Raw genomic sequence first — 59,825 nt, 5'->3', positions numbered from 1 at the left:
AAGCAGAGGAAGATGGGCATGAATGTTAGCTCAGGGCCAGTCTTCTTCAGCAAAAAGAGGAGGATTGGCAGCAGACGTTAGCTCAGGGCTAATCTTCCTCAAAAAAAGAAGTTCACATGAAGATGATGTTGGTGTTTTAGTTGGTTATACATTCTATATGTAGAAGTATTAAGGACTCTGGGTGTAAGAGATGTCATTTTGAAGACAAGGATGTATATACAATTTGTGGAAGATCCAGAAAAGGTTAATGGTAACATGATTACTGTCTTCAGAGCTGTCATGTGGAAAGTGTTCCTTCTGGTACCAGAAGGCAAGCATTTCCAATAGATGGAGGTTATCCTGACTCAATTGGAGGGAAGCATCTGCTATAAACCAGGGACTATGCTGACTCCTGCAAAGAAGGCAGTATTGTTCACTGCTTTGCAGAAGGAAAAGCTAAGGCTCAGAGCAATATCAAGATACAACTATTTAGTGCAATTAAATGTCTCTAAATTCTCTTTCACCGGAAGTGAAAGATGGAATGATCGTTTTCTAGCAATATTATGAAAGAGATTTCTGCATTGGGTGGAAGTTTGGATAAGGAGACCTCCAAAGTTATTTCTAATGCCAAATTCTTTGATTCTAGGACATCTGTATTAAATGGTATTATGAATGAAATGTAGTTTCTTGTTCACCCATTGCCATCACTACAAACATAGACTCATTAATTTGGGCTGAAATTATGAGCTTTTTTACCTAGCTTTGAAGGGTTGCAGGATACTGTTCTCAAGAAATTAGAAAGCAGAGACAAAGTGGTCTGTGTGTTACAGGTTGGACTCCTCTGTCAGCTGCCTTCTTCCTTCCATTATCAGTGCATCCTGAGCTATAATATGCTGCTGTCTTATTGTATGCTCACTTGTCTGGCTAGTGACCTTCTGGCAGCTGTTTCTCACATCATGTCAAGTATATGGGCATTGTGATAGCTGTTTTCTCACAGATCTTTTTATTCAAGAGTTGTGGTATGTTCTGGAAGACTGGGGCTGCCATGTCTGACCCACATGGAGAAAAATCTGGGTCTCTACTTGCTTTTAGGTAGTGACTTAACCAAAGATTCTAGCAGCCTGATGACTACAAACCCTGTTCTTTCTTTCTAGCACCTTTATCACACTCCTTCCTGGACCTATGCCCCTAACCAGCTAATCCCAGCCACCAAAATCAGAGAAGGGAATTCAATCCTGGCATTGCTTTTACTGGGACCGGAATAGCCTCCCAATTTGTAATTAATACAGAAAACCTAACTCTCCAGGGAACCCACATACTCCAATGTTGACATACTCAAACCCTGCTGGTTGCCTTGAACAGGAGAAACAGGTTGGGAAGAGGGAGGATGGCTGATCTAGTAGAGATACTTGTTTGCCAGAGGAGAGACTTGGAGGGCAAAGGGAGTGAGGACATGCAGTCTTCTGTATTGTGAGCCTGGATAACAGGAATTTAACTTTGCTTTCATCATTTGGCAAACTAATATGGGATATCTTAGGATTCTGTTATGAAATGCTGGACTTCTTGGATACACTGGATGACCTTGTATTTGGGGAGCTGCTATTGTGGTTCTCATCTTACTTATTTTGAAAATGGGTTAGGACATGAAAATTTGATTGGTGCTGGAGCTGACCATATGAGGAATCAATTACTCTGTTCTGAAAGTTCTACAGAAACTGTCCCTCACATGTCTGAATTCATAATAGTTTCTCTGTAATATGTGGGAACCAGTGGGAGAATTGAAAGTATATCAAAGTGAACAGGTTTCATAAAGACCAATTAGACCACAGGGGTATGTGAAGGGGGCCTGTTCTAAGGTCTGAGGAAGGGCAGCCAGAGAGGAGAATTCAGCTGGGTATGCCCCATGGAGAGTAGAATTTCAGCAATAGTAAGGCTTAGTTCTCAGCAGGTAAGGGGTGAGGGGAAGGGCAGGAACTGAAAAGAGTGACAATTAAAGGGAAGGAAAAATGGAGTGGGAATCCCAGCATCAGCCTAAGTTGACTCCACCACTGGGATTCAGATCTGTCTGTGTATACTAGAAGCCTGGTGGGTTCCGGAGGCGGGAGGCGGGGGGCGGGGGAGGGGGGGGGGGGTCGTGGAGGGCAATAATAATAAGTGAGCAGATGTGCCACAGAACCCCAGAAAAGACTAAAGAATTGGAGACACCAGTTGTCTGAAAAGCAAGTAGGGGTAGAGGGCTAAAAACAAGATGATTACTTGAAAGACTATAAAGTAAGTTAGACCTGAGATCCTCACCCCTTATTCATTCATTCATCCCCTGGAGAAGCTGAACTAGTTGGAGCCACCAAGAACAACTGGGAGCTGAGAGAAAGCATCCTACTGAAAGGGGGATTCAAGGTTCAGCATTCTGAAGCATCAGACACCTCTTTCTCCGGCTTGGATCCCAGAATTCTGAAACTTGGCTGATCTCTTAGGATAATGCTTTCACTGCAGCCCTCTCAAGGTGGTTTTTCCCTCCCACAGTCCTCTTACTGGTCTGAGATGGGATAGATGAGCTCCTTATTCCTCATTACTGCTCCCAGACATTTCTCCCTCTCTTCCCTTAACGCTCCCCAGCTTTGAGTTTCATGCCATCAAATTATATCACTTACTTCCTTTTATTGTTGCTATCTACAAAATCTACAAGCCCCTGGGTCATTCCTCTCATTTTTCTCTAAGTTTAGCTCTTGGCTCATTTCACTCCTCCAACACTACTCTTAATTCTTGGTGATTTAATTACATGCATGGATGACCTTTTCAACACCCTGACATATTATTGTTCCTTGAATAACAGTCTTCCACTGATTTTATCCTCTACCATTCCTTGCCATTCCCTCCTTTGGTCATACCTTAGATCTTGTTATTTATTACCAAAAACTAATCATAATCTCAGGCTCATGGATCTCACTGTCTGACCACCATCTCCTAGTAACTTGATGCCAACACTTCTTTGACTACCACCTTTCATTGTCCCTAACCTCTCTGAGTTCCTCTCCTCCCTTCATAAGCAACTTAAATCCCAGGGTCAAGCATTATAATGATTCACTTACATATACTTTTAACTCAGTTTACCCTTTTTGTCACTCTCACTTCACAAAACCACACTTTAAAGCCAGCTCTTTGCCTATTCTCTGCCTACACCTGTGTAGCAACCATGCCAACTGGTCTCACTTAAAATTCATGTCCTTAACTGTCACGCCCTTAATACTGCCCAACAATCATATTTCCCTAGTCATTTACCCTGCCATTCTCCTGGATCAGGGGTTGGCAGACCCTTTCTGTAAAGGGCCAGTAATAAGTATTTTAGGCTTTGCAGGTCATACAGTCTCTTCCACAACTACTCCAGTCTGCCATTGTAGCAGGAAAGTAGCCATAGGCAATAGGTAGATGAATGTAATTTGAATTTTATGTAATTTTTACATGTCACAATATAGTATTCATCTTTAGATGTTTTTTCCCAGCCATTTAAAAGTATAAAAAATTACCCTCAGCTTGCAGACTGTAGAAATACAGGATTTGGCCGCAGGCTGTAGTTTGCTGGGCTGTGTCCTAAGTTATTTCACGTTTTCTTTTCTTCTCAAGTCTCTGACACCTCCTTCCCCATTCTCACTCAGATGATGACCTTGTTTTCTACTTTATTGATGAAATAATCAGGACATTCACCACGCTTACCACATCTACCCTCTTACTAGCATCTGTATGCATATATTCTGCTTTCCCTTCAGTTACTGTGTTACCACAGCACAAGACCTAAATACCGTATAACTTACTATGTTTGTTTATTGTCTGTCTCTCCCTCTAGAATCTTAGTTCCAAGAGGGTAGAGAGTTTGCTGTTTTATACACTGATGTATACCCAGTATCCTGAACAGTGTTCAGCACGCAAGTGTTCAGTAAATACTTGAATGAATGAACACTGGCTACCAGACCAGCAGGCAAGAGTTTGGAGAATTTCTCTCCATAGAAACTTACCTCTCTTTCCGAGAGAAAAGACCTACCTATCTTGACAGTTGGAGATCTCCTTGAGCACCCTAAGTGATATTTTTTCAAACTTTGAAAAAAACACCCACAAGAAATTCCCATTTTATGGGATTGACCCAGTACATGATATGTATGTGTGTGTATGTGTCAGGGGGGTGTATATGTATGAAACTGAAGTTTCACAAAATTTCCCTTTTTTGCAATGTATTTTGATATAATATTTTCTATTCTGTCATTTGGGGGAAAAGAGGTTGGTTGCGACTAATTATACTGATTTCACAAACCACTAATGGGTTTGCAACCAAAAGTTTGAAAAATACTCCAGTATGTCATAATTACAAGCCCTGTCTGTGTACACAGTGTTTCTAGTCAGCTTTCTAATCCCTCACTCTTACATATGAATGGATAGCCAAGGATCTCCAGACATTTAAGAAAAGCTTCTAACAAAAAGTGAGAAACAAAGACTGAAAAACTTAACATAGACAATTTAAGAAACAAAACATTAGAAATATCCTCAGAGAAATAAGATATTGCACCGCCCCCTCCTCCCAGATGGAACAGAATGCTACTTTAAAGAAGGGGGAGGGGTGGACAAGAGAGTGCTCCAGTAAATTTAAAACATGATAACACAAATGTTAAAATTCAAAAGAAGAGTTAGAATACGGAAATCTTTCAGAAAAACAGGAAGAGGTAGAGAAATGGGGAAGAAATGATAAATTATCCTAGGCCAAAGCTTAAAGAACCACCAGTCGAGAGTGAAGGAGGATGATGGACTTCTGGAAAGTTGTCTCCAATTTAAAAAATAAACTGGGGCTGGCTGGGTGGCACAGCGGTTGAAGTTCGCATGCTCCACTTTGGTGGCCCAGGGTTCGCTGGTTCAGATCCCAGGTGCGGATGTGGCACCCGCTTGGCACGCCATGCTGTGGTAGGCATCCCACATATAAAGTAGAGGAAGATGGGCACAGATGTGAGCTCAGGGCCAGTCTTCCTCAGCAAAAAGAGGAGGATTGGCAGCAGATGTTAGCTCAGGGCTAATCTTCCAAAAAAAAAATAAAATAAACTGATAGGCTACCTGATGTATTTGAATATATTGAGAGAAGAGTTTGGGATGAATTAATTATAGATACTTGAATGCGAGGTACTAAGAGCATAGAAAAGGAGGCACTGGCTAATTTCAATCAAAAAAAGGAAATGTAATAATATGCTAATTAAATCAACTATGAATAATATGTACACAGTCATAATAATATAATGAATAGTGACTTATCTAAAGTAATATAGACATATTGAAGGGTTGAGGATGGAGAAATAATACGTGTTTATGAGAGGACATTAGAGTATATAAATACAGTTTATTTCCTATAGAAAGAAGTAAAATAATAGACCAAACTGAAAAATCAAGAACTAGTAGTATAAGCATGTTATTAAGAAATATGGAGATAAATCCTGGAAGAGAGCTAAAAGATAAGAATGAAGTTGTCTCTGGGGAATAGAAATTCAGAGTGTAGAGGGCCAGGGCAGGGCCTACTGTGAAACACTATTTGACTTTTTTTTAATGTACTATATTGGTAAAAATAAAAATGAAGACAAATAATGTAGCATTTCATTTATTTGAAAATCTTAGTGGTCAGAGAGGAGAGATTGTTTTCCTTGAGTATTTCCTCAAGGCACTAGGAAACCAACAATATTGATTTAGCACCCCTCTGAAACAACCTTTAAAAATTCTTCCTGTTTTGGTACTAAACCTTGTGTTGCTTTGTTATTTTAGGGACTCCAGAAACTTGTTAGCAATAGGGGTACCAGCATCTCTAGGAAGAGGGAGATAATATTCTGGCCCCCTACATTATTGTTATCATGGTGGGGACCAGCAAGTGATGGCATGGCATACTTATATGGCTTTACAAACAGCAGAGGACAGAAAATCTCACTGAAGGGGGCCCAGTAGGAGGGAGCATCCTGGTGATGCACGTGGTAAAGGAGAAGGCACATATAAGATAGTGCTGGGTATGCTCAGAAAGAACTGGAAGAACTTGTGTGTGTGTGTGTGTGTCGCCATAACCACTAGAGGCACAATCCAAGGAAACCGTCATTGTTGATGCTGTGCATGACTCCATTTGTTCTCCTGGACTGGCGTAGCCTGGCAAAGTGCTAGGTAGATCAGAAAGGATGGGGCAGAGAAATAAAGGGGCATCCAGTGAGCTATTTGATCACTGGAGAGGAAAGCGGATGAGGAGGCTGCAAGCAGAGCTAGCAAAACCTTGGTCCCAGATATATTTGTCCCAGATACATAAATTGTCACTTCTGCTTCCTAACCTCCTGACTTACACACTTAAATTTAGAGAAGGCTCTTCTTACTCTCCTTAGCCATCCCCTACCAGGGAATTTTTTCAGGCCTCACAAAGAAGTGATAGGGCCCAGGACAGGTGGGAGGGTGCACCTGGACCTGTGTCACTCCTTAAAAGGAATGAAGTAGGGAAACCTAGTCACAGGGAAGCAAGGAAAGGGGAAGGGAAAAGAGTGGGTACTCACTAAGGCCGTCTTACCTGTAAACAGAACAACACTGATGTGACCTGAAGGTCTAGGAAGACCCTAGGTCAGAAATCTCCCCTCAGGGCCAGCACCATAGCCAAGTGGTTAAATTCACCCTCTCCACTTGGGCAACCCAGGGTTTCGTCCGTCTGGATCCTGGGCGTGGACCTGGCACCGCTCATCAAGCCATGCTGAGGTGGCGTCCCACATAGCAGCGCCAGAAGGACCTACAACTAGAATATACAACTATGTGCTGGGGGCTTTGTGGAGAAGAAAAAAAAATTGGCAACAGATGTTAGTTCAGGCGCCAATCTTTAAAAAAAAAGAAATCTCCCCTCTCCTGCCTACTCAGGTGCCCCAGATCCCATCTGTACTTCATTAGACATCTCAGCATCACCCTCTCATGGTCAGAAGGAAGTCAAATTGGGATTGAAGTAGGTACCTGGTTCTTCGAGACTGACCAGAGGAGCCTCTCCCATTCCCCTTTTCCAGGTCCCCACAAACATTTATTGGTTTTTACTCTATGCAAGTCTCAAGGCACAAAGATATTAGACAAGGTCTCTACCCTCTAAGAGCTTGAAATATTATGGTGGAGGTTGGGAATACAGAGGCAGATATGAAAACATAATTTTAACCATAATTGGCTAAATTAGGAAAGATATCTGCACAAACACAGAAGGGAGTGCACTTAAGTCAAGGAAGGCTTTCTAGCTTAGATGACCCCTGACCTAAGGGAAAAGTAAGAGTTATCTAGGTATGAGCAGGGCGGAATGAGAGGACCTGAACCCTCCACTTCTCTTGCATCGCCTAAAATTACAGTCATCTTTTTTTGATGGACCTATACCTTCCCCAAACCCCAGGCTCTCACTGTGCCAGTTCCTCCCTGTCACCCCTCTCCTTACGGGTGAGTCTTCATTCAGTCTCCAGCCAGGCAACCATCTTAAAGGCACACTCTACTCATGGCAGCCACATTCTATATTCTAGAACAGTGATGCCTAACATAACTACTAAGTTTTCTAGTAGCCACATTTAAGAAATAAAAAGAAACAAGTGAAATTATTTTAATCATATATTTTATTTAAGCCAATGTAGCCAAAATAATTCAACTTTAATCAATATAAAAACATTAAGATATTTTGCTTCTTTCTACTAAGTCTTTGAAATCCAGTATATATTATACACTTACAGCATATCTCAATTCAGACTAAACACATTTCAAGTGCTCAATTGCCATATGTGGTTAGTGGCTACTGTATTGGACAGTGTAATTCTGCCTAGACTGAGTGTACTTGGTGTTTCTCCATTAAACAGGTGAGGCCTATCAGACTGAGGCATTACTATATATTTCCTCTAAGCCTCTGTACCCCAAGTCAAGGCCCTAAGAACAATTTTGGAGAAGAGAAGGCCTGTGAGATTTCAGCCAAAGAGTGAGCAGTCCCTTTAGATGCCAGACCTAGACAATTAACCCTAAATTGATCCCAGGCTTGCTGATGAGTCAGCTTCTAGCAATCACAGCTCCACAGTGCCTTACAGTCAGACACATTTGACCCCAGGGGTCTCCACATTGTCCTCTGGCTAGCAGAACACCCACTACACAGACTTGATATTTCACTATGTGACAGCATCTTGACAGGGCAGCCAGGAGGGGCCTTAGTGAAAGGTCATCTAGTCCTGCCCCTCTGGTTCTGGCTGGGACTGGGCACCATTTGCCACTTGGGACTGAAAGGTGCTAAATATATTTGGTGCGATATCAGACACCTAATTTTTTTTTTTTTTTTTTTGAGGATGATTAGCCCTGAGCTAACTGCAGCCAATCCTCCTCTTTTTGTTGAGGAAGACTGGCCCTGAGCTAACATCCCTGCCCATCTTCCTCTACTTTACATGTGGGACGCCTGCCACAGCATGGCTTGACAAGCAGTGCCATGTCCGCACTGGGATCCAAACCAGCGGCTGGCCCGGGCCGCAGAAGTGGAACGTGCGCACTTAACCACTGCGCCACCGGCAGGCCCCAGACACCTAATTTTTGTTAGACTCTGGCATCAACAAAAATTACATGGGAGAAAAACATAGAAAAAATTCTATCCGTTAAAACATTTCTGCAAACCAGGAAAAGACCACCTTTAAAAGTTCTTTAAAGAAAGAAACACGGGTATTCCATGGGAGGAGAATTTGAAATGCGAAGATGAGCGTTCAATTTCCTCATATTGAGCCAAGAACCAGAGGCCAGAAAAGGGAAGTCTTTTTGCCCAAGTCATTCAGCCAATCCGTAGTGGTGGTGATGAGCCCTGCATCCTTTCCACTCACCCGACTCCACACTGTCTTCAATAACTGTAAAATATTTTAACTGAAGACACTGTGCCATCTCCAGGGCTCTCCTAAATTACCTGAGGAGGATGACCTGCACTGGAAAGACTGGTCAGCGCTCCCCCAAGTCTGACCTAGGCGCCAGCCGCCTTGAACAGGATTGCAGCACGCCGATCCCCCAGCTTCTGCAGTTCTGGGCGGAGGAGGCTACCAGGGCGGTTCTTCCGCCAACACCCCACCTTCCGGAGCCTGGCCCGGCCGGCCCAGCCCCGCCGCTGTGGCCCAGTTCCTGGCGGCAGGCCGGGCCTACCCAGTCGGCCCCCAGCGCGGGGCGAGCGGGGAGCCGCCGGCAGACGCCACGCCCACGAGGGCAGCTCAGAGAGGTGGTCAGACAGCCTGCGGGGAGCGGCGTCCGTGGGCGGCAGGTTAGTACCGGGCCCAACGCGCCGGAGCCGAGCCCCGACCCTCTGACTTGGGCCGGCCTTCCCCGGCAGGGATGGCTCGGACGATCCCGTCCCCGTCCCCACGCCTAGCAGCCCCCCGCCCGCGCCGGCGGGGATGGGCCGCCCCCTCGGCCATTCCCGGCGCTTAGGCTCACTCCGGCCTCCGGGGTCTGGCAGCGAACGGCTCCGGCCTCGCAGGGGTCGCTGGCGGCCCCCATCTGAATCCCGGGCTTGCTGGGGGTCTCCCAAGGTGGGAGGCCTGCCCGGCGCACCGGTCCACAGCCGCCGCTGCTCCTGCGCCCGGAGCCACATCCTAGGCCTCCGAGCTCTGCCTGGCCGAGGCTGCCGGAGCCCGAGCGTGGGCCTGGCGGGCACCAGCACCGCGCAGCCTCCGGGCCCTCCGCGCCGGGAAGCGTTTCCGGGGCGGATGCCTTTGTAGCTGACCCGGCGTGGCCGGTGACGTGAAGGCCCAGGCGGAAGTGCGGGCGGAGGAGCCGGAGCCCGAGCCCGAGCCTGAGCCCCAAGCCGGGAGCAGGTCTCGGGGGCTCCGGGCCGTGGAGACTGCTGGGCCTGGCAGCCATGGCGACCCTGTGGGGAGGCCTCGTTCGTCTGGGCTCCATGCTCAGCTTGTCCTGCCTGGCGCTCTCGGTGCTGCTGCTCGTGCAGCTGTCAGACGCCGCCAAGGTGAGTCCCGCCCAGCCCTCGCTCAGACAGGACCTCCCCGCCCCGCCGCCTCTGGTCTGGCGGAAACTGGGTCTGTCAACCTGCTCCCAGCCTATTCCTCCGCCAGCCCTGACAGCCCGACCCCCAGCTTCACAGCCCCGGCAAACGCCCACCCAGCACCCTCCCGAGATGGCACTCTTGTCCTCCTGTCCTGACAGTCTGACAGTCGCCGCCCCCGCTCCCACCCCCAGCCCTGACAGTGCCCTCCTCTTTGACGCCCTGATACGCCGCCCCCAGCTCCAGCTGCAGCTCCACCCAGCCCAGACAGTGCCCACAGCGTGGACAGCAACTCCAGCTCCTCGACATTTCCCTCCCCAGCCCTGACAGCACCCAGCTCAAACTTTACAACCTTCCAGACTCTGAGAGCTTTTAACTTTCCCGCCTTACACTCTGACAGCCTACCGGCTCCCTCCATCAGTCTCACAGACCATCCCTCCCCCATTCCCCGAGCCAAAATGTTGGGAAGCCCCCCATCTCACAGAAGCCTTCCCTCTTAGGAGCTAACTTAACTCAGCCCTGAACAGATGCCCTTCCCATTGCCGGAACTTGCCTCTCCTGGCAGCCTTCCTTCGCAGTAACACCTAGAGCCTCTCTCATGAGCCTAGTATCCTCACCTAACTCCCTCCAGGACCTCTTGATCCGTTGCTTGCTTTCTATCTTCTTGATAGTTTAGTGTGTAAGGAAGGACCCAAACTACAGGAAGAGTGAGGTTGTGGCCTTCTCCCCTGCTCCATTTCTTGGCCCGTCTAGTCCCCACATGCGCTTTCTAGCCCCCTTCATGCCCCTTCCATCTAGACCTGCCCTGGCCTCATACACACTTGTGCTTTCTCCTTGATGAGCTAGCTCATTATTGGGAAAAACAGAAGGAATTCACATTAATGTGATGGAGAAATAGAAGGACATTTGCATTTTTAAAAATAGGAGCTTTAATCTATAATATCTTTAAATATAGGGTCTGGGAAAGACAGGTTACTTGGTCAGGGGTTCTTTTTGAAATCTTCCCTTCCTTCCACCAGAAAGAGGGGGAGCAGCAAGTCTCCCGACTTTCAAAACACTGCTGGCACCCTCTGCATACCTCCTGTCATCACTTTAAGTAGAGTCTTGGAGTCATGTGTTTATTTGTCAGTCTCCTTTACTAGGGTGTGTCCTAATTACAGGCAGGAACCATGTCTTAGACTTATCTGAACCCACCTCATGGAGCACAGACAAATGTTTGCTAAGTGGTTGCTGAATGAGTGAATAAGTTGTCAACGGCTCTGCCAGACATAGCAGTGGGCCTGGTCCTCTGGGGACTAATGGGCCACTGCCTTCTCAGATTTCCCTTTGCTAGGGAACATCTCCTATTCCCTCTATTCATATATTTAGTCACCTCTTTCTCCACCTCTTGAAACTGGCTTTATCGGTAGTTGTCCTCTCTGTCTACCAGAGATTAGAAGCAGTTTTCTGGGGAGGGTAGACCAAACTGATCTCAGGTAGACTCAACCACTGCCCTTATGTACGTCCTTTCCAATTGTAGCTGAGTGCCTCTAAAACTTCATCCCTTCTATCGGGCTCTGGCCCAACCCCTTTCATCCATATCACGCCTTTCAACCAAAGGGTAGAAGGATGGTGGGTAGAAGAATTGTGACTTGTTTTGTGAGTAATGTTTAGTTTGATTCTTCCCCATCCTTTTGTAATCAGCATTGTTATTTGCAGGCACAGCTGTCTACTGTGTCTTTCTACTGGCGAGTAGATGGTGATAGCATTAGCACAATTTGATTGTCATGTGACCCGTAAATGTGATGTCACAGACCATGTACTAGGTATTATTTCAAAATACTTTTATGTAATATGTAATGATTCATTAGCATTACCAAAAAGAACTTGTGGCTTTTAATAACTTGTATCTCTTAAAGTTATTTAAAGTTTTGAATGAATGGTTTTAGAATATTTAGCAGGGGATGCTTAGCAAAATGTGTATGGTCCAATTTTGAAAAATATTAATGATAAACTGTCAACAAGCTATATTAAGTTCCCATTTTGGTTACAGAATTTCGAAGATGTCCGATGTAAATGTATCTGTCCTCCCTATAAAGATAATTCTGGACATATTTATAATAAGAACATATCCCAAAAAGATTGGTAAGTATTCCAGATCACTGAATTACCTGTCAAGTTTCTTTCTGTGGTTGTCACTATTAGCCCAGAATGTTCATCTAATGTAGTGTTTTATTTTTAAGTATTTCTTTTTAAGCAAAAGTGTTGAATTCTATTTCCATTTGAACAAGTGAGACTGAGGCCCTGAGTGCATGATGTAAGCCTAAGGGAACATAGCCAAAACACTAAGCCGCAGGTGGGGAGGGTTTTGTATGGGCATGCGGCTGAGTTTGTGTCACCTACCTTCCTGTGCTCCCTTAAATTTTGGTTCTCCCTCTTGCTTTTTAGTGGAAGGTAAGCAAGCCACATTTCTCTGAGTTATAATTTCTACAACTTGTAGGTTTTGATGATATATTGCCAAATAAAGGAGATTATGTTTAAAAGTGGCAGAAGACTCAGGAAGGAATGAGAATGGGCTACATATATGAGTTTCCTAATTGGTGTGCCATGAGTAGGTTATAGGTGTGCCAAGATGTTGATCCCTCCAGCCCTTGGGATAGTCAGGCAGGCCTGTGATGACTGCGACCCTGACTGGCTAGCCACCAGCAGCCTTCTGTTTATCCCAGTGGACCTTACAAATGATATAGTCTTTTCTGCATGTGCCATTAAATGGTGGGGAAGCAGTTGTTTTCTAACAGGATGGATGGGCTCCTTCCTGTGGAATTGTGATGTTTGATCGTTTGTAACCATAGCGGAAGATTGCCAGGACAGGGATAGAAGAAAAATAGTTCCAAATAGCTACGTGCTTTCACATGTACCTGATTTCACAGCTAATAGCCCCAAAAGTTTGAAAGTAGAATTAAATTCATTTGGTTATTATGTTCCAAGCTGACTTTGAAAAAGGCAGCCTTTGAGCCTAGTTAGTTTTTCTGATGCCATTGCCTGTTCTTCCCCGATAGGCATTTATTCAATCTGATATTTGGTAAGTGTGTTCTGGAGAACTTCTTGTGAACTGCCGTGTTCCACTTTAAATTGTTTCTCATATTACAAAGTGATTTAGCTATATTCTTATAGGTTTTATATCAGCAAGTTATTTTATATAAGAAAGCTCAAAATAAGTTTTTAAGTTATTTCTATAAATTTTCCAAATATATTGAGCACTGATAATCAGTTTATTCCGTTATCAGCAATGGAATATGATGCCTATTATTTGAGCAACAAATGAACTTGCTATTCAAGAGTTTAACATTAATCTTTTCACTGACCTGTTATTCCAGGTTCAGACCTGGATATGTCATTCATCCCCGGTTATTGGTCAAACTGGGGAGCTTTGAAAGTAAACAGTTGAAAATAAGGCTTGTTTGGGATTTTTCTTCTCTCTTTCCCTTGCTTCCTTCCCCTGCAATTTAGCCTTTAACTGGGGATAGGTTTCCAGCTGTCACTGAAAGTTGTTGGTTTTGGTTTGGTTTTTTTTTTTTTTGATGAGGAAGATTGACCCTGAGGTAACATCTGTTGCCAATCTTCCTCTTTTTGCTGAGCTAACATCTGTTCTAGTCTTCCTCTATTTTGTATGTAGAACACCGCCACAGTGTGGCAGGATAAGTGGTGTGTAGGTCCACAGCTGGGATCCGAACCCTCAAACTCTGGGCTGCTGAAGCAGAGTGCACAAACCCAACCATGGTGCCACAAGGCAAGCCCCCAGCTCCCCCCCCACCCCCCGAAAGTTTTTAACTGGCTTTAGGCAAGTTATGATTAATCAGGATGTTATGACTTTACGAGGCCTCCCATATCTATCTGGCCCTAGATATGTTTTTACCTTTTGGCCTCCATTTTGTCCAGTTGTTAGCTTTTTTTGGGGGGGGGGGGGAATTAGCCCTGAGCTAACTACTACCAATCCTCCTCTTTTTGCTGAGGAAGATTGGCCCTGAGCTAACATCTGTGCCCATCTTCCCTTACTTTATCCCATCTTCCTCTACTTTATATGTTGGACACCTGCTACAGCGTGGCTTGACAAACAGTGCATAGGTCCACGCCCGGGGTCTGAACTGGCGAACCCTGGGCGACCAAAGTGGAGTCTGCCAACTTAACTGCCATGCCACCAGGCCAGCCCCCAGTTGTTAACTTTAATTCTTCATTGACTAATGCTGTCTCACTTAAGAAAAGTTTGAGTTCTGTGGTTTGTCTCTGGTGTGATTTAAAGCTGACAATGTCCTCCTTTGGGCACTAGAGGGAGATGTTGCCTCGTTCCTAAAGTGGTTGAGTTCTGTATCTGGGTTCTGTGTTTACAGTGACTGGCCAGCCAGACCCAACCTTCCTGCTTCTTCTCCCACCCTGCACCACTTTTGCACAGCACTCAATATCTCTTTGTTATTAAACTGTATTTGTGCTTCAGAAGAAACACTCAATACTCAGCGCTTAGACTCCCAAGTAATTCTTAGGTATTGTTACCAAGGCTTCTGAAGCTGAAATAGGAAACTAAATAGGAAATAAGTCTCATTGTACTGAGGATCCGAGAGATACAGGGGGGCTGATCTAGAAGACAGGAGCCCCGGATTCTGGTCATTTTGCTACTAATTTACTCTGTGACCTTGTGCAGGTGTCCTCTCTGAGAGTGTTGGGCTGGATGACCTCTATGATTCCAAGACAGACAGCCCTGTAGCGGGATTTAGTTTCCTCTGCCCATGCCTGCATCCAGCTGGATACATTCCTGGTCTTCTATATGTTTGGAAAGGTATCACACACTTGGATGGTGTGACTTGTGGAACCTTACCCTTATCTGAAGTTCTACCAGTTGAGACTTATTTTTCTATTACTACCTTTGTTAAATTACCTGTTAAGGATAAGTGATTGAACTTTTATCATTTCTGCCATTTTGGGTTTTTTTCTCTTGCCACAGCTCAGGGAAGGGAACACAGAAAATTACGTTTTCCTAGGGCAAAGGGAAAGAATCAGCCTGAAGCTTTGGGTGACCCCAAGAAGGATGGGTGAAGCCAGCCCTGATGGTCTAGTGGTTAAAGTTTGGTGATCTCAGCACTTGGGCAGCCCAGGTTCACTTCTTGGTCAGAAAACCACACCGCCCATCTGTCAGTAGCCATGCTGTGGTGGCAGCTCACATAGAAGAACTAGAAGGACTTAGAACTAGGAAATACAACCATGCACTGGGGCTTTGGGGAGGAAAAATAGAAGGATGGGTGGAGTGAGAGAGGATGCTCTAGTAGAGTTCTTGAGGCAGCAGAAATGCCTAAGGAAGAGATGACAAAAGGGAAGACAGCTGCCCAGCGGCTGGCAGGAAGACAGGAAAGCTCTGCCTGTGTTTGCTGAGGCTGGTCGGAGTAGGCTCTTAATAGCTGAGGAGAGTAATCATTTAATTATTTCCTAGAATTGACAGATTTTAAAAAATAGAATTGCTTTTTAATAAGCAATAAATAAGTAGCCTGGAAAACGGGGGAAAAATAAACAACATCCAACAGCAAAAACATTCAGCCTTTTATTATTTTATATATCACTTCTGCATAATCAGTTTTCATTTTAAAATATTTTCGTTGTTCTAATCCTGCTTCTCCATGCTTTTTCAATAGACTTTTGCACATTGAGAAAAGTAATTGTTTCTTACTGTGGCTTTGAGTGTTCAGTTTTCAGAGTTTCCGAATTTACCAACTAAGTGTGATTAGCCATTCATATACCACACTGTGGCAACTAAGAATGATGCTAGTTAATTCATAAAAGAGAGAATCGCATATGTGAACAATGCCCAAGGTCACTTTAAATCATTAAAACAGTTTTGCTTGGTAACTGAACAAGTCTAAATATGACCTGATCTGCTCAGTAGTTGTCGATTCTGTTCGAGATTTGTCAGGTGCCTTTTTAACTGTGAACACTAGCACCTTGGAAAATAGCTACTACATATGTGTCTCTATGGTTTCTTAGCAAATTGCTGGTATTGAGAGAGGAAATGATTTCGCTTTCCTTGTTGGTTATTTGCTCCGTGTATTCTTTGATTGGGGGAGTTCAGAGATTACCCTGGATTTCAGGAAAGTTTTGATCAGTGCAAGTAGAAAATCCCAGCTCGGTTTAGGCAGTATTTTCCCTTTGTTTCTTCAGCGATTGCCTTCATGTTGTGGATCCCATGCCTGTGCGGGGGCCTGACGTAGAGGCATACTGTCTACGCTGCGAATGCAAATATGAGGAAAGAAGTTCTGTTACAATCAAGGTAAAAAAAAAATCCATTTTTTTCTGCTTCTGGAATAGTTCTTGATGGTATCTAGACAAGAAAGAAAAATTTGGACATCTGAATTCTACTTTAGTTACCTAAACTACAGCTCTTCCCTCCTCTTCCCCACCACCCCCTCCTTCCTCATCCCCAACCCCCACTCTAAAAGGAACAATGGGTCTGCTCTCTGCTTGCCTCACGGAGATGCTTTGTGGATTAATTAGGATATGTTAGATAGGTGTGATATGTGAAATGGCACAAAAATATCCTGTGTGTAATTAGCATATCCCAGAAAGCTATCCCAGCTTCTCTGTGGACCACATATGCCAAAGGCTAGAGAGAGCAACGTGATTGAGCCGTCTTCTCCCTGCCCTCTCAACCCTTAGAAAAATTATATAGAGATTGACTATTCTAGAAACATCGTTTCTGGATTTTAAGGTTCCCTATAGGAAGAGGAATGTAGATTGCTCTCATCACCATTTGGACCTCTAATGGGTTCAATTACTTTATTATGGAGGCTAACAGTTTTTCTCCTCTTTTTTTTTATGTGGAGCTTTCCATTCTTTCCCCCCAAAAAGGCCTCATCAGGACTTTGTGGTGGGCAGCTGTAACAGGTGCAAAGATTTCTGTTGTGATTGATCCTGTGGGAGAGCTCCTGCTCCAGTAGGGTGCTGTCCTGAAGGGAAATCCTCACTGTACTTTTTTATTTTTTAACAAAGTTTTTTATGTGTAATTTACATACCCTAAAAGTCACTCATTTTAAGTGTACAACTGTATAAATTTTAGCAAATTAAAAAAAATTTTTTAATCCAGTTTTAGAACATTCCCATCACCCAAAAAAGTTCCCTCATGCTCATTTACGGTTAATCCCATTACTACCCCCAGCCCTATACAATTGCTATTCTGCTTTATGTCTCTACTGATCTGGATATTTCATATAAAAACCGTCATACCATATGTGGTCTTCTGTGACTGGTTTCTTTCATTTAGCACGTTTTTGAGGTTTATTCATGTTGTAGCATGTATCAGTACTCCATTCCTTTTTATTACTGAATAGCATTCTATTATATGAATACACCACATTTTGTTTATCCATTCATCAGTTGATAGACATTCAGGTTATTTCCAGATTTTTATTATTATGAATAATGCTGTCATGACTTATCTGTGTACATGTCTTTGTGTGGATATGATTTGCTTTCTCTCAGATATATTCCTTAGAGAGGTAAGTTTATGCTTAACTTTTTAAGAAACTGCCAGATTGTTTTCCAAAGAGGTTATACCATTTTATGTTCTCACCAGCCATGCAGGTGGGTTCAGTTTCTTCACAACCTCACTAACATTTGGTATTGTCTGTCTTTAATTACAGCTATTCTAATGGGGGGGGGGGTCACGTACTTTTTGACAGCACACACGAATTAAGACGTCAAGAAAATCACTGGCCTAAAATGTATTTTTGTATATATAAATTGATCTAAAAGAGTATCCTGTTGAAATTCATCTGAACTGTATTTTCTGCTAGGGTTCCTTTAAATTGTCTTGACAGCAGTGCAGCTGAATCTAGGACATTGTATTCAGGTGAAAAAAGAAAACTGCTATACATGATTAGCAGTAGGTGAAGATGGAGTCTTGAAGACTTGCAGAAAGATCCCAAAGATAAAATGCTTCCTTTCCTCTTTTTCTTTAAATAACACTTTGCTGAAGAGTTGAGTATGTTTCTTACATTGGAATCTGGTTTGTATAGAAATCCTATATGCTTAGGGCTGGACCTGTTGCCTAGTGGTTAGGTTCAGTGCATTTTGCTTTGGTGGTCTGGGTTCAGTTCCCAGGTGCAGATGTACACCACTCATTGGCAGCCATGCTGTGGCAGCAACCCACATACAAAATAGAAGAAGACTGGCTTGGATGTTAGCTCAGGGCAAATCTTCCTAAGCAAAAAGAGGAATATTCACAACAGATGTTAGCTCAGGGCGAATCTTCCTCAGCAAAAGAAAAAAAGAGAGAGAGAGAGAGACTAAGAAATCCTATATGCCTAGCAGGTAAATCAGTCTTCATTGTGACTTTATACAAAATTCTGATTTCTTGGTTTGAACAGAAATGTAATTTACTTTCAACTTCCTGTAGGTTACTATTATAATTTATCTCTCCATTTTGGGCCTTCTACTTCTATACATGGTGTATCTTACTCTGGTGGAGCCCATACTGAAGAGACGCCTGTTTGGACACTCACAATTGATACAGAGCGATGACGATGTTGGGGTAAGTTCTTAACATGTCCCGGCTGTTCGTGGCCAGTCTGTGTCATCATCTGATATAAAGTGCAAGAGAAAAATAGTCGAATATAGATGTTCATGTGCTGGAGCAGATCGAGTCCTCAACTAGAGAAGCTAAAGACAGTTCTAATTTTAGCGTATGTCTCTTTATGAGGAAATCGCTTTGTAAAGCTGTAAATGTGGTGGTTTAAACTGATGGTCCTTGGTATGTATGCTGTACAAGGCCTTGCCCTTCAGAACCAAGGGCACAATTTTCATTGCCTTTCCCTCTTTACATTGAGAACAGCATTTGAGATAGTTCTCTCCCCAAGCTCCTGCCTGAACACCTTTCCTGTCAGCATCACCAAATATTTTAGAAGGCAAGGAGGCTTTAGTGAGGGGAAGCAGGAAGACCATGTTCTGTTCTTACTGAAGTACAGCTTGATAACCTGCTGATGTTTTATATTTTCTGTTTTCCTCCTTCTTAAAAAAAATCTGATCTTTAACTTTTGAGAAAATAAAACCACACTCCTGATTCTCTTCCTATATTTAAAACACATTTATGTTTGTAAATTTGGTTGGTATAATCAGTGTATAAATTGTTTTTTGGTCTCCTTTTTGTGTTAACGTTACTTTATTCAAAAATGTCCAGAAAGATAGTCCACAACTTGTTAATCAGTATGGCTTAGAGGATTATAGTGTTTGTTTTGTCATTATCCTGTTTGGTCTTGTTTCCAAATTTTCCAGTATTTCATTTTATTTATTTATTTATTTATTTATTTTAGAAATTACTTTTTAGTTTGGATTACTTTATTGCACTCTGTTCGTTAAAGTGGATAAAACTCAGTAGAGTTTCAAGAACCAATCCCAAAAGCTAAAGCCAGGGTGAGCCCTTGCCAACCACAGTCCAAAGTCCTTTTACTCTGGGATGGCTTGTGGACCTGTTGGCCAAAGATGGGAAAAGGGGTCCTAACTGAACTGGATGGCTTGGGTTATAACTATAAACAGAGCCTGCTGTTTGATCAATATATTATTGTCCCATGAATATTGGTTATGAATACTCAACTTATTTGGGTAAGATTTCGTTTTTGTTTTACCAAGAACTTTTATAGAATCACCTCTGCCTCTTTTTCTCATACTTCTTTTGTTAACTCAACTAACACATAATGAGTAACTTTTTCATATCAGATACTGTGCTGCCTACTAGGAATAAAGAGATGAATAAAACAGAAACAGACATGTAAAAGAAATGACTCATAATACTATATTTCCACCTTTTATTTTTAATCATATAAGGAATGCCTATATATTTTCAAAGAATTCCAGGAGGGGACTGATAAGCTGGGAGAAAGGTCAAGACTGGAGATCTAATGTGGTCAAAAACCAGGCATAATAGTGGGGCTAATGGGGTGAGAGAGCTTGGAAGGACAGGAGGTTGTGTCCCGGAAGCATTAGAGTCTCAGATACTGTTCCCATGTTCATTTTCATTCACATCTCACAGGTTTTCTCAGCCTCAACAGTATGGACATTTTGGATCAGGTGATTCTTTGTTGGGGGCGGGGGGGGAGCGTCCTGTTCATGGTGAGATATTTAGCAGCATCCCTGACCTCTACCCACTAGATGCCAGTAGCACCACTCACCCCAATCGTGACAATCAAAAACGACCACAGACATTGCCAAATGTCCCAGGGGGAAAATCACCCCCAATTGAGAACTACTAACATATGAAAATGTTATGTATCAAAGACCACATCTCATTATAGCCACATAGACAGAAAGTCTGACTTAAACTATATCATTTGCAGCATTAAATATGTGGTTCCTGATTTTTGGGATAGACAATATTAATATAATACACACAGAACATAAAAGAAATGCACAAATGTATAGACGAAAACATGTAGGAAAGGCATTTGCTTGGTGGGGTCATGTACTCGTAACCATTGTGTTCACCAGTGATCGATTCTCTGTGTATGTTGACCATTTGGGAACGTTGTCTCTGAGAGGCCTGGCTGACTCTTGGATATCTGTTAATCTGATTCTGAGAGGTTTCCTGACCAGAGCTGCGAATTTATGGTAAAAACTCTAAACAAAAAGAAATTAAATTTAAATTCCTACAATTGTTGCTTATCCAACATGAGCCTTCTTCACTATTCATGTGTTTTAAAAATGCTTTTGCTAAATTCTTAGTTAAATTTTGTTTTCATTTTTTTCTACTTTTGTTCAGTGTAGAACATTTTTTTAAAGATTTTTATTTCTTCCTTTTTCTCCCCAAAGCCCCCCAGTACATAGTTGTATATTCTTCGTTGTGGGTCCTTCTAGTTGTGGCATGTGGGATGCTGCCTCAGCGTGGCTTGACGAGCAGTGCCATGTCCACGCCCAGGATTCGAACCAACGAAACGCTGGGCCGCCTGCAGCGGAGCGCGCGAACTTAACCACTCGGCGATGGGGCCAGCCCCCGGTGTAGAACATTTTAAGTCAAGTGAGAGGGGCCAGCCCGGTGGTGCAGCAGTTAAGTTCGCACGTTCCGCTTTGGCAGCCTGGGGTTCGCCGGTTCGGATCCTGGGTGTGGGCCTAGCACCGCTTGTCAGGCCATGCTGTGGCAGGCATCTCACATAAAAAGTAGAGGAAGATGGGCATGGATGTTAGCTCAGGGCCAGCCTTCCTAAGCAAAAAGAGGAGGATAGGCGGCAGATGTTAGCTCAGGGCTAATCTTCCTCAAAAAAAAAAAAAAAAAGGTGAGAGTTAATACAAATACTTAAGAAGCACACTGCAAGTAGTCACAATATTTACTGTATCATATATCCATGACACATCATTGCTATTATCAAAGCATTACATTAAAATATGTTTTGTATTTATTGTAATTTTATCAGGTGTAAAAAGAACAAACATATAAAAAGGGTAAATCTCTATTTGCATTCTCCTAGCGTCCATGACCATGAGCAGCTAGTTCAATCTTGTCCTGATAGGTGGAGAACAGACCAAAAGGATTAACTGGTTTGTTTAGTCCTTTAAATTTGTCCTTAAGAAGATTTTTCTCCCCTTACCTTGAAGAGTGGATAATAGGACTGTGAAATTGAGAGCTGCTCTGCTGATAAAGTACATCCTTCTTCCCAGACTTGTTTATGTCAAAACAAACCAATGGTAATAATATTTTATATACAAGTTCACTGAAGCACTGTAGTCCTATAGTGTCATTTTAATCTACCTGAACGAAATCAGTGTGTTGAGACACTGTGACGCCAGGTCAAGGTTAGATGTTTGTGCTCATTGGTTAGATGACCTTCGGTAGGTTTATTTCCTTAGGGGAGATCAGGTAATCCAACCTTTAGCCTTCCTCTTTCCTCACCGTCTTTCTTACATCTTTGAAACATTTTGAACTTTATGGAGTTGCTTTTATTATTTTCATTTGTAAAGTTAAAAATAAAAATAAATAAATGGGGTTTGTTCAAGCTGTTACCTAAATTAAGTGAAAAGTTGAGACAATTTTGGTAAAGGAGGCAGGGAAGGATTCTTTATAGAAAACTCTTTGATGTCTTTGAAATGTAGACATTGTATAAACTTCTTGCTATAAAAAGACCAGGTGTTTCAACACCATGTAGTCATGGTGGTATATATAGTTACATGGTTGTGTATAGCTTTCCATAGAGTGCTGACTCCTGCCCTGGATGTGTAATAGAGCACAGCAAAACAGTATTGCTTCTTTCCTAGAGGCAAAGTTTAGTTTAAGAGGTACAACTTGTCACTTGGATCCTATGTTGGAACATTTAGAAGCATTGCTAACACAGGATTCAGGAAAAAGAGATCAAGGAAAAGGCAAACAAAAGCAATAAATTCATATTGAATGCTTTTTGTCATTTAGGCAGCTGTGTTTATATCTCATTCATAGACAGATTAGCATGGTGGTTTCCTGTGTGATGACTACAAACATCCAGTTGCATTGGTTTACTTTGACCGGGATAGGTGTGTTTTCTACACACATACCTTCAATAGCCTCTTTCCAAAGGCAGCAACTAATATGGGAGCCCCTGAGTGCTCAGCAATGAAAGGTTCACGTCTTATCAAATCGAAATGCTGTGATAATAATTCCTTACTGTCCTTGGTAATAGAGGGTACTTATAGCGCTTGAGCTGTGTCTCTTTTCGTTATAGATTGGGAGGGGGAAATGAAAAGGCTTTTGGAAACCAGTCCATTTAGTGTATGTGTTAAGGGTACAGGGAGAGATTAAAAGCAACCCAGATAAGATCCTGTGGCCTCATCTCCCAGCGTGAATGTCGCCCCAAGCTGGCAAGTAACAAATCTAATATAATGAGAACAGGAAATAGAAACACAGGTTAGCTGTATAGTATTGAATAAATCAAGGAAAAGCCCTACTTTCCATGTCTGTAATATGTAGATATTAATATGAAAATAGATTTTCCTTCCCCTACTTGTCAGAGAAGGCTTCTCTCTAACGTAAATGACCAGTGTCTTTGCCTTGGTCTCTGCTTCTTAAGGGGAAATGTCTTTGGAGATGGTGACCCATGGGAACATTTCACAAATCACCTCCTCATTGCTTATGCTGTTGAACCACCTATTTCCGTAGTTGAACATCCAACTTCTGGTAGTTGAGTGCCTAGGTGTGCTTGGCCAAAGGGACAGTCTGTTGTTTGAAAAGTCCAGCTGCTCCTGTCTCTGTGGTTGGATAACTGCTGTCCTGTGTGTGTGTTACATTGATTCCGCCATCTCTGATGTTCTCCGTTCTTGGACTTTCAGGATCACCAGCCTTTTGCAAACGCCCATGATGTGCTGGCTCGTTCCCGCAGTCGAGCCAATGTGCTAAATAAGGTAGAGTATGCCCAGCAGCGCTGGAAGCTTCAAGTTCAAGAGCAGCGAAAATCCGTCTTTGACCGTCATGTCGTCCTCAGCTAATTGGGAATCAAATTCAAGGTGACTAGAAGGAAACGAGGCAGATGGAAAAAAATTGACTGAGTTTTCCTGGGTTTTGTTTTAATACCTTCTTGATTTCACCAACTCCTGCTGGAAAATTCAAAACTAGAAACAAAAACGTGCTTGGCATTTTCTTTTCTTGTTAATGTATTAATAGAGACGTTTTTAAAAGCACACACCTCAAAGTCAGCCAATAAATCCTTTCCTGTTTGTGACTTTTACTAATAAAAATAAGTCTGCCTGTAAATTATCTTAAGTCCTTTACCTGGAACAAGTGCTCTCTTTTTTACCACACAGTTTTAACTTGGTTTTCAAGATAATTTTCAGGTGGGTTTTGTTTTGGTTTCTTTTTTGGCAGGGGGGAGAGGGATGCGTGGGAAGTGCTGAACATAACTTTTCGCAAGTCACTTTAGTAAACAGCTTTTGTAAATAGACTTTACTTTCTATTTTCAAGCTTCATTTATATTTTGCAGCATAGCCAGCCTCATCAAAGCCCTGACTTACCCATTTGAATTTTGCACTGACTGTATTGTCTAGGTATCTGGTTGGCCTCTGGCTGCACTTCCTGGTAAACTGAATCCGAAATGCCTGGTGGCTCTTCACAAAATGCCGATTTTCTTCTTGTACTGTGATGTCTGATGCAATGCATCCTAGGACAAACTGGCCATTTGCTAGTTTACTCTAACGACTAAACAGTCTTGATGTGTGTGGTCTTTCTCATCTTCGTCTAGTATCTTTAAGGACGAATCCTAAGGACTTGGACATTTGCAATAAAGAAATTTTCTTTTGAACCCAAGCCTCCCTGGATTGATGACATACACATATTTGTCAGCATTTCTGGTCAGGTTGAGAGGCAGCTGCTTGAGCTCTAGTGTGTGCAGCTTTGAACTAGGACTGGAGTTCTGGGTGCCTCCCTCTGAAAGGTATAACAGTTATTGGATAACTGGCTTTTTTCTTCCTATGTCCTCTTTGGAATGTAACAATAAAAATAATTTTGAAACACCTACCTGTGTGTCTATGTCTGCTAACTTCTCTCTCTTCCCTCTTTTGCTGTATTACGAACTTGAAGATGCAAAGACATTTTGTACCCTGTTGTGAGACTACTGTTTTATACCAGTCTAATCATAAAACATCCTTACTAAATTATCTGTTTGTATATATGTGTGTGTGGAGGCAGGGGAAGAGAATGTATGAATACTTAGATGGGTCTCTGACAATATACAAATAGTGTTTTGATAAACTCAGAGATTTAAAATGAATGAAGTAATACTTGTTCTAAGAAGTTCTTGGCAAAAATTATATTAGAATTAAATTACATTAAATTCATAAGGATGAGGTTTTAGGAGCTGTTAATGGGTTTTTTTTGTTTAGTGAAAAACAATTTTTTTCAAATCCACAAATCTAACTTAAAATTATTGATTTCATTGTTAGTATTAAAAGATATAATTTCAACTACAATCAAGTGGAAGTTATCCCAGGTGTGCAAGGCTGGTTGAACATTTGAAAATTAATTTATGAACTCCATCAATCAACAGCCTAAAGAAGAAAAATGACCTGATCCTATCAATAGATGCAGAAAAAGCATTTGACAAAATCCAACACCAATTCATGATAAAAATTCTTAGGGGCTGACCCCATGGTGTAGTGGTTAAGTTCAGTGCACTTTGCTTTGGCAGCCCAGGTTCAGATTCTTCGGTTCACAGGTTCAGATTCTGCGTGAGGACCTACACCACTCATCAGCCATGCTGTGGTGATGACCCACATATAAACAAGAGAAAGATTGGCACAGATGTTAGCTCAGGGCTAATCTTCCTCAGGGAAAAAAAATTACATCTCAGTAGACTAGGAATAGAGGATAACTTTCTCAACTTGATAAAGAATATCTACAAAACCTATAGCTAACATCATAGTTAATAGTGAGAAAATAGAAGGTTTCCTGCTAAAATAAGGAACAGGGCAAGGCTGTCTTCTCTCACCACTCCTTTCCAACATCATAGTGCAAATCCTAGCTAATGTAGTGAGACAAGAAAAAGGAAATAAAAAGTATGCAGATTGAGAAGAAAGAAACTTTGTTTACAGAGACAGTCTGTCTACATGACATGGTTGTCTATGTAGAAAATCCAAAAGAATTGACCAAAAAAATAATAAGGGGCTGGCCCAGTGGCACAGCAGTTAAGTTCACGCACTCCACTTTGGCAGCCTGCGGTTCGCTGGTTTAGTTCCTGGGCATGGACCTACCCACCACTTATCAAGCCATGCTGTGGCAGGCATCCCACATATAAAAGTAGAGGAAGATGGACACAGATGTTAGCTCAGGGCCAATCTTCCTCAGCGAAAAAGAGGAGGATTGGCAGTGGATGTTAGCTCAGGGCTAATCTTCCTCAAAAAATTTTAAAAAAAACTAACACATGATTATAGCAAGGTTGTAGGATAGAAGGTTAGTATACAAAAGTTAACTGCTTTTCTATATACCAGCAATGAACAAGTGAAATTAAAAACAATACCAATAACAATAGCACCCCCAGAAATGAAATATGTATGATTTAACAATATTTACAAAATATATATGAGAAAAACTATAAAATGGATGAAAGAAATCAAAGAGCTAAATAAATGGACAGATATTCCATGTCCTTGAATAGGAAGACTCAATATTGTCAAGACGTCAGTTCTTCCCAACTTCATCTATAGATTCAACACAATCCCAATCAAAATCCCAGAAAATTATTTTGTGAATATCAACAAACTGATTTTAAAGCTTATATGGAGAGGCAAAAACCCTGGAAAAGCCAACACAATATTAATGGAGAAAAACAAAGTCAGAGGACAGACACTAATTTCAAGACTTACCATAAACCTACAGTAATCAAGTCATTGTCATGTGGTATTGGCAAAAGAATAGACAAATAGATCATTAGAACACAATAGAGAGCCCATAAATAGTCTCACACAAATACAGTTAACAGATCTTTGACAAAGGAACAAAGGCAACACAATGGAGAAAATCTTTTCAACAAATGGTGCTGGAACAACTGAACGTCCACATGCAAAAAAATTAAGCTAGACACAGATCTTACACCCTTCAAAAAATTAACCCAAAATGGATCATAAACCTAAGTGTAAAACATAAAATTATAAAACTCCTAGAAAGTAACATAGGAGAAAATCTAGATTACCTTTGGATTGGCGATGACTTTTTAGATACAACACCAAAAGTATGAATCACGAAAGAAATAATTGATAAGCTGGACTTCATTAAAATTAATGCACTCTGTAAAAGACACTGTTAAGAGAATAAGACAAGCCACAGACTGGGAGAAAGTATTTGCAAAAGGCATATCTGATAAAGTACTATTATTCAAAATATACAAAAGAACTTGTAAAACTCAACAATAAGGCAAACAAGATTGAAAAATGGGCCAAAGACCTGAACAGACTCCTCACCAAAGAAGATATACAGACGGAAAACAAGCCGATGAAAAGATGATATACATCATATGTCATCAGGGAAATACAAATTAAAACAACGAGATACCGGGGCTGGCCCGGTGGCACAGCAGTTAAGTGCGCACATTCCACTTTGGTGGCCTGGGGTTCGCCAGTTTGGATCCTAGGTGCAGACATGGCACCACGTGGCACGCCATGCTGTGGTAGCCATCCCACATATAAAGTAGAGGAAGATGGGCATGGATGTTAGCTCAGGGCCAGTCTTCCTCAGCAAAAAGAGGAGGATTGGCAGCAGTTAGCTCAGGGCGAATCTTCCTCAAAAACAAAACAAAAAACAAAACAAAAAACAACGAGATACCACTACATACCTATTAGAATGGCCAAAATCCAGAACACTGACAACACCAAATGTTGGCCTGGATGTGGAGCAACAGGAACTCTCACTCATTGCTGGAAATGCAAACTGGTACAGCCACTTTGGAAAACAGCTTGGCAGTTTCTTACAAAACCAAACATATGCTTACTATACGATCCAGCAGTCACACTCCTTGGTATTTACCTAAATGAGTTGAAATCTTATGTCCGCACAAAGACCTGCACATGGATGTTTATAGCAGCTTTATTCATAATTGCCAAAACTTGGAAGTAACCAAGATGTCCTTCAGTAGGTGAATGGGTAAGTAAACTGTGGTACATCCAGATGATGGAATCTTATTCAGTGCTAAAAGAAATGAGCTATCAAGCCATATAAATTCATGGAGGAATCTAAATGCATATTACTAAGTGAAAGAAGCCAATCTGAAAGGCTACATACTATATAATTCCAACTATGTGACATTCTGGAAAAGGCAAAATTATGGAGGCAGTAAGAAAATCTGTGGTTGTCAAGTATTGGGGGGAAGAGGGATGAATAAGTGGAGCTCAGAGGCTTTTTAGAGCTGTAAAACTATTCTGTATGATACTATAATGGCTACATGTTATTATACATTTGTCAAAACCCAGAATATGCAATACTGAGCGTGAACCCTAATGTAAACTAGGGTCTTTTAGTAATGATGATGTATCAGTACTGGTTCAGCAAGTGTAACAAATACATCACTCTGGGGCAGGATGCTGGTAGTAGGGGAGGATGTGGTGTACAGAAGCAAGGAGTGTATGGGCACTCTCTGTACTTTCTGCTCAATTTTGCTGTGCATCTAAAATCACTCTAAAAAATGAAGTCTATTTAGAAGGCAAAAAATTTAATAGATATTTTAATAAAATATAGGTTCATATTGACCTTCCTGTTTATGGCCTTAATCTCTATTTAAAAGAATATTGACCATGGGGCTGGCCTGGTGGCATAGTGGTTGGGTTCGCGTGCTGTGCTTTGGTGGCCAGGGTTCGTGGATTCAGATCCCAGATGCAGACCTATACATGGCTTGTCAAGCCATGCTGTGGTGGCATCCCATATACAAAATAGAGGAAGATTGGCACAGATTTTAGCTCCAGGACAATCTGCCTCAAGCAAAAAGAGGAAGATTGGTAACAGATGGTAGCTCAGGGCCAATCTTCCTCACCACAAGAAAAAATAATAGTAATATTGACCAATATTTGCACATTATGAGACTATTACTTAAAGATATTTTCCATAAATAATTTTGATATAAAATCATGTAACTCAGATGAATTGGGGTGTGGGTGGTGTTCTTTTTACCAAAGAATTTGTTACACAAGTTCAGTTTGGTAAGCAAACCTATTTAGTATTGTTATGTGTTGTCATCTACATATGAGGTAGAAAAAACAGCTAAACCAGAACTGAGCAGTTCTGTTTAACTGTAAACCACGTTGCATATTGTTACTAAATAATCACCTATAAATCAGGTTAAGTCTGACTCAGCCCAAAATACAGCATCTTGGCGACAAAATTCAGGTAAGAGATTCTCCTCTGGAGTGGCCCATGGGGAAGAGTAAGAAGATAGTTTTTAAGAAAATCCCTAGAAGCAGCTGATAAATGATTAATTTTGTCAGCTATCTGATCATTCCATTATTTTAAACTATCAGATATGCCCATATGTTGAAAGATCCAGGTTTTGCTGGTGATTAAATAATCTGGAGGAGTGGAAAGGGTATTTTGGTTTGGAAGTCAGGAGACCTAGGTTCTGACCCCTGCTGCCACCAGCTCTGCCACCTCAGCCAAGTCACAGCCTATGAGGGACTAAATAAGAGGATTTCCAAGGTTCCTTCCAGCCCTGACGTTGTTCCATAATTCAATTATACATGCAGTTGTAGCTTTGTGTTCTACATGCTAGATTTTTTTTTTTTTTTGAGGAAGATTTGCCCTGAGCTAACTGCTGTCAATCCTGCTCTTTTTGCTGAGGAAGACTGGCCCTGAGCTAACATCCATGCCCATCTTCCTCTACTTTATATATGGGGCGCGTACCACAGCATGGCTTTTGCCAAGCGGTGCCGTGTCCGCACCCGGGATCCGAACCTGCGAACCCTGGGCTGCTGAATCGGAACGTGGGCACTTAACTGTGGCACCACAGGGCCAGCCCCCATGCTAGATATTTTTAACTTCTCTGAAAGTTGAAGCTTTTTTGCTCAGCAGAGCATCCAGAATCTCTTAGGTTTTTATCATTAGGTCTTCATCATCTATTTCCCAGAAGAGCTCCAAGACAGAAACCTCAGATTTTCCCAAGACAGGTGCATTTGTTAACTGCGTGTGTCTCTGGAACTTCGGAGCCCCACCAGTAACAGTCGGTGCTGTTTTCTTTGAAAAAACTTGTCCCCAATTTCTGCAAACACATCCAGCCTCCACTAGACTTCCCACCTTGATCCTCTTCACTCCTGCATTTTTCATTCTCTCACTCTCTTGTGTTGTGGTTAAATTTTCTTCTTTGCATAAAAGAGAATCATATTTAAATCTACTACATTCATTGGTGGATTTTTTGGAAGCGCTCAACAGAAAAAGCTTCTATCAGTGTGTCTCCAGAGACACCAGGCTCTTTTTTCAAGAATTATGCAAAGTCTTGTTAAAGCTGAGAAACTTTTAACTACCTGTGACATATACAAATTACCCAGATTTCATTTGAGTCAAGGTTTAAGATATTATTAAAATTATCTGTCAGGGTAAAACCATACCCAAGGAATTCTTGCATGTAATTGGCTTCGATGACATCTGCTCCACTTGTTGGTACCCTGTCGCATCAGTTCCGGCTTAGTAGCTATAGGTAGAAACAAGGCTTTGCTGTTCTCAGAGATGCAGTGATACGGGCTCCATCCCCACTGTGCCATCATTTTGTACTTTCTGCCATACATGTCCTTTTTATCTCTTACCCTTTAGAAGTCCTGGCTTGGGAATTTCCTCTTTTCTCCCGGCAACTTTTTCTTTCTGACAGAATCTTGGCTAGTTTTTAATCTTCCAGAGATTTTTGTTTCATGTTAGTTATTTTAGGCCATTTGGTCAGTAATTTGGAATCTCTCATTTCCTCTTCCTCTGTTTTGATTGTTAATTGAACCCATCGCACTTATCTCCTTCCCCCACGCCCACTCCCTCTGTTGGGAAGAGCTTTTCCTGGCATTTACTCCTTTCCCAGCCTGTTTCACTCTGACTGCTTATAACCCTCCCCACTCCTCCCCCTCCCCACCCTCCCTCCCTCTCCCCTCCTCCCCCATCCCCTCCTGCCCTTTCTGTTTCCACAGTCATCATCTTTTCAGCAGCCAGGCTAGATAGGATAGGCTTTTCACAGGAATTTTAATACGCCTTCTCGCCCTTGAATTCTGGTGCCTAAAAGCCTGCTCCCACAGAGCTTCTGCTGTGCTCGGTTGAGAGGCAAGTGCCAGTGCTATCTACTCTCACCCCGTAAACATTAGGGCTGTTTTTTTGTGGAAAAAGAAAGACATTATTTCCATCTTTTCTGGAGGCCCACACTTAGGTTTTGTGTTGCTTTTCCTTTTCCATTTTAAGTATGTTCTTCATCTCTCAGCAAATGTGCTTTGGATAGATCAGTGATTGATTTGCCAGTGTAGGGAAAATATAAGCCATGTTTTCTACAAGGTGCAGTTCAGAAAGGGACGCTGCACAAGTATTCATCTGTTTTCTTGTTTTTTTTTTTAAAGATTGGCACCTGAGCTAACAACTGTTGCCAATCTTCTTTTTTTTTTTTTCTGCTTTTTTTTTCTCCCCAAATTCCCCCAGTGGATAGTTGCATATATTTTAGTTGTGGGTCCTTCTAGTTGTGGGACGTGGGACACCGCCTCAACGTGGCCTGACAAGCGGTGCCATGTCCACGCCCAGGATCCGAACCAGCGAAACCCTGGGCTGTGGTAGCGGAGTGCGAGAACTTAACCACTCGGCCATGGAGCTGGCCCCAGTATTCATCTGTTAAGAAAGGAAAGAGGAAAAGAACCAATGCCTGGTACATTACATATTTTTTCATTTAATCCTCACAACCACCCTGCAGAATGATTAATATCTCAGCTGGACACAGGAAAAAGCTGGAGTTCAGAGAGATTAAGAAACTTGCCTAAGGACACACACCTAAGAAGGAGCAAAGCCAAGATTGAAACTTGAGGGTGTTAATGACTGAAAGAAAAATGCTCTTTTCCTACAGCACTTCCCTGCCTCCCAGTTAACTAGTTAAACTGCAGTGTCCCTGTAAAATCTTCTAGGGGGCTGGCCCAGTGGTGCAACGGTTAAGTTCACCCATCCCACTTCTGTGGCCCAGGGTTGGCAGCTTCAGATCCCAGGTGTGGACCTATGCACTGCTTATCAAGCCATGCTGTGGCAGGTATCCCACATATAAAATAGAGGAAGATGGGCACAGATGTTAGCTCAGGGACAACCTTCCTCAGCAAAAAAAAAGAGGAGGATTGGTGGTGGATGTTAGCTCAGGGCTAATCTTCCTCAAAAAAAAAAAATCTTTTGGGACTACATTATTATAGTCAAAGGCAGAAAGTAATGGTGGTTTAATAAACGAGATGGATGCAGACCTACTCAGAAAGAGGGAATGTGTTGGTGTGGAATCTCTTGGGGTACAATACTTTATCCATATGTTCCATTAAAAAAAAACTAAATACATATGCTCTTTACTCAATATTTTTAAAGTTTTAAGTAAAAATATACAAATCGACTATGTTTTAAATGTGTTAGGGGAATTTCTCATTAAAAGTAATCTCAGAGTGAATTTTTAAGAGCAAATGATTCCTTTCTTATTTTTATATTCAGTTTTGCCCCTGGCATAATAAGAAGGCTATGCCTGTGAGGTTGCCTCATCATTAACTAGTTTGTAATTTCTCCAATGTGTATTTGAATATTGTGGTGTTTTAGTGTTTCCCAAACTTCAGTATTTGTAGATACCTTCACAATTACTATATTCTACCTGTACTAATATTTACTTACTATTTTTCTTTAAATAAATTCACATTTTTTACTCAAGTAAATTAATTTTTAAAAGAAACTTTATATCTCTACTGTGAATGTGAAATCAGTATAATTCACAATAAATAGAAATTAACAGTAAAACTATTACTAAGTTCTACCTAGATGCTATTGCTTATTGAAGGCTTCCATCTGAGGGGCATTAGGAAGCGCTGTAGTCGGGTGGAAGACACACTCTCACCAGACTAGAGCTGCATCTTTGTAATCACAAGGAGTGAAAGAGAATTGAAGAGGAGTAATTTTCTCACAAGGTGATTCAATGTTATTTAATGCTGCTTCCGTATACCATCAAAAATCTTCTCTCTTACTACCCACAGCAGTGGGTAATAACGCCATCTAGTTTTCTGAATGAACTCAGAAACTTCATTAAAGCAGAAAAGTCTTTAAAGCTTTGATCTGAGAAACCTGATGAGATCTGCTCTCTGGCCAAATTAATAAGCTTGGCTTTGTTTCTAGGTTAAAGAGGAGATGATGGACAATAGAATCTACTCTAATCTGCCAGACAAACTGCCTGTCTTCGCTGATTCTGCCCACCTGCCACTGGCCAGGTCCTTCTATCTGGACCCCATGGTCACTTTCCACCTGTACCCTGAGGCCCCGGTGCCATCCCCTTACTCTGAAGAAGTGCCGTTGCTGCCTTTTTCCAGCAACTCCGTGATCATGGAAAATTATGGTGAACCCTGCCCCTTCTCCTTCCCAATGACTTATCCAAATTACAGAAGATTTGAATACTCCTACGGGCCGGCCTTCATCCGGAAAAGGAATGAGCGGGAAAGGCAGCGGGTGAAATGTGTAAATGAAGGCTATGCCCAGCTCCGACATCATCTGCCAGAGGAGTATTTGGAGAAACGACTCAGCAAAGTGGAAACCCTCAGAGCTGCAATCAAGTACATTAATTACCTCCAATCTCTTCTGTACCCTGATAAGACTGAGACCAAGAATAACCCTGGGACATGTTCCTCCATAATGGCAACCGCCAGCCTCCACGCTGACCCCATTTTTAGAATCATTTGATTGTTTCCAAATAGAAACAAATGATTCCACAAAATGGGGTCCCTTACAGCATCATTCAATGGTTTTTCCTGAATGTAATTCCTGCGTAGGCAGATAATAGCTCAAATGATAACCTGTGCTGGATATTTCTTACCTGGGTTTCAGATGTACTAAAGAGTCTTATGTAGATTGAGAAAATCCTTCTTAAGCTTTGGCGATTTCTTTCAAGAACCTTAGGGAAGCAGGAGTCCCCAGGATTCCCTATACCTCTTGCCTTGCCCTTCTCACCCACTCGGCTAGAGTCTCAGCTGTGAGAAACTCTCACAAAAGCAATGTAAAGTAGGACTAATGACCATTCAGTATGTGTCACGCGCTTTTCAGACGCCTTGTGCTAAACAGTCACAATGAACCTCCCTTGATTTGTCAACGTTTGGTGGTTTCTATTATTTCGGGTTGACAAGAAGTCTATACCTTACCCACATCATGATGGGAAAGCATCTCAGGGTTAAAGCAAAAGTAATTACCAAAACCTTGTTTTCATTTGAAATTATTTCAGTCATCTTTTTCTTGCGTGCAGAAGACTTCCTTAGGTAGCTCAGTGGAGGGGTTCGGGGGGCAGGCTCTGGAATAAACTGCCTCAGTTTAAACTAGGATTCCGCTACCTCCTCTCTCTGCCTTCTCAGTTCTTCATTCAGAGAATGAGAATAATAATGACAGCAACTCCTTGTATGTTTATTATGAGGATTAACAGTGCCTGCCTGACACGTAATAAGTATTCATAACCCTTATTAATCACTATTAGTATCCTTCTCTTGTTCTGCCCATAGCATCACCCTTCTCCAGGTTCTCTTGGCAAGAAAACGTGCAGCTGACAGGCCTTTCCTTCTCTTCTGGGAAGGACAGGCACTGCCCCATATCTTGGAGTCTGCCTTCCAAATGTCTCCATTTTCATTCTCATGACTAGCTTCAGCTCCTCCTTCTCCCTTAACTCCCAGGTCCCATCAGTCACCACGCCCAGTCAGGACTTCCTGTGCACCCTCACTGCCATCTCTCTGTGAAGTCTTCCCACCCCGGCATCACTTGTTCCTTTATGTAGTATACATATTTCCTTGCAGTAACTATCCTGCTATCTTTGCACGAATTACACACCTATCTCTGTCTTCAAGACACTATAAGGTCCTTGAAGATAGGGACCAGACTTATATTCTTATATTCATCCTATATTCCTAGCATCCAGCAAAAAGCCTCAAATCAGGGAGGTGTCAGTAAATATCTGGTGTTGTTATCTTCCTATCCAATCCTGTCACCTTGTGTCTGGGTCACTGTTAATAGTCTCCTCCCTGGCCCTCCTGGGCTCTCTTCTCAACTGGCTCTATTCCCACTCTGATATTCTTCAGTAAAGCATTTCATGTCCCTTTGATGAGGATTTTAGGCTGGTTACTTTTAAAACTGCAGATGAGAAGCAGGCTCCGAGGACTGCAATTTTGCTTGCCCTTTTGAGAGACATTTGCATTTGTGAAGGAAGGGGGGATGACCTTGTAGGGACCTGAAATTGGCTACCCCAGGATATGTCTCTTTGGCATCGGGATTGTTTTGGGCTGATTGCTTTTGATAAACTGGGACAGGGAGGGAGGCTCTGGGGAATGGAACTTGCCCTTGTTGGGACACATTTACATTTGTAAGGTAAATCTATCTGTAAAAGGTGCCTCCCTCTCTGTACCAGGAAGAAGAAGAGAGATGACCTTGTCCCTAGAAACTCTTAATGGGGAAGGCAAGAACTTAAGTTGGTTGCCGTCTGGCAATCTCATGTAACTGATTTAGGGTGGTGGCTTCTGACCTTTACTTAATCCGATTGGATTCTTGTCTAAAAGTCATGGGATCACCCAAGGACCAGACCCCACCTGCACTGATACCATTTTAACTTTTCATGTTCTTTCCTTTGTCTTGTAAAGAAATGACTCACATACCCATGCCTTATAAAAATTAGCCCTAACCCTCAAGTCGGGGCAGCAGCAGCGGCTCTGCCTGCCCATGGGCCCTATCCCCATGCTATTCCACACTATTCTCTAAATAAAAGAGCACTACTGCCAGATCTTGAGAGTCCAATAAATCTTTCTTTCGACTCCTCGGCTCACCGACCCCACATCACCTTCGTTTCTCAAACCCCATGACTTCCCCTTTTGACTACCAGACTATTTATGTTTATCTGCTTGGTTTTCAAAGCTCCAACCAATCTGGCCCCTTCCCAAATATCCACACCTTGATTTTCCCATGACACCCCATTTCCCCCAAAAAGGAAAGTCACAGTCTTGCTGGTGCATCCTTCTCTCTTAGCTCTTGCTTCTTACTTAGACTGGATGGAATATTCTCCTTTTTCCATTCACCACCTGTCTTATTCAGGAATCCTTCTCTTATTTCCAGAGACTTCACTGGCCTTTGTTGGACTCTAACTCCATCTTTGTGCACCGCATAACTCAGCCTTTAGGGCAACAGTCATTCTCCTGACTACAAAGTTATGCTTTGCGAGGGCAGTCATCAGTTAGGATGCTTTTGGTTGCAACTAACAGAAAAAGTCCAACCCAAATTGGTATAATCAATACAGGGAATTTATTGGTTCACATAATGAATCTTCTAACAGCAGCACTGCCTTTTGTCACCAAGAACCTGTTTTCTTTAGGTCTATCCTCTCCATCTTTCTCTGGGAATAGCTTTAGCGTCCCCAAAAGTCTGTCAGATATCTTACTTATCTACAGGAAGAAAGAGAAACTCTATAATCCAGAATTCCCAACAAAAGTCTTGAGATTCATTCTGATTGGAGAGTCTCAGGAACATGCCCATCCCTGTGGCCAGGGGATTGAATGTGCCTATCGATGCCCATTCCTCCCCTGGAGCTGGGGGTACAGTCAGCCTCTCTTAACCACATGGATCCACACACAGAAACAGGAATTGGTGGAAGAGGGGGAATGGAAGTGGGAGAGACACCCACAAATGTCCCTACCTACACTTTTGGTATTCTCCACTGAACACAGTGCCAGGCACACAACTGTTACTATCCAAGGTGGTGGTGATGGGGGGTCGTCTGCCCATTGCAAGACATGCCAATAGACAGGAGGCAAGGTGATAGGAGAGAAAGGGTTTTTTATTATAGCTTGCTAGCAAGAGGGAAGATGGTTGACTAATGTCTGAAAGAACCATCTACTTTTGTAGAACAAAGACTACAGGCCAGTTAAATATGGGGCTGGTCTCCAGGTGGGGGAGGTTGCTGATCTCTGGGTGGGGCAGACATCTGGTCTTAGTTCCTGATAGTCCTTTGTTTTACTAGATATGCATCAGAGACTGGAGCAAGGCCCTTGTACACTGATCTTTCAGTCATCACTGATGATGGCTATCAGCATAGGCTCTCTGCCCCGGGGTCATCACATTCCCAAGGAACTCAAAAGAACAAAGTTATCAACTTATAGCAGCTGGAAGGGGCCACAAAATCTACAGAGCATGTCTGGGCTAGTTCATCAGAGGTCATTCAAAGTTACAATATGGTTTCTTTTCCACAATATGGCTTCCTGTATGTCAACCTCGTGTAGAGCCGATTTCACAACTGGTGCACAATGATTGTCAGATGCCTCAAAATACCAGCCTTATGAATGAGAGCCGAATCTAGGCTTCTGTTTCTTTGGTCACCATTTTCCACTCCCACCATCCCATGTGGTCACCACACCTCTGCTTCTCAGCAGAGTCCTGTCTGTTACAGACAAACATGCCCACACTTTTGGTTCTTTTGTTTTAAACTATGGACAAATTCTATCTTAAGAGTCCCTAGGCCAGCCAGCGGCTCCCCCTACTCCAGCCTCCTGTCTGCACAGAGTGGAGCAGATCAATAGCCCTGAGTCTCTGTAGGGTCAGCTCCCTCCCTCACAGGACTCTCTTGGGATCCCTGAGGGCGTCCCACCAGGACTGACTCTTCCAGCAGCGGGAAGCCTGAGCTTTTGGGAATTGAGGCTGCAAGTGATCTTTCTCTCCAATACTCCCTGTCCCCCTCTTCAAAGAGAAAGATGAAAAATAACCCCCTACCCCCGCCCACGCTCACGCCTCCCAAGGTCCCCTGTCACCCCTCTGCATTGCTCAGTACACTCTCTCGGCCCACAGCGTTCCTGCTGGCTGGCATCCATGGCAACCTGCTAGGCAACCAGGAGTCAGTTGGGCTGAGGCCCTGAGCCCCAACTGTCAGAAGGGCCGAGGCTGAGGTGGAGGAGTTTGGGGCTGTGAGTAAGTGCCCTTGGGGTCAGACCTGTGGGCTCGGGCAGGGGCAGACCCTAACAGGACTCTGGTGGGCTGGGCTAGTGGAGTGTGATCTTGGGCGCGGGGTGGCAGCTGCCGCCTCTGAAGGGTCCACAGAGGCCGGGGCTCTGGGATCTCAGCTGGGCCTGGGGCCATCGTTAGTGCCGGAGGTGCCTGGGTTAGGAGGAGAGTCTGGGGCTTGGGTTAGGGGTCAGTTTGTCATCAGGGTTAGGATTTGTGGAGGGAAGAATAGTCCTTCCCCCGGGAATCCCTACAACTGGGGAGGAGGGAGGAGGCAGGAACTAACGTAAACGGAGCTACTTGTGTGCCAGGTGCTTTCCATATATCGTCTCCCGAGCGGTAACCCAGGAGCGGAGGCGAAGAGATCTCGCAGGCGGCCGGCTGTGAGGATTGACAGCTGGCCTTCTGGAAAATCGCAGCCCCGGCTCCTTCGACCCCTCCCCCATTTCCTGAGCCGAGGGGCCCGGGCGGCCGTGGGGCGGGGGCCGGGAGGCGCGGACCCGGAGCCGGGCGCCCTCTGCCGGGCGCGGGCTGCCGCTCAGGTACCGGCGGCGCTCGTTCTCAGGTGCTTTCCCCGAAGACCATGGAATCCTCCGCGGGGCCTGGGATGCCTCTGCCCAAATACTGCAGCGTCGCCCCGACCCTGAGGGCCCCTGCCTGGGCCGGCGCGGCTCCCCGCTGGGACCTCTCCTTCGCCTGCCCCTTCGCCCTCCAAGCGCCCTGGCTCCCTGGGCACAGCGCCCTCACCAGGTACTGGCTCTGCCCCTCTGCGGCAGCGGTGTGCCCCGGCCTTTTCCTCTCTGTTCTTGGCGCTAGATGGCGTACCACGAGGGAGACAACTGGCTGCCTGGGAAGGCCGAAAGGGTCCTTTACTGTGTGGGCTGTGATTTGCTCGGGGTATTATATTATCCCTGTCTAAACTGTACTCCCGGGGACCTCAAGGGTTGATCTGGCTTTCGTGCCCCCTTGCAGCAGAGTGGGGATGTCAGAGTTGGCATGTGTGAGAGAAGGCAGGCAGGCATCACGTTATAAAGTTTCTAGCTTATTTTACCACCACCTATGAGACTTGCCCTGGCACCATGTGAGAAGTTAGGGTTCCTGCAACCAACAGCCAGGTGAGGTCTCCAGGCCCCTCCTCACGTTCCCTCAGTTATCCTGGCTTCTCCTGAATAGTACCCTCAGTCAGCTGTCCACAGGGTGCACACCAGAAGGGGAAGGAACCTCAGCCTAGAAGCACATGCAAGTTAAGTCTCGGGGATTCCTGTCCAGGCTACTCAATTCAGTCTGCCCAGGTTAGGGATACGCTGGCTTGAACCCTTAATCGCCCCCTTTCTTGATTCACCTGTGTGGACTAGCTCCTTCAAAGGCAGAGTTAAGCATCCCTGTATGCAGGCTTGCCCACAAAGTAAATAGCTTCCCGAGAAACCCAAACCCTAACTCAACATTTCTCCCCGGGGCTTGGCCCTGTCTGCAAAATTTCCCAGAACCAGCTTCTCCATTTTTCTGTCTCACAGCCCCTTAGTCAGCTCCTCTGTGCTTCCCCTGCTCACACACTTCCTTCTCTTTTCTGACCCCACAGCGCCAAGCAGCCTCACAATTTTGCTCTTTGGCCTTACCATCCGAGCCTCCACACATCATCTGGGAATCCCACACACCGCCGTAGGATTTACCTTCCGGTCCCCTTTCTTGGTCTGCTGTCTAGTCTCGGAGCCAGTGTTAACTTCACTATATCAAGGCTAATCACATTTTGATTACCTTGAAACAATTCCCAATCCTCAAACGATGGTTTCCTTCACTGTCCTCTCCTTCTCCCCGTTCCAATAGTTTACCTCATCTTACCGGAAGTCATCGATTGCCACTTTTTCCATGGATTTCTGTTCCACGTAGCCCTGTATGTCCTACACGCACCATGGTGCGGCTCAGATTTAACAGTGAAATGTGTTTCTTGATATTCTTAGGGCTTGGTCTTCTCCATTCCCTAATTCCGTTTGCTTTTCCCCAGTTATGCAGCTTATCCCCCATGTCTCCATGTTGCTGACCCAGCATGGCAGGGGCTTGGCTGGCTGGGAAGAGTTGGAGATGGTGCTGACACATGGGTCCTGGCAAGAAGGGAACCAGACGGCTTTTATTACCGGGCTCAGATCAAGGCTGCTCCAGAGGCAAGTCCCTAACTCCCCACATCTCCCAGGCATGCTCCTGTGGGTGGCCCTGTCATACCTGATGGGCCTCAGCTGTGTGCGCCCTGCCTGGCAGTGCAGTTTCTTGGATAAGCACAGATCTTCCATGGCCACTTTGCAGAAGTGAAAATGTAATGTCAGTGAGTGTATTGGGTTGCTTGGGCTGTGTAACAAAGTCCACAAACTCAGCAGCTTAAATAACAGAAATTTATTGTCTCTCACTTCTGGAGACTGGAAGTCCAGGTGTTGGCCGAGCTGGTTTTTCCGCGGGCTGTGAGGAAGAATCTGTTCCATGGGCCTTTCCTAACTTCTGGTGGTTTGCTGGCCATCTTTGGTGTTCCTTGGCTTGTGGAAGCATCACTCTGATCTCTGCCTCATCTTCACGTGGTGTTCTCGCTGTGTGCATGTCTGTGTTCAAATTTCCCCTTTTTGTCAAAGATTTTATTTTTCCTTTTTCTCCCCAAGGCCCCCCGCTACATAGTTGTGTATTTTTAGTTGTGGGTCCTTCTAGTTGTGGCATGTGGGATGCCTCCTCAGCATGGCTTGATGAGCGGTGCCATATCTGTGCCCAGGATTCGAATTGGTGAAACCCTGGGCCGCCAAAGCATAGCGCGCGAACTTAACCACTCGGCCACAGGGCCGGCACAAATCTCCCCTTTTTATAAGGACAATACTCGTTGGATTAGGAGCCCACCCTACTCAGCTATACTCAGTATGACTTTGTCTTAACTAATTGTATCTGCAACCGTACTCCCAAATAAGGTCACAATCTGAGGTATTAGGGGCCAGGACTCCACCATATGAATTTTGGGGGGATACAATTGAACCCATAACAGTGAAGAAAATGTACAGTAAAAGTACTTTGTTCGGTGTGTTGAATTAATGGGCACCAGCCTATGGAAAGAAGAGCAAAACGTGTTTGTCCACATGCACTCCTGTGTGCCCACATGCCCAGAAGCACGGTCCCCCTCATGCTGGGAGCCAGGCGGCAGCTTTATTTCAGTGGCTGCTTACTTCTTTGGGATTTTTCTCTTCTTTTCAGAGTCCGACTTTGTGAATGTGGATCCATGAGGGAGGGAAGACTAATGTGAATTCTAAAGAGACATGAATTATAGAATTTCCAATCAAAAGTCATTTTGTCATTTTCAAGTAACTAATATGTGAATTCAAATGAAATATTAGCAGAGTTTTGCTCAAATATAGGTTCTGTCTAGTGATCTGATAAAAGTAATTTGTAACCAGACTTTCTCTCTCTTCAAAATCATGCTGAGTTCTCAAAACAGCTTATATTTTACTTAGCGTAAGTACCTCTCCCGCCCTCTCTTTTATGCTGCTCATTTACTTAGCCAAACCATTCCTCACTGATGCAACGGCAGTGCAGAGGGCTGCCCGACCAGCCACAGCAACTCCTGGCCCATGTGGGCCTGTGGATGAACATACTGTCCCTAGTTGGTCTTGGACACAAGGACAACACATCTTGGAAGTGCTGAGAGGAGGGGGAGTGCACTGGGGAAAGATCTAGAAGACCCAGGTTACTCCTGGCCAAAAATATAGATAGGAGAAAAGGAAGAGAAGAGGAAAAGAAAGGCAGGAAGTGATAAATGAGAGTGGCCAATGGCAAGAAGAGGTGGAGGGGAGAGCATCTGTACTACAGCCTGCCTGTCTGCCATAAACAGTGCTCAGCAGCACCTGTCCCTGTCCCTTCTCTAGATGGCCCTCCCGTTGGTGAGGAAGACGCTGGGCCTGGTTCTAGGGCATTACAGGGAACTGTGTGCTCCCTGTCGTACCTCCTAGTGCCAGATCTTATTCTGAGTGTTTTCTTGCCCACAGCTGGAGAGGCAGGGGGCCCTGCTTGTGGAATTTGAGGCTCCCCTTGTCACAGGCCCGAAGCTGCCAGCCCAGCAGCAGAGCGTGGTCTTAGAAGATGATGTTATTCAGTTCTTGCCGTCCATGGATTACTCACTGCAACCTGGGGACAAGGTGCTGGCACCCTGGGAGCCAGACCGACAGCGGTATGGCCCTGGCACTGTTCTCTTGGGCTTGGAGGCAAGAGACCCCAAGAGAGGTAAGGGGAGCTGCTCTTTCTCTCCCCCAGAAGGAGCCAGGCTGGTGATCAGGCCAGGGGAGAGAGCAAAGGGCTAAAGTCTTTATAGCTTAAGGGTGTTAGAGGCATTAAAAAAAATCCTTACCCCTGCACTTGCAGCTTAATCCTGGGGGTGGCAACAGATACACAGATCATATCTTTCAGATTATAAAATATTTTTTATCAGGGCAAATGGCCTAAATCTTCCATGTCTTGTTTTTTTTTTTTTTTGAGGAAGATTAGCCCTGAGCTAACTACTGCCAGTCCTCCTCTTTTTTGCTGAGGAAGCCTGGCCCTGAGCTAACATCCATGCCCATCTTCCTCTACTTTATACGTGGGACACCTACCACAGCATAGCTTTTGCTAAGTGGTGCCGTGTCCGCACCTGGGATCTGGGCTGGCGAACCCCGGGCCGCCGAGAAGCGGAATGTGCGAACTTAACCACTGCGCCACTGGGCCGGCCCCCTAAATCTACCATGTCTATATTGGTTAGCTAACCTATGGTGTGGGGGGGTTATCCTAAGGTCACACCAGTACTCACGACCCCTCCCCTGCCAAGCTGTCCAGGCACTGGAACAGTCCTGTTGTGCAGGGCTGGCCAGTCAGCATCATTTCAATTCAGAGAATGACAGAAGGAGGCTTCTCTTTCCCTTCCCCGACCTGAGGATGCATTTTAGTTTTGACATGAAAATCGAGACAGGGAGGCACGTCCAAGTACACCAGGAAGCGGTGGTAAATATGGAGCAGGTGAGGGAACGTTCCTGGCAGGCTCTCCTGGGAGAGGTGCGCATGAGCAGGCAGGCAGGCAGGCAGAGCAAAGGGGCTCAACTGAGGTTTTGCTTTTTGGGTTAAGAGAACCCTTATGCCATGCTATAGGAGAGATAATTATAACAAAATGTTGCTCTTTTCTGTTATGTAGCATCAAAAGAAGAAGAAATTACAGTTCACTTCTGGAATGGCAAGATAGCCACAGTGCCTCTAGGTGGGGTCAGGTGGGTGCCCCCAGCTGTCTGGAAGAAGGCTGTGGAGAGGCTGCACAAGCCTTTCACCAGGGAGCACCCCAGTCCCCTCCTCTGGGCCCCTTGCTGCCCTCTGCTAGGGCCGGTCACTGGATATGTCTCCAACGGGCTTCCTCTGGGCACTCCGTTCCTGTGCCCTCCCTGCCACCCCTACGCCTGCTGCCAGCTGCTGTGCCAGGGCTGCCTCTGCTGCTGCCCCTTGGTTGGACCCACCTGGTGGCCTCTCACCAGGACCTCAGGGGTCACAGCCACAGAACGTCCAGAGGCAGAGCTGAAGCCCACAGCACAGCTTTTGCCCCTAGAGGGTCCTAAAGAGGAGGAAGTAGCAGTGCAAGCTCCTATGGCTGTTCCTTCCTCCTCCTCCTCCTCTTGTGAAGAAGAGGATTTGGAGAATGATCTGGAGATGGGCCTCCCCCAGAGGCTGATGGTGGACAGCACAGTCAACACAGACCCCATCCTTCTGGAGAAGTCTCCAAGGAGGCAGAGCGGCCTCTGCCAGCCTGAGTGGAGGTACTGGAGGAGAAATGGGCCTGAGCCCCACCCTGGGAAGCCAGGTATTCCTTCTTCTAAGGCAGGGCTGAGGCCACTGCTCCTTCCCTCTCACATGTCTCTTAGGAATCTGATGCACACGTCCACTGTGCTGGGATTGGCAGTAACACTTATGAGTGTGGTCATGTTGAAGGGGAGGCTGTGATAAGAAGGAAATGGTAGGTTTCCATTTAAGCAATAAAGCCCAGCAAGAAAGGACGGGCTGATCTTTGCGCTAAGGTTTGCATTCTCATTTAACAATTGTCTACAATTGTCTTCTTTTTTCACTAGTCTCCACTGGCAGGGCACTGCCACTGTCTGTTCTGCTCCCCACCTTTTTTCTCGGAAGCCCTGATTTTTCTCTAGATGAATAGTCAAAATGCCTCCAGGTGTTGATTAGAGTCTTCAATGCCCCAAGGAGCACAGAAACTGGTCTTTAAAATTGGTCATCGGGCCCATCGGGCCCTCCTGTCCAGGTGGGCCCGTCAGTAAGTTAGTGGGAAGAACCAGCGCACTGCACTGTGCTGCTCATCCTTTACAACTAAGGGGGAGGCCGTGTTACTGTCGCTGGCAATCTGCAGCCGTCCCCAAACTTCTTTACCTTAGAGTGGTGGAGGTTCCTGGGCTTCTGTAAAATAGGTCACTCCTATTTCAAGTGGGAGGCGTTGGCAGAAGCCACTTGGAAACAGCTGTTTCTACTAGATATGCCCACCCAACAAGTGATAATATGAAGAAAATGGTGCCGAAATCTAAGAGTTTTCATGATAAATTCTCCATAGCTTCCACTGCCTCCTGCTTCAGGACAGAGTGGAGAAAGAAAAGCTGTACCTATCCAAAAGAGAGCAACTGAGACAGCACCAGGCCCAGCCTCAGGGAGAGGAATGCCAGTGGGGTAACTAGAGGGGCCATGGTGGTCAGACCTGCCCCAGGTACCCAGCCTGCCTTCCCACTGCTGTGGCTTGCTGCATAGCATTTATCTAGACTCGTTCCAAACCTGATCCAGTCCAAATTTCCTTGGCCTTAAGCATACACTGCGCTTATCTCCATTGCCCAGCCACCTACATTTAACATTCAGTCTCTCTCCCCATCACCATATTTAAACAGATCCACTCTAAAGGTTTTTTCCCCCCAAAATAAATTTTTTTTAATAATTTTTTTTTTTTAAAGATTGGCACCTGAGCTAACAACTGTTGTCAATCTTCTTTTTTTTTTGCTTTATCTCCCCAAACCCCCCCGTACATAGTTGTATATCTTAGTTGCAGGTCCTTCTAGTTGTGGGATGTGGGACGCCACCTCAATGTGGCCTGATGAGCGGTGCCATGTCTGCGCCCAGGATCCGAACCCTGGGCTGCCGCAGCGGAGTGTATGAACTTAACCACTCGGCCACAGAGCTGGCCCCCAAAATAAATTCTAATAATTGGCTTCAGACACTTGGTCTGGCTCTCCTTTAGATACTGGATCATTTGTTATGCTCCATGCAAAGGCTGATTTTTGGAGCTAAACCCCAAGAATCAATGGACCTGCCCTCTGCCAGGTCCCAATTCCGTGCCCAAAGCTATGGAGAAAATGCCTGAGATGGGGTGTGGGGAAAGGGGCCACCCCCAGCCCTTGTCATAGATGGGGTATTGAGTGCCATCAGTGAGGGTGAAGTGCATAAAACCACGTGTGTGCCAGGGCTGGAAACCACAGCAAACACCAGAGCTTTCCTTCCCCCGCTCCAGATTTTGTGTCCTTTTAGGGAAATGTGCTGCTCTGCTTCTCCTAACTGTGCTTGATAGCCATCAAGTACCGACACTTGACCGTCTTCTCAGGCTCTGCCTCTTAGGAGTTAGGCTCTTGGGTGGGTCCCTGTGCCCTCCACACTTTGTTACTTTAGTTACAGGCAGTGAGGTCACTGTATGATCCTAACCTAATGATCCTGGATCCTGAAGAACCAGTTTGCTGGCTGCCGGCAGTCACGTTACCCTCCTCCCTTGCTTAGGACTGAAACAGGATTCAATCTGTAGTTTTAAAAGTCAGGGAGGGGATGGATTCTTTCGAAGTGTTCCTTCCTTTTTTATGTTACTGCCCTATTCCTCAGGAAGTCACATCTCCCATTATTTTTGTTTTGCCTCATTCAACCTCTTAAAACTTGTGGTCCCATCACGTTACTATCTCTTCTTTATGATCAGTGTGATTTATAAGCTCCTTCGACTGGTGGTGGTTGCTTACCTTTGCTTCCCCTACTGGCTGTTTTGAAAAACGTGTCTGATAACTTCTCCCACTCAATTCCAAATCTGGTTATCAGATATAACCTTTTCCAAAAGCACCATGGCCAGAAATGACTAACAAACTTTATTTCTCTTTAAAAACAGAGAACAATGCTTGGAGCTTACAGATAGTTAATAGAGTCTGTGATCCTTCATGCAGTTCTACTTAAGTCATCACAACTCATCTCATCAAAATGCTGGCATATTTAACATAACTGAATTTTGCTGTTTAGGAACAAGAGGTGGCAACATCCAGAAAGAAAAGGGCAACAAACCACAGCAACAAACTACAGTGGTGGGGAGCACCAAGGAGCTGGTCCTGGAAGCAACCGACATGAAGCCACTGCAGGTCCTGCCAAAAGCTGAACGCAGAAAACTGAGCCAGGTACAACATATCAGAGGAACCAGAATTCCCCTTAGTCTAAAAGCCCCGAGGATCTAGGTAAAGCAGAGTGGCTGGAGGGGCTCTGTAAGGGCTCCTTAGATGGTTCTTTGACCTTTTGGGGTCACACCCCTTTTGAGGATGATAAAACCCATGGACCCTCTTCCCAGGAAAATGTACATACCCGTAATTTTGCATACAATTTCAGAGGTTTACAGAAATCATGAAGTTCATCATAGGCTTCTTGGGGAGGCGGGGGGGGGGGTGCAAGGATCCCCGTTTAAATGACCCTCTACCCTGGTGATGGGCATGGGTCTGCTTTACTAGGCCCTCTGTCCATGGGAGTCTTCCTCACTAGGAATGCTAATGTAACTCTCCTTGGGGCTGGCCCCGTGGCCGAGTGGTTAAGTTCGCACGCTCCGCTGCAGGCTGCCCAGTGTTTCGTTGGTTCGAATCCTGGGCATGGACATAGCACTGCTCATCAAACCAGGCTGAGGCAGCGTCCCACATGCCACAACTAGAAGGACCCACAATGAAGAATATACAACTATGTACCAGGGGGCGTTGGGGAGGAAAAGGAAAAAATAAAATCTTTAAAAATAATACTAATAATATAGCTCTCCTTATCGTATAAAATGCTGGCATTTTTCCTGAAGAAAGACCTGTTATGTTCAAAGGAGATGAATCACCAGGCACCTAAACTGAGAGATGCAGCAAGACTGTTGGTGGGGTAGCTTAAAGAAGTTTAGGACACATCAGTGACTCTTTAAAATCAATGATTTTTGATCCTTAAAATTATAGTCGGCATAAGACTCTCAGGATTTTTTTCTCTTACAGGAAGCTAAAGAGTAGTGGTGGTAGATACCTGAGGAAGAGTTACAAAGTGGCCGACAAGGCCTTCGACGGAAGGAGGTAGAGTACGGGCTATAGATGATAGTCGAATAAGCAGCAGCATCTTCACCCCATTGACTTCCCTGAAGATGAGTGGCAGCAGGGGGCACAGGAGTGTGGCGGCCCTGGCCAGGGCTCCCTGCCAGGGGCCTGGTGAAATCTGCTTGGGGATGCCTCTTCCACAGAAGCTGCAGGGCTGGTCGGCCTGCTTTGGACAAATGTGTCCCCAGCCTCTCTGCCATCTTTTCATAAAGCCTACAGTTGTACATGAGCGACGTTTGGTTTCACCTCTTAATACCAATAAAAAGGAATTCTCTTTATTTCCAAATAGCTCCCTTTATTATCATAATTAACCTTTACTTGGAAATCAAGCAATAAAAACTATCCAGACAGCATCATTACATTATTACCTTCAGGCAAGAGAGGGTGGAGGGACTTCTATACTTTCAAGTTAAAATAGGCACTTAAAGAGATGAACTCCAGGTCCCAGGAAGGCTCACCCTCTACAGTCGGTACTAAAAGCAGGATTAATGTGTAAATATTAAGAGAATAATATAGTGGCTTTATTCTTCTTGCTACTTAAAAAAAAGGTGATATGATGACTGTGATGGTCAACATCACATGGGGAAGACCAAGTCCACACTTTGTCCTGAATCAACTGCTACCACATGAGTCTTCCTGGTTAAGTCATTTGCACCCACAGTGACGGAATAGGTCCCCGGATATACTTCTATGTAGAGGTCCTTAGGGATGTTCTCTGCCTAGAAGGAAAAGCGGCTATTAGCAGGTTAGATTTTATATCCTAGTGCTGTCAGGACACCTCCACCAGGCTGCCTTTGTGAGCCAGAGGTGAGACGGAATGAAGCACTAATGTAGGAGGCGGAGGTCCTGCTTGAAAGCTCAGCTTGGCCACATAATAGGACTGCCGTTTAGGTAAGTCTCCATCTCGCCTTATGCTTGTTTCCTTATTTCTAAAACTGATAATACCTACCTCACAAATAAGCATGTAGGTGAAAACGCTCTGTAAATGCTAAAGCATTACAGGAACATGAAAGGTCACAAAAGGAGCATTCTAGTTGGAGTAGAAAGATAAGGATTAGGTAGAGGGAAGGGCTAATGACCATTGTTTTGGGGTTCAAAAGCAGACAATGGCACTCGTCAGCACAGATTAACAGCAATGGCAAGGCACAGTGGAACAATGAGAATCATTCTTTTGAACTGTGCTCTGCTAAATTATTAGGAAGATGAAACATTTCTTTTCTCCCAAAGATGAGAAGACTATGAGCAGATTTCATTTTGTCATGCTGCGAGTCAGCTGGTTGGCAAAAGCCTTCCCTTGAAGGACTGGTTCTCCTATAGTGCAAAACACTGGCAGCTGGAGTGAATAGAAAGATTTATGTTTATAGCTGAGCAGAACACAAAACATCCTCCAAGGACAGACTTCATGCGTGGCTGGGGAGTGGGTCGTGGCAGGTGTGCAGGCACAGGAGTGCAAATGGCAAAAGAGCCAAGTCTCAAACCACAGCTGGAATATGACTACATGCTCACTCAATGCTCAGAAGGAGCACAGGCAGACGTTGTCATTTCTACCACCATATCCAGGGGGAAAAACCAAACCACCGGCCAGCAAATTCCACTGGGAGGAATAAATGATAATATTTATACTTTTATGAAACTTCTTCCCCTTTCACCTTGCATATAGATTTGAAGCCAATTTTTTCCAAAGCTGCTTTATGCCCAGTTACTGCAAAATTGGAGGTCTAATATCATTTAACTGACATGAACGCATATGACAATGCCACAACTATTTATTGGTCATCAACTGTGTAAGTAAATATGTAAGAATGTAAGTAAACAAACGTAGGTTTCAGAAAATACAGCTACATCAGAATTGCAGAAAGCCAAGGAGGCTTCATTTGTCTGCATAAAAGGAAACACCAGAGGTAAGACTGGCATCTGTGATTCCAACACTGTGAACATCAAGAAGATTAGTGTGACCAAAATCCAGCATGTATTGGAGGCATCTAAGCCTAACAACTTCTATTTGTACTAGAAGTAGAATATTCTTAGTTGTTATTAATTCTAGTATACTCTGAATCCTGGCTAGTAGCACATTACATACAAACAAAAATTAAGCAAACTATTGCAGCAACATGCTGGAGTTCCTTTCCTCAGAATTCCAGCCCTTCCAAGTTCCAAAAGATTCCCTGGGTTCATGAATTAAAGAGTACTTTATCATAAGGATGAAAAACTCATCACTATGTTTTTACAGAGAAACATTGGTGGAAAATGGGAACAAATCCCTTCAAATGTTTTGGAACCCGATCTAACCAAATGTATGTTTCAGAACTCCAGTGATGGTTTTCACTCTGTAAGCAGGAGGGTCAGGCCCCCCTGCTGCTGGAACAGACGATGGAATTCCAGCAGGACTCAGCGCCAGCCCAGCTGAGCTGTAGGAACTGAGATGTGAATACTTCACATTCTTTCCAACCACAACCATGAGTTCAGACACAAAGAGTGTCCCTGAAGCTTCAAGTGAAGGAAGGATACCAAGAAAACATAATTTAACACTGAGCCAAAATGGCGTACTCTCCTCCCAAGGGTAAAAACATCCCAACTTCAAAATACTACATATCCAGTACCTAAAACCCTATAACAACCAGGTCGACTGGTTCATGGAACTGCAATGGTGGTTAAGCCCAATTTACTAGACGTTCTGTACTCACAGACTGTGTTGCCTCTAGAGCACACTCTGACGCTTGATAGATGCCTCCAAGACCAGGCGAGGTGGCTTTTCTCTGATGAGACAAATAGAAACATTGATCAGTGCCCGAGCTTTCAGTTCTGGATTGTAAAGACAAATTTCCTCCTACCTTATCAGGAACTAACAATTGTTCTGTCAGTTTTTTCTCAGTTGTCACCTAAGTTATTAAGACTTTTAGTGGATTCTGTGAGGTATTTTTAGTCAGATGTTTACCATGATTACTGTTTATCCTTTCATGGTCTTTGGAGTCAGACAGACCTGAGTTTGCATCCTCTCTCTGCTGTTTGCTGAGAGGGACAGATGAATTTCTCTGAGCCTTGGTTTCCTAGTCTATAACGATGGGACACCAGACTGTAGGGAAGATTCAAAGTGCAAATGTGACTGACACTTCACAGGCTCTCAGGAAACAGAATTCTCTTCTGTGCTTCTCCCAGGAGTTGGGGTACTAGAAGGGAACAGGCTGAACCGATAGAGTCAATTTCCCTCAGAGGCATGAATTTACACTTACCGGAAGGAATGGGAGGGACAGGAATGACTCTTGCCCACACGTAACCCCCTTAGGGTCAGGCGCACTTAAGAGAGCACTAGGCCAGGCCAGAAATGGGAACCAGGACTTGGGCTCTGGTGTTGCTCCTCATATCCCAGGCCAGGAAAACAGAAGGGACTTCCAGCGTGGGTCCAGCCCTCGCTCTGGTATCCCTGTGGCCACTCTCCCATCCTCTGCCTAAACCCACAGGCCAGAGAAGTCAGGAGTCCAACTTGTGGATTACACTCTGGACTTAAGTTTGCTGTCTTTGAATACAACCAGGGGAGTTTAAAAATAAAAACAAAAACAAAGAAATCTCTCAAAAATAACAACAAAGGACTCCTGTTGAACCAGTTCAATGAGTAGCATCTCTGGCTTCCCCAGAATGACATGTGGCAAAAGACAGGTAAGTTTGTAGTGAGAGGCCTGTAATTGTTATCTTTAGAAAGAGTATTTTGTTAAAAGAGACCCCCTCTTTTTAAAAATTACCAAAAACATGTTATTACTACCTTAGAGTAAAATATGTGATTATGAAAAATCTCTTTCCTATCTCCAGATGTACAAGAGGATATTTGAAGCTTTTCTTTTTAAAGTCACTAATTAAATTAATTAATTTATTTTTGTGAGGAAGATTGGCCCTGAGCTAACATCTGTTGCCAATCTGCCTCTTTTGTTTGAGAAAGATTGCCGCTGAGCTAACATCTGTGCCAATCTTCCTCTATTTTGTATGTGGGACGCCGCCTCACATGGCTTGATGAGCGGTGTGTAGGTCTGTGCCTGGGATCTGAACCTGCAATCCTCAGGCTGCAGAAGCAGAGCACACGAACTTAATCACTATACCACCGGGCCAGCCCCAAAGCTCTTTTCTTTTAGCCTGCCCAAGAATCCTGTGGCCGAGGATTGGAGATTCAACCGAAGATCTTACAGTGGTATCTATCTTATATTTTGGACAAACTCTTATTTCATGTTCATTACTGTAAGTTCTTCAAGGCTGGGAGCTGATACATGTCCACTGAGCACTGTAATGCTGAGTCACGCAGGCATCCAGTAACACAAATCCAGCAGGAGCTCCTCAATATAGGGTCTTCCACCTTGGAAGGCTGAGGGCACAGCACAGGACAGTTGAGGATACACACCTGGCCATTCAGCTCCGACTTCCCTCTGTGATAACGATAGACATGGGTTGCCCCTCCTTCCTCTGGCACAGATGAATAATATTTCTAGAGAAGTAATGTGAAAGATGTTGAGTAGCCAAATAATCTGGTCAAATTTTCGAAAAATTCCCTGTTACTTGGGCAAAGTGTGGTTAAGAAGGGAGGTAAGAGAGTGAACATAAGCTATCTGTCCTCTTGACAGGCCTCTGAGTCACATAAATCTTTGACCATGTAAAGTGGCTGCCAGAAGGAAACTGCATTTGGCATTACTTTGCTGCCATCTGCTGCCTCTGTAGGGCAAGAACTCTGGCTAACTAAAGCTGGGCAGGACCACGCTTTCTGCCAGGTTAAATAATTTTCAAATACACATGTCCTTTCGTCTCCTCTCATGACAAACAAGAGCTCCATGTTTATTGTCTAAGTCTCAGACAAGGGCAAAGCAAGAGAGAACTGCGTCTCCTTGAGACTTAGAAATATAACAGGAAGTGTAACATAAACCCAATAGCTATGCAGAGACCTCTCCCACCCCTCCTCCGTTCTCCCCATGCGGAGGAGGGGTGGGCAAGGTCTCCAATTTAAGGAGAATAATCCAAAGGATCAGAAAGCAGTTACATTTTTCTTGTCTGCTTCCTTCCTCCCCCTCGAAGTTAACCTTAGACTTGCCCTTGATTATGACTAATGATGAAGACATCACACGCCTGCTTGTTTTGAACACAGCGTGGGGACAATGTTTAAGGCATGAGATGGAAAGAATAAGAAGCTGGGGAAGGAAAGCACTTCAGGACATGGATCTAACGATGTATTTTAGAGGCTGCTTCAAAATTTTGAAGGCAAACTCAGAAGGCTGTTCTTCACTCTATCTTTAGAAAGCCAAGGGATTCTGAGCCTCCATTCCATGGTGGAGACTTGAACTGAAGCATGAACTGAAAACCAAAATGAAGAATACCAATTTGCTAAACCTCAAACCAAAGACAAATATTACTGCTTTTACTGCCCATGAACCAAAGTGTTTAAGTTGATCACTTAACAGTAGAGCCGAAGTTATGGATTTTTCTAAAACCATCTAACAGAACAAGAACATAAAAATATTCTCTGAACCATATCTCACTGGTTGGAATCCTGTTCTGGGATTCACAGGGATTTTATAAAAGATGTAGAAAGATTAGAGATTTTTTTGAAATCTTAATATATGAAATTGAAAAGTAGGACGAAAACAAGTTATTCTCTTCCTTCTCCCTTATAGACCAGCAACCTTACAACCACATAACAATCACAAAATGTTAAGGCTGGAAGAGACAATAGAGTTTGCTGTAATTCCTAGAAGACAGAACACCTTCCTTGAATGTGGGCTGGCCTGCTTTCAACATTCCCTTCAAGTACTTAAAGATGATCTGAGTGTATGGTTTTGAGAAGAGGGTCCTTAAAACCTTGTTCACGCATTTCATTGAATGGTACCAAAAATCTCACATAAGTCCTTCATGCTACAGTTTATAGCAATTTTCTGGGGTTCATCTCTCAGTGGAAACCAAAGAAACAGACTGTGAAGACTGGAAAGGACTTTAGAGATCTTCATTTTACGATGGGAAAGGTAAGGCCAAGAGAAACCAACCGGCCTAAGGCATTACAGCCAATAAGTGGCAGAACATGGGCCTGATTCCTGGGAGGCTGCTCCTGCCATTGAGCCACACCACCTCCAGTGACTTGCTGCATCTGTCCCACATAACCACCTTTGTGGCCAACAAGTGATATGGACCCACAAGGACATACATACTTAAAAACTACATTACCAGGGACTTGAAACGGGGGTTAAGATGTAACGTAGGGATTTTGTTCTACTTTTTCTTTCAATATGTTTTGAAAACAGAGAGGCTCAGTTCCAGCTTCGAGGGACTCTACTAGTTTTGTTTAAACTTTAGTTCAGTTCAAAGTTTTAAAAAACCCTAATATTTGAACCTGATTGCTTTGGAATTTAGCAAATAAGTTTTTTTCTTCTCCCACTAGTCTGAAAACAGTAGTGAAGGCAGAGACCTTTTCTGGCTTGTTCACTACTGTATCCTCAATAATACCTACAGAGTTAGGCATGCGATAAATATTTGTTGAATGAATTCTAACTTGGATTTATCAGCTGGTTTAAATTCTTGCCTGAGTGCAACCTGGCCAGGAAGGCAGGGCAGGGCAAACAGGCCGTCTCCAGCTTCTCCCTGCATTCCAGAGATCCACTTGGTGATCATCTGCAGGCCGAGGAGGGGCATGGCTTTGGCTTACACACACTTACCCCGCACTGACTTGATGTATAGTCCATGAATTCAGCCATTGTTCTGAAGGAAGCACTGAGGGTTGGGTGTCTTTCTTCTCTCTATTTGAATAAACGGCAAGTCACAGGTGAGATCTGGTACTCCCTACTGGAGAATGAAGTCATTTTGGGAACAGCTTCCTTTTTACTTTTCGAAAGGCCTCTGCAAGTTTCTTTCAGTAAGAAGGATCTTACTGAGGAAAGAATTCCGACTCTAAAAGGAATACAGAGACATACAACTTATCCAGGACAGAGACAGGTTTGCAGGCTTTCCTCTATTATGAGATGGTAACATGTAAGAATTTTTTTAAAAAGTAACCCACCAGGGCCAAGCATTCCCAGTATCCTAAAGCTACCCAATGAGAATCTGTCAAAGGTCAAGAGTTTTCAAAGGGCTTTTCCGTTCACTGCCCTGATACTTTAGAGCCTCCGCCAAGGACAGGGTCCCTGAGATGCTTCTGTGTGGCGTGCCCTGGTCCCCGACAGGCCACCGCTGAGCGAATGAATGGGCTGCTCCCCCAGCACAGGGCCCTCACCTCCCCCGGGAGAAGGCGCCAGGGGCCGACTGCGGGCCGACTTTCTTGGTAGGGCCGCTCCCGGGAAATGACCCCCACGCTGCCTTTGGGAAGCTCCAGCGAACGCCAGTCCACCGCCCTCCTCTTGGCCCGCTCCAGCACCTCCTGACCCAGCCTAGCCGAGCGCTGCAGGGAACGTCGGTCCACCCCGTTCAGCGCCGCGGCCGCCAAACAGGTCTCCATGTCTCCCTGCGCGGGCACATACACAGACACCGGCAGGTCAGCGGGCCGCCGCGACCCCGCCCCAGCTTGGGGTCGGAGCCGGGGCCTCGACCTCCCCGGTGACCACTGCCGCCGGCTCTGTCCCCAACGCGCTCCAGACTCCGGGTCAGGGGCGAGGCGGCGAGCGCCGACCCCCTCACTTCTGTCTCCCCCCGCCCTCCATAGTGGGCCCTCACCCGTCCCGCCTCTCAGGGCGCATGCGCTGAGCGCTCTGCCGGAGAGGGAGGGCTGGGCCTGGAGCGCCCGGCGCCGGCGCCGCAGGCCATTGGTGGAGGGCGGGAGAAGGGGCGGGGCGCGCGGCCGCACCGGACACGCCTTCTGCGTCTGGGCCGCGGCCCCTCCGCACTGGTTGCCGGACTAACTGCCGGAGTGCAGGGCGGGACTGTTGGTGTGCGGGGCGTAGGGGTCGGAGAGGAGGTGGCTGCTGGGGCCGCCAGCCCGCGCTGTCGGGGGAGCCCTTGGGCCCGGACCTGGCTCTTAGAGGTCGTCTCGGCCGCTTAACGGGACGAACCTGGTGCAGTCAGGTGGTCTCCTGTTGGGCTAAGAAATTGTGGGGAGTGAGCCACGTGCCTCCAGGCGCCTCTTTCTGCCTAGTCGGTATTTTGGCATGCTGCTACTCTAAAACCTCTTTGAGGATAGGCCAAACGGTGCGGCTGTCAAGGTGGCGTTGGCAGAAGGGAGTCCGTCTGGCCCCAGGCTGTGGGCGGTGGGACGCGCGGCCTCCACCAGGAGGCAGGTGTTTCTGGGCCACAGAGCCAGAGGGGGCCTGAGGTGTCTGCAGGGTCTCCTGAAATCCCCTCGGGGCAGCTTCCTCGCCCTCCACTGCGAAGTACGGAGTCACACGTTTTTGGAGGCCTCTTCTCTGGGGGTTTGAAGTCCCCTTTCCAGAAAAGTTGCAGCCCATTTAAGGAACTGTGCCTCATTATCTTCCACTCCACTCCACCTGGTTATTTGATGGGAGGTGGGGCCCAAGGTCTCCCTGCGCATTAGTGACTGCTATACCACTCTGCGCGCAGCATAGCACTGATGCTCAGGAGGGTCCCCTTTAAGGGTCACAATGCTGAGCTAGTCTCCTCAGCAGATGGTTTGATGCGCACTTCTGAGCTACCAGGTGTGTATGAGAATAACACCACAACCTCCATCTGCGCTTTCCCTGGTTTCCTGCTTTCCTCTCGCGGAAAGAAATTGAAAGTCTTAATTACCCTTGGGATAGTTTTCATTGTAGGAGTATTCTAAAACTTTTCCTTCAATGAGTGTTTATCCAGTGCCTCCTTCAGAACGAAGTGGTTTACATGCACAGGGTCCCAAATATCCAGTGTGGAGAGCTGAGTTTGAATTCCCTGCTCTGCCACTTTTTTGCTGCGTGATTCTGGGCAAACAAATTACTTAACTCGTTGAGCCTCGCTTTTCCTCATCTCTTCACTCAGGGATACTAGTACTACCAGCCTCCCCAGACTGTGAGCTTCTTGAGGACAGGAACCATATCTGTCTTGTTTACTGAGTTTAAGGTGCATCTAGTGTTCTATCTCTCACAGAAGGGCCTAAAAATAGCGATTGAACGGTGAATTGGATGGCTCTAAGATTTTGAGAGAGAATTCCTGTAAAATGCATAGCACAATGCCTTGCAAAGAATAAGTGTTCCATAGATTAGGTACATTATTATGTGCCAGGCGCTGTCCTAGGAGTTGCAGAGAATAGAAAGTGGATCAGACTGAAGGAGAATAAAAGGAAATGATGCACATAACATCTGTAATGCTAGGAACAAAATATTAAGATTTTGTTTGTAAGCTGTTTGCCATAAGATTGATACCAGATAAAGTTCTATGAAGCTTAGAGGAGAAAGATATTGTTCAGTTGGGGAGATCAAGAAAGGCTTTGTAGAGAAAGCAGCATTTGAGCTAGGCCTCAAAGGATGTAGGAATTAATGAGAGAAAGAGTAGTTAAGATACCTGTTAACTCATCTTATAATGAGTGTGGTTGAGGGGGAGAGAGAATTTGTTCTTTTATTATTTATGGATTTCAAGATCCTGGCTCCATAACTTTTAGCAGTGTCTGTGTAATCATGAGCAGATTACTTAACCCATTCTATACCTCAGTTTTGTCTTCTATAAAATGGGAATAATAATAATAGTACATTCCTCATAGGGTTGTTGTGAGGATCAAGTAAGTTAATATATGTAGAGTGCTTTGAATAGTACTTGCACATGGTAAATGCTCAGTAAATATTAATTATTATTATTATCTTAATAGACTTCAGCCTTGCCTGCTAATATGTCCTCACTTAGCCAATACTCCAGCCTAGGATTCTATTACTTCCCCCACCGCCAATTCCATTCCAGTCGAAGTGTTACTTTCCTTTTGTGAGGTCAACTTTTTGAAATCTTCGTCTGCTATTCCCAGGTGCAGCCTGTTTCCATGGCTTTTTTTTTCAATATTGGGGTACTTATCCCAATCTGATTTAAATTATATGTGATTGTGGTTCCTTCTCTCCCAACAGTTTATGAACTCTTTGAAGGTGGAAACTGTTGCTTCTTTGTCCCTATATATACAATGCCTATTAAGCAGTAGGTATTCAATAGACATTTGTTGAATTTACTGATTTAATTTTTAATTTAAATAGATCCCTATTAGGCAAGGTAAGGTTGGCTTCTTTAAAAAAATCTATCCACATACACTTTACTGAATGTAATGAATATTCAATTATAACTAATCTTCCTAGAATTTAACATTTAGAAATACATGGGAAGGAAGATACTTGGAATGAAACTGAAGCCTAAAGACTAAGATGAAATTAAATCTTTGTTTATTTTATATACATTTATATATATATATATTTTTAAAATAATTTCAAGGTTTGTACTGTATACCACAGATTGAGAGAATCTTTTTTCTCTTTTTTAAGATTGGATGGAACTAGTGATGGAACGTGATCTACCATCAGGGCCCTCATGGATTAAACACAGCCCAAGCCAGGTGCTTCTGGAAGCCACTGGTGAGACTTGGAAACGGAACAGCAAATGGAAGGAGGGCGTATAATCAGAAAGGTACCTGGTCATCAGTGGAGAAAGAAACTGTTGTAAGCCTTCAACGATTTCTCTCTTCACAAGGGTAAATTTGTTCCAGAGAACACATAGAAGTTATTTGTCTAGATTATGTTTTGGGGAATAGATGAGTTCGGAGAAGTATTTATTCCTGAGGTCTGAGGGAAGAGATTGGTCCTGTGTTTGGGACTTTTTGAGGAGAAAAAAACAAGTCTAGCAAAGAGCAATGTAAATTCTTTTTCTCTATGGGAAGGGGGCAAAAAAGGGTTAAAAACCTAGGGTGCAAGAGTGGGTATCACGCCAGAGTGAGACAATGATTTATACTGTACATACCAGACAATGCATAAATCACTTCATTTGACAGGTGGTATTTTTATTTCTTCAGCAGACTTAGGGAGCTTTAGACTCATTACGGCTCTGTGAAGTAGTATGACGGTCTGAGCCATTAGATCATTCATTTTGCCTGATTACATCAACTCATTGGGTTATTGGGGAATGAAAGAAACTCCTTACCAAAACTGTCGTCTTGATTACATAAAGAAAATGAACCAAACTTCTGAGAATTAGCTTTTACAACCTGTTAAAAATGGACTGGAAGTTAAAAAATTGGTGGCAGAGCAGGAATGATTAGGGAAAAAGTTTTGTCATTTTAAAAACTACCAGAAATTAAAGGGATAAGTAATTTTGGGAGATAAAAATACTAGTTGGAACCCAAGTAGAGTTTTTTAAAAACTGCTTTATTGAGGTATAATTTAGATATCATAAAATTCATCTCTTTTAAGTGTACAACTCAATAATTTTTAGTAAATTTACAGAATTATGAAAACATCACCACAAGCCGGTTTTGGAACATTTTCATTACCTGAAAAAAATCCCTAGTGCCCACCATATGCAATCAGTCTCAACTCCCACCCCTAGACCCAGGCAACCACTATTCTGCTTGCCATTTCAATACATTTGCCTTTTCCGGACTGTTCATATAAGTGAGTCATACAATATCTGGCCTTTTTTGTCTGGCTTCTTTCACATAGCCTAATGTTTTTGAGGCTCATCCATGTTGTAGCATGTATCAGTACTTCATTCCTTTTTATGGCTGAATAATATTCCATTATATGAATATACTACATTTTGTTCATTTGTTCACCAGTTGATGGCCATTTTAACTGTTTCCATTTTGGGCCTATTATGAGTAATGTGGCTCTGGAAGATCGGGTTCAAGACTTTGTATGGATACAGGTTTTCATTTCTCTTGGGGAGATACTTTGGAGTGGAATTGCTGGGTGGTATAGAAAATTTATGTTTAACATCTTAAGAAACTGCCAAATTGTTTTCCAAAGTGGCTGTACCATTTTACAAGTCCACAAGCAATGTATGAAGGTTCCAGTTTTCCACATCCTCCCCAATACTTGTTATTGTTTGTCTTTTTGATTATAGTCATTCTAGTGGGTGTGAAATTCGTATCTCATTGTAATTTTAATTTGCATTTCCTTAATGACTAATGATGTTGAGCTTGTTTTCTTGTAGTTATTAGCCATTCCTATTTCTTTTTTCATCAAATGTCTATTCGAATCTTTTGCCCATTTAAACATTTTTTTTTTAATTGGGTGATAAAAGTTCTTATTCTGGGGGGCCGGCCCAGTGGCACAGTGGTTAAGTTCGCACGTTCCACTTTGGTGGCTCTGGGTTCGCCAGTTTGGATCCCAGGTGTGGACATGGCACTGCTTGTCAAGCCATGCTCTGGCAGGCATCCCACATACAAAGTAGAAGAAGATGGGCATGGATGTTAGCTCAGGGCCAGTCTTCCTCAGCAAAAAGAGGAGGATTGGCAACAGATGTTAGCTCAGGGCTAATCTTCCTCAAAAAAAAAAAAAGTTCTTATTCTGAACAAGAATTCTTTATCAGATGTATGATTTATAAGTTTTTTCTCCTAGTCTGTGTCATGTCTTTCATTTTCTTAATGCTGTCTTTTGAAGGACAAATTTCATAAGTTTTTATTAAGTCTAATTTATGAGTTATTTTCTTTTATGGATTGCACTTTTGGTGTCATATCTAAGAAATCTTTGCCTAACTCAAGATCGTGGATATTTTTTCCTATGTTTTCTTCTAAAAGTTTTATATTTTAATTTTTATATTAGGTTTATGCCATTTTGCATGCATTTGTGTGTGTATTATGAGGAAAATGTCTTAACTCATCTCTTTACACTTAGATGTCCAGTAGTCTCGGTAACATTTGTCGAAAAGACAATTCTTTTCCCATTAAATTGCCTTGGTACTTTTGTTAAAAATCAATTGACTG

At 44.1% G+C, this 59,825-nt stretch overlaps 3 protein-coding genes across 17 annotated transcripts; 2 read left to right on the top strand and 1 right to left on the bottom strand.

Moving 5' to 3' along the window:
• The first annotated feature begins 8,311 nt into the window (after positions 1-8,311).
• TMEM9B (TMEM9 domain family member B) lies at positions 8,312-35,418 on the top strand. 10 transcript variants are annotated; one of them, XM_070491071.1, is made up of 6 exons: positions 8,312-9,256; positions 12,027-12,118; positions 14,670-14,804; positions 16,175-16,283; positions 18,408-18,542; positions 23,294-24,471. In XM_070491071.1, exons 3-6 carry the CDS (start codon positions 14,755-14,757, stop codon positions 23,447-23,449), a joined length of 450 nt encoding a protein of 149 aa, XP_070347172.1. In that variant the 5' UTR covers positions 8,312-9,256; positions 12,027-12,118; positions 14,670-14,754; the 3' UTR covers positions 23,450-24,471. The 10 variants fall into 10 exon arrangements, with proteins under 10 accessions (XP_070347172.1, XP_070347166.1, XP_070347164.1 ...); XM_070491070.1 differs by having other exon boundaries at positions 9,123-9,958; XM_070491065.1 differs by lacking the exon at positions 14,670-14,804 and having other exon boundaries at positions 8,315-9,256.
• Positions 35,419-37,489: 2,071 nt separating this feature from the next.
• Positions 37,490-47,274, top strand: C20H11orf16 (chromosome 20 C11orf16 homolog). 3 transcript variants are annotated; one of them, XM_044752961.2, is made up of 7 exons: positions 37,490-37,592; positions 37,937-38,008; positions 38,191-38,375; positions 39,628-39,784; positions 41,633-41,867; positions 42,805-43,458; positions 45,915-46,256. In XM_044752961.2, exons 3-7 carry the CDS (start codon positions 38,209-38,211, stop codon positions 46,121-46,123), a joined length of 1,422 nt encoding a protein of 473 aa, XP_044608896.1. In that variant the 5' UTR covers positions 37,490-37,592; positions 37,937-38,008; positions 38,191-38,208; the 3' UTR covers positions 46,124-46,256. The 3 variants fall into 3 exon arrangements, with proteins under 3 accessions (XP_044608896.1, XP_070347163.1, XP_044608895.1); XM_070491062.1 differs by lacking the exon at positions 37,937-38,008 and adding an exon at positions 46,901-47,274 and having other exon boundaries at positions 37,589-37,774; positions 45,915-46,066; XM_044752960.2 differs by lacking the exons at positions 37,490-37,592; positions 37,937-38,008 and having other exon boundaries at positions 38,028-38,375.
• On the bottom strand, positions 47,266-54,775 carry AKIP1 (A-kinase interacting protein 1). 4 transcript variants are annotated; one of them, XM_014844211.3, is made up of 6 exons: positions 54,665-54,775; positions 54,228-54,455; positions 53,674-53,754; positions 51,381-51,464; positions 49,681-49,752; positions 47,266-47,715 (listed from the first exon to the last, which is right to left on the bottom strand). In XM_014844211.3, exons 2-6 carry the CDS (start codon positions 54,447-54,449, stop codon positions 47,572-47,574), a joined length of 603 nt encoding a protein of 200 aa, XP_014699697.1. In that variant the 5' UTR covers positions 54,450-54,455; positions 54,665-54,775; the 3' UTR covers positions 47,266-47,571. The 4 variants fall into 4 exon arrangements, with proteins under 4 accessions (XP_014699697.1, XP_014699696.1, XP_070347175.1 ...); XM_070491074.1 differs by lacking the exon at positions 47,266-47,715 and adding an exon at positions 48,710-48,924 and having other exon boundaries at positions 54,665-54,771; XM_014844210.3 differs by having other exon boundaries at positions 54,228-54,727.
• Between the last annotated feature and the right edge of the window lie 5,050 nt (positions 54,776-59,825).

Source organism: Equus asinus, chromosome 20, assembly GCF_041296235.1.
Source record: "Equus asinus isolate D_3611 breed Donkey chromosome 20, EquAss-T2T_v2, whole genome shotgun sequence".
NCBI lineage: Eukaryota > Metazoa > Chordata > Mammalia > Perissodactyla > Equidae > Equus > Equus asinus.
This window is presented reverse-complemented; position numbering and strand designations above follow the sequence as displayed.

Excerpts from the sequence above, each read along its gene's own strand:
- C20H11orf16 (XM_044752961.2), top strand. The coding sequence starts at position 38,209 with ATGGAATCCTCCGCGGGGCCTGGGATGCCTCTGCCCAAATACTGCAGC. Across the intron at positions 41,868-42,804 it reads GGCAAGAGACCCCAAGAGAG|CATCAAAAGAAGAAGAAATT; the intron begins GTAAGGGGAGCT and ends TCTGTTATGTAG. Across the intron at positions 43,459-45,914 it reads GCCCCACCCTGGGAAGCCAG|GAACAAGAGGTGGCAACATC; the intron begins GTATTCCTTCTT and ends TTTGCTGTTTAG.
- AKIP1 (XM_014844211.3), bottom strand. The coding sequence starts at position 54,449 with ATGGAGACCTGTTTGGCGGCCGCGGCGCTGAACGGGGTGGACCGACGT. Across the intron at positions 51,465-53,673 it reads ATACATCAAGTCAGTGCGGG|AAATATTATTCATCTGTGCC; the intron begins GTAAGTGTGTGT and ends TTACTTCTCTAG. Across the intron at positions 49,753-51,380 it reads AGTCGGAGCTGAATGGCCAG|AGAAAAGCCACCTCGCCTGG; the intron begins GTGTGTATCCTC and ends TTGTCTCATCAG.
- TMEM9B (XM_070491063.1), top strand. The coding sequence starts at position 8,921 with ATGACCTGCACTGGAAAGACTGGTCAGCGCTCCCCCAAGTCTGACCTA. Across the intron at positions 9,257-12,026 it reads GCGGCGTCCGTGGGCGGCAG|AATTTCGAAGATGTCCGATG; the intron begins GTTAGTACCGGG and ends TTTTGGTTACAG. Across the intron at positions 16,284-32,792 it reads GAAGTTCTGTTACAATCAAG|GTTAAAGAGGAGATGATGGA; the intron begins GTAAAAAAAAAA and ends CTTTGTTTCTAG.